At 44.3% G+C, this 64,648-nt stretch overlaps 2 protein-coding genes across 3 annotated transcripts; both read left to right on the forward strand.

Annotated features, from left to right (window-relative positions):
• Nucleotides 1-1,928: 1,928 nt before the first annotated feature.
• On the forward strand, nucleotides 1,929-26,852 carry AJM1 (apical junction component 1 homolog). Of its 2 annotated transcripts, none has more exons than XM_082264420.1 (2): nucleotides 1,929-1,946; nucleotides 23,252-26,852. In XM_082264420.1, the coding sequence occupies exon 2, from the start codon at nucleotides 23,306-23,308 to the stop codon at nucleotides 26,579-26,581; it is 3,276 nt and encodes a 1,091-aa protein (XP_082120546.1). In that variant the 5' UTR covers nucleotides 1,929-1,946; nucleotides 23,252-23,305; the 3' UTR covers nucleotides 26,582-26,852. The 2 variants fall into 2 exon arrangements, with proteins under 2 accessions (XP_082120546.1, XP_082120545.1); XM_082264419.1 differs by lacking the exon at nucleotides 1,929-1,946 and adding an exon at nucleotides 2,460-2,571.
• A 23,230-nt stretch (nucleotides 26,853-50,082) lies between these two features.
• PHPT1 (phosphohistidine phosphatase 1) lies at nucleotides 50,083-63,449 on the forward strand. The gene is made up of 3 exons (XM_082264424.1): nucleotides 50,083-50,268; nucleotides 58,478-58,605; nucleotides 63,215-63,449. The coding sequence occupies exons 1-3, from the start codon at nucleotides 50,127-50,129 to the stop codon at nucleotides 63,305-63,307; spliced, it is 363 nt and encodes a 120-aa protein (XP_082120550.1). The 5' UTR covers nucleotides 50,083-50,126; the 3' UTR covers nucleotides 63,308-63,449.
• The last annotated feature ends 1,199 nt before the right edge of the window (nucleotides 63,450-64,648 follow it).

The following is a 64,648-nucleotide window of genomic DNA, read 5'->3' on the forward strand; positions in this document are numbered from 1 at the left end:
TTGCCACCCGTCCGGGATTCACCCGGACAGTTCCAGTTTTGAATCATGCGTCCAGGTATCCTGGACACATTATTCAGACCGGACTATGGCTTCTCAGCAGGGTTGCTGGCTGCAGTTGTCTAAGCCAAGAGTGTCTGTTACACTTTCTTGCACATTGCCCAAAGCAAGCACCAACAGTTACCCAGCCCCCCACACTGACAGGAGAGGGCAGAGGGCTCGATCTGCTCCTCTTCCTCCCACCCCTACCCCTCTGTGTCTACCCGTCCACACTCCAATCCCTGGCGCTGTGCCTCAGAAAAGGAAAGTGGGGGTGGAAAATTCGATGCCCAGCAGCCGCAGATACATCTGGATGAGAGGTGCTGACTGCCAAGGGGTGAGTGAACTCACCATCCATCCTTGTCTTTGACTGACGTCCCCTCTCCCCCCTTCTCTCTCCTGCCTCTGAGTGAGTACACTAATGTAAATCAGGGTTCTTTGAGCATCCCTTACATCAGAGTTCCCCTTTACATCAGAGGTCGCAGTGTTCTCCCTTACATCACAGTTCTCTCCGTACATCAGGGTTCTCAGTGTCCCCCTCTAAATCAGGGTTCCTAGAGCTTCCCTTATGTCAGAGTCCCCAGAGTCCTCCCTTACATCAGAGTCTGCAGAGTTCCCTAAGGGAACTCTGCGGATTCACATGTAAAGGGGGAACTCTGTGGATCTAGATGTAAAAGAGGAACTCTGCAGATTCAGATGTAAAAGGGAATTTATATGGATTCAGATATAAAATGGGAACTCTGTGGACTGTGATGTAAAGGGGGATTCTGATTGACTTTATATGATTAGAAACGTTATTTAATCGCCAAATATATGTATAGTTTATGCTATAAAAAAAATGTATGACAATTGTGTAAAGCGAAAGAGTTTGGGTTTGATTTGAAGAAAAGGCAACCCTGATCACTGTAGTAGCACCAACTACTACAATGATTCTCCGCTTCCACTGTCCCACTTATATGGAATGTGTTTACTTACATTGATCATAATTGGAACAACGTATCTATGCAATAATATCCACACCTAAAGTTCAGCTTTAATGATCATGTTTATTTTCCTAAGATCAGATTTTCTGTCCGGACCAATCAGAAATTGACCGGTTTTATTTAAATCAACTGATGACACACTAGGGGGAGATTTACTAAAATTGGAGCATTCAAAATCTGGTGCAGCTTTGCATGATAGCCAATCAGCTTTTAACTTCAGCTTGTTCAATTAAGCTTTGACAATAAGCCTCTGCTCACACTGAATGCAGCATTGAAATTGTGCGACTTCACTTGAAATCGCACCATCTCAAAGCCTCAGGTCAGTGCGATTTCAGGTGCAACTTGGCTGACACCTGTGTGACTTCAGATGTCTATGCAAGTCGCACCTAAAATCGCTAAAAATAGCGCAGGACCGCTATTTTTTCACATCGGTGCGGCACACAAAGTCAGGGTAACACCGATTTGAACTGTCCCATTGCAGACAATAGGGTGCGATTTGTCATGCTATTTGGACCTGTTAAACCGCATGACAAGTCGCATAGTCGCTAAAACATGGAAGCTGATTGGTTTCTATGCAGAGCTGCATCGGATTTTGCACGCTCCAGTTTTAGTAATTCTCCCCCATGATGTGTCTTTTTAATAATTCATAGATCTGATTCTGGGAAGGATCTTTACGTGTATGGCTACCATTATATCCCTGGCTGCTTTCTACAGGGGGCAACTGAGGGCAGCACATCTAAGAAGCCTGCGCCCTACCCCCACCTCTGTTCAGCTTCATAAATCCCTCATTGCCAGCTCCTAATCACATCGCCCTTGCCTTGACGTCCTAGCTGGCCCTTTAAAAAAAGCTGCGCGCTCGGCAGCCACTAGGAGCGCTGCGGAGGCTGAAAGTCGAATCTTCTAAGAAGGCATCAGTGAGTATAACAGGTACCTGGGGGGGCTCCTGGGCCAGGGAGATACAACATAGGAGGGGACCCCATCAGTGCAATGTCTGGGGGGGCTGTGGATGGGGAGGTGTAGATGAGGGTGGGGGGACAAGGGGGCTGATGGGAGGGGGGGATTGTCTGCTGCACCACTGTCACCTACACTGGAGAGAGGTAATAGCATCCTGCAGAGGGGCTAGTGCAGCATCTGGAGGGTGATCCAGCATCCTGGGTCCAGGCTAATGTAACATCCTGCATCCAGGGTGGAGAGGGATCCAGCATCCAGAAATCCAGCTACAGATCTGCAATCAGGGTGCACAGTCACATCACATTGTGTATGCAGCCTTGTAGGATTCTGCAGGCTCTTGGTGAATTGTGCATCCTTGGTCCAGGCTCTAGGACAGCTCAGCATCCAGCATCCTACATCCTGGGTACCACACCATCCCTCTCCCCATCCATGCTGCAGGGGGGGAGGTGGAGGAAGGGGGGGGGGGGAACTCACATGAGGATTAACCCTGACTAATGATCTCGTAGGATAAGGAGCTTGTTAGCTGCTGCAGATCAGGAGCCGGAGATCAGACTGATCACATGAGGGAGACACCGGGATCCATGTCATATCCTTTGCTGAGGTGTGTGCAGCCATGTTTAATGACTTCATCTGTCCCCGGCTTTCATCCTTCGGCAAACTGCTGCCGCAAGGCAATGGCAGAGTTGGCCAGCTGTTAGCTGGAGGACAAGCCAAGGCTTTGAAGATCTGTCCCTGGAAATGTCCCTGGCTTTTACCATGGGCTGGACGCAAGAGGCTTCTTCTTGTACGTGGTAGACTCAAGCCGTAAGGTCATTTTCCAGGAGCGTTTTACAAATTAACCTAAAGCATATGGTACGGTCGATGGATGTAGTAGGGGTCCACGATCGTTCCAAGACATTGGGGGTCCACGATCGTTCCAAGACATTGGGGGTCCACGATCGTTCCAAGACATTGGGGGTCCACGATTGTTCCAAGACATTGGGGGTCCACGATTGTTCCAAGACATTTGGGGTCTACGATCATTCCAAGACATTGCTATGGATCAAAGCAACAAATTGCCTTTCACCCATCATTTTTTTCTGGCTAAGTCACATAACTACATGTGTTAAAGGATAAAATTGTGGATTAAAAAAAAAAAAAATATATATATATATATATATATATTTTTTTTTTTTCTTTTTTAAAGCCACAATGTTATCCTTTAACATATTTTTACAGAATTGTAAAATAAATTATATATATATATATATATATATATACATACATACATATATATATACATATATATATATATATATAAAATTTATTTTACAATTCTGTAAAAATATGTTAAAGGATAAAATTGTGGATTAAAAAAAAAAAAATATGTATATATCGTTTTTTAATCCACAATTTTAACCTTTAACACAGTGGTTCACAACCAGGAGTCTGTGGGACCCTAGGGTTCCCCCAAAGGTTGCTAGGGGTTCCTTGAGCAATGTCTGCCTCTCAGATAAGTTCCCCTGAAACCATTCATCTTTTTAGCAATCTGGAAGAAGGAAATTCTTCCCATTGTCCACAAGTGTAAGGAGCATTCATCCCAATGACCATCACACTAATGTATCATGAGTTGTAGATACTGTATAGTCATTTTTAGTAGGGGTTCCCTGAGACCTTAAAATTATTTCAAGGGTTCCTCTGTGTTGAAAAGGTTGAGAAAGGCTGTTTTAACATATTCATGTTAAATATATATATATATATATATATATATATATATATATATATATATATATATATATATATACAGTATATATATATATATATATATATATATATATATATATATATATATATATATATATATATATATATAGATATATATACATATATATGTACAGTATATCTATATATATATATATATATATATATAAAATTTGATGGACCAGTTGCATATTCATTTTAACCTCCTGCAATAATTCTGGATATCACCGCCAAACATAGCATTATTATACGATTATTTCCAGGGACGCCTGTGATCCAAGGCATATTTATTCACTGGATTATACAATATTATGCTTTTTAAATGTCCCCCTTGAAAATTTGTCATAGAGGACATTATCAAGAAATATTTGATGTATCCTTTCAAAAAATATGAAAGATCAAAAACAAATTCAGGGACAGGAAAGTGCAGGGGTTAATGAAAATGAGGATGGCATAAATTCTTCGTAATTAGGATTTTTTTTTTAAATGATATACCCAGGATGCTGATTGTATATAGTTATAGTTACTTTGCAAAGCAGGATTTCAGAAGTATTGGATAATATGAGATTATGGTCTTTAGAAACACATAATGCTGAGTCGATGGTTTGTAAAAATTTTAATTCAACTTGCAACAGACTGGCCAGAACCATGGCTCTTGGAATTTTCCAAACTTTTTCCATTGTGCAATCTTTGCATGTAATCTCAGTCTTTCATTAAATGAAGGACGACGTGCAGTAATCCTTCACATTATCCGTATGCGGTATTCTCAGTGCCTTCTGTAATATCGATTGGACCCTGGGCAAACATTTTCTTGGGCCCTCCCGAATTCACTTATCAACTATTTGCAGGCAGTGCGGGCTCAAGGGGCAGCTGCTTTGGGCCCCACAACAATGACTGGGCCCGGGGCAGCTGCCCCTTTTGCCCTGCGTTAAAGACAGCTCTGGGTACTCTCTCGTGTCTGTTTTTTAGACGTATGATTTTTATGGTAGAAGATGTTTTTAGTGTTTGTAGGGTCATAGTGCATAAAAGTCTCTGTAGGGCTGAGGGGTTAGCCACAGATTTGGTAAGCACAGTCTTAGGTCTATTAGAAGGTTTAAAGCTGAAATGCATAAGTATGTCAATTGTTTCCGATCCTCATTTGTAATTTTATTTAGCCAGTCTTGGTGACAACTTGCACATAAGCTTTACAGCTTGGTCACTGACCTGCCCCCAAGTGATGATTGGATGATGAATGGAAGCAGCACATTGATAAAGTCATCCTGTGCTCTATTCTCCTGTTAGTATGTCCTCTGTGTTAGACTGACAGTTCTGTACAAAGAAATGGAGCCCTTCTTGGTTCATAGTGGTGACCCTTCCCTCCCATTCTTTGTCATTCCATGTGGGAATTGATAGGAAGGTAATACAATGACATAATTTGAGTACTTACATAAATTGTTTGAGTTTTGCTGTAGGTTATTGTTATCATATGGCGCTAATATCTTTATGATAAATTGAGTCATATATTGAATAGACAGTTTGGAAATTGCTAAAATATAGAATGATCTTTCTAAGGGACAAAGCTCTCATCATCATTCAATTCTAAAATGTCAGTATTTAGTTGTGATTTGCTACATGACAGGTACACTTTACAGAGACCCGGCCACTACTTGTATCAGGATGATTGGCTGGGCAGTACATGAGGCTACATTGATTTAGTAGTGTAGTGGAACCCTTGCCAACTGTTTACATTATTTCCAGGGATATCTTGCTTCATCACTGGTTCTTTTATGGTAGAGACAGAATCGGGGGGGGGGGGGGGGGGGGGGAGGGTAGGAGTGTGACCATCTTGGTGCTGTGCAAGGAGAAAAATGATGCAGTATGCATAGTGGTGTAGGTGCAGCCGAGGGAGGGGCTGAAAACTTAAGTTTAGTAAAAAAAAGTTTTGTTTTTTTTAACAATCAGCACAAGGGACCATACTTACAGTCAATGAGAAGTGACCCTTGTGCTGCTGGCTGAGGTTTTAGTTGGGATCTGCACTCTTCTAATCCCTCCCCTCTCTCCGCAGCAGTAATATTTCAGGGTTGCTGGGGTTAATACGAGTCAATTAAACTGTCATGTGCACTCATCATGAGTGCCGGATATGCGCTTCCTTTCAGCCCCCTTCCTGTACTATAAAGTCCATGAATGAAAAGTGCTCTATGAATTGAGGACAGGCAGATGAACAAAAGGTTCCCCTCCTCCATACATACACCATATTACCAAAAGTATTGGGACGCCTGCCTTTACACACATGAACTTTAATGGCATTCCAGTCTTAGCCCGTAGGGTTCAATATTGAGTTGGTCCACTCTTTGCAGCTATAACAGCTTCAACTCTTCTGGAAAGGCTGTCCACAAGGTTTAGGAGTGTCTATGGGAATGTTTGACCATTCTTCCAGAAGCGCATTTGTGAGGTCAAGCACTGATGTTGGACGAGAAGGCCTGGCTCACAGTCTCCGCTCTAATTCATCCCAAAGGTGTTCTATCGGGTTGAGATCAGGACTCAACAAGTTCCTCCACCCCAAACTCGCTCATCCATGTCTTTATGGACCTTGCTTTGTGCACTGGTCCAAATCATATGGTGGAGGGGTGAATTATGATGTGGGGTTGTTTTTCAGGGGTTGGGCTTGGCCCCTTAGTTCCAGTGAAGGGAACTCCTAAAGTGGTTGTAAAATCAGAAGGTTTTTTATCCTAATGCATTCTATGCATTAAGATAAAAAGCCTTCTGTGTGCAGCAGCCCCCCTCAGCCCCTCTAATACTGACCTGAGCCACCTCTCTATTCAGCGATGTTGCAGGAGTGTCTCAGCTGCCCGAGACTCTCTCTCCTCATTGGCTGAGACGGCAGCGCGGTGCCATTGGCTTACACTGCTGTCAATCCAGTTCAGTGCGCCAATGAGAGAGAGAGAGAGGTGGGGTTTGGTCGGGGCCCTGTGTCTAAATGGACACAGGGAGCTCTGACTCGACACAGGTGCCCCCATAGCAAGCTACTTGCTGTGGGGGCACTCAACGGGGGGGAGGGGCCAGGAGCACAGAAGAGGGACCCTAGAAGAGGAGGGTCCGGGCTGCTCTGTGCAAAATCAACTGCACAGAGGAAGGAAGTATAACATGTATGTTATTTTTAACAAAAAAAAAAAAAATTGAGTCTTCACAATCACTTTAAGGCGTCAGCATACCAAGACATTTTGGACAATTTCATGCTCTCAACTTTGAGGGAACAGTTTGGGGATGGCCCCTTCCTGTTCCAACATGACTGCGCACCAGTGCACAAAGCAAGGTCCATAAAGATATTGATGAGTGAGTTTGGGGTGGAGGAGCTTGACTGGCCTGCATAGAGTCCTGACCTCAACCCCATAGAACACCTTTGGAATGAATTAGAGCAAAGACTGCGTGCCATGGCCTTCTCTTCCAACATCAGTGCCTGACCTCACAAATGCTGCTGGAAGAATGGTCAAACATTCCCATAGACACACTCCTAAAAGTGATTGTAAAGTCTTTTTTTTTTTTAATTAAAAATAACAAACATGTATACTTACCTGCTTTATGCAGTTGGTTTTGCACAGAGCAGCCCAGATCCCCCTCTTCTCGGGTCCCTCTTCGGCTCTTCTGGCCCCTCCCTCCTGTTGAGTGCCCCCACAACAAGCAGCTTGCTATGGGGGCACCCAAGCCCGGTCACAGCTCCGTGTGTCCATTCAGACACTATGCTGCAGCCCAGCCCCGCCCCCTTTCTATTTTCATTGTCTGACTGACTTTGATTGACAGCAGCGGGAGCCAGTGGCGCAGCGCTGCAGACTCAGCCAATGAGGAGGGCAGTCTCGGAGGGCCGAGACTTTCCTACAACATCGCTGGAGCTAGAGGGACCTCAGGTAAGTATTAGAGGGGCTGATATGGGCTGATATTTTTGTACATTTAAAAAAAAAAAATCCCCCAAACCCCTCCTCTGCACTTAAAAGCATTCAAAACGCCAAGTTTGGCTGTTTTGAATGCTGTCATTTTTTTAAATCTGGCGCCAGTACCCAGAAGTGATGTCATGACATCACTTCCGGGTTTTTGCCTGGAGACCCGATCAGAGCCGAATGCGGCTTTGATCGGGTCTTCGGCGGCCATGCAGGCTGGTTGCCCGGGTCTCCTGGTGGAACGGGAGACCCGAGCGAGCCGCAGAAGGCGACGGAAGGGCAGGGGACGTCCTCTGCCGCTCCTTGTAATTATAGCCGAGCGGCTTCTCAGCCGCATCGGTTGTCATTACAAGACAGCCGACCATCGGCTATGGACGCTGGTACCGGGCTGATGCCTCTAGCTGCAGGCATCACTCCGGTACAAGCACTTTCCGAAATATCGGTCATATCGGCCATCTTGGTGGCCGATTCCCATATATCGGGGAAAGTGCATATCGGCCCTCGATATATCGGCTTTGCCGATAATCGGTCGATCCCTAGTGCACGCCCCTTCTAACTTTTCAGGCCAGCGTGATGGGTAGGATTCGCATATGTGCTGAGACGCCTATATCTATACGGCCTACGGACAGAGTATTTTCAGCTATATACTTGAGCACGTTGCACTTTATACTTGTTATCACGCTATTGTAACAAGCTCTACTAGGTAAATATTTGGGCACTCTATGTTCTTCACATGCACCTTTTTCACCATTTGTTCCCCTTTCTTGGGCTACCACTGTCTGGTTATGTTATATATTTTATAGTTTACTTACCTGTTTTAATTCTTCCACATGTGGTCTCAGTGGTGCATTTCCGTGCATCTTCATTTCCCCTTCAGTCACTTACTTTCCTGCTTGCTCTCACTTTCTCCATGGATATTGGTTGTATAACTATTCTTACTCATCCTTACATTATGTAGGAGTGGCATTTGCTATCCAATTATCTTTGGACACCTGGTGGTGTCGTCTTTCAACCTTATGCAGTACCCCATGGAGATTGCACCCTTGTTGACACACTTTTTCATAGCTGCCCGGGTCATGCGCAGATCCTATTACCACAGTTCCCGGAAAAGACCACCTTAGTGGCCTGGATTTATCAATACCGCACGCTGTTTGTACTGTAGTTTTATGTAAGTAGACAGGATTGGATATTCCTGTCCATCCTTATGTGATTTGCATTTTTTGATGCTTGAGTTAATATATTAGTTTACATCAGTATTAATATTTGCTTGTAGATACAACGCTGCATCTGCTCCTGAGGAAGTGTTTTTTTCGCCATGAAACGCGTAGAGCTTTTCAAGATGCAGCCATTTTTTATTCTATCTTATATTACCTACAATTTCGTATTCCATACATCTCTTGCCATCATCAACTACTATATTATATGCAATATCACCATTAATGTTCTACAGTATCTGACAAAAGTGAGTACACCCATCACATGTTTGTAAATATTTGATTCTATCTTTTCGTGTGACAACACTGAAGAAATGACACTTTGCTACAATGTAAAGTAGTCAGTGTACAGCTTGTATAACAGTGTAAATTTGCTGTCCCCTCAAACTAACTCAACACACAGCCATTAATGTCTAAACCGCTGGCAACAAAAGTGAGTACTCCCCTAAGTGACAATGTCCAAATTGGGCCCAAAGTGTCAATATTTTGTTTGGCCACCATTATTTTCCATCACTGCCTTAACCCTCTTGGGCATGGAGTTCACCAGAGCTTCACAGGTTGCCACTTGAGTCCTCTTCCACTCCTCCATGACGACACAGAGCTGGTGGATGTTAGAGACCTTGCGCTCCTCCACCTTCCATTTGAGGATGCCCCACAGATGCCCCACAGATGCCCAATAGGGTTTAGGTCTGGAGACATGCTTGGCCAGTCCACCCCCTTTACCCTCAGCTTCTTTAGCAGGGCATTGGTTGTCTTGGAGGGGCATCCTCAAAACGGAAGGTGGAGGAGAGCAAGGTCTCTAACACCCACTAGCTCCGTGATGTCGTCATGGGGGAGTGGAAGAGGACTCCAGTGGCAACCTGTGAAGCTCTGGTGAACTCCATGCCCAAGAGGAGGCAGTGATGGAAAATAATGGTGGCCACACAAAATATAGATACTTTGGGCCCAATTTGGACATTTCCACTTAGGGGTGTACTCACTTTTGTTGCCAGCGGTTTAGACATTAATGGCTGTGTGTTGAGTTATTTTGAGGGGACAGCAAATTTACACTGTTATACAAGCTGTACACTCACTACTTTACATTGTAGCAAAGTGTCATTTCTTCAGTGTTGTCACATGAAAAGATATAATAAAATACAGTATTTACAAAAATGTGAGGGGTGTACTCACTTTTGTGAGATACTGTATATATGCAATTGCCATTACAAATGTATTTATGTAATGTGCTATTTTCGTGACAATAAATATGTCAAGATGTAATTTATATTTATTTTACTTGTCATTTGCCTCATATAAAGTCCAAATATCCCCTCCTTCATTGTCCAGAATAGGGATCCCCTCTCCCTAAAGCACCCCCCCCCCCCAAAAAAAAACCTTCTTTACGCAGAATCCCAAAGAACCCCCCCGAGCAAAAACTATTTCATCCAAAACAACCCCCCTTCCCAAAACCAAACCCCCTAGAAACAAACCCATGCTTTACCAGTAAGTTTTCCAGTAAGCAACCCCCCCAAGTGAAATTCCCTTTACTTGAAGCAACTTCTCTTCTTCCCAAATTAAGCCACCCCCCCCCGAGTACACATATCACCCCCCCCCCCTGAGTACACATATCACCCCCCCCCCCTTTCCCACTGGAATAAATCTCCTTCCCTTCCCCCTTTCAGCAAAATCCTGTCCAGGTTACCAGACCTCAGTTTGGTGTGGCAGAGAGTGCTGGAAAGTCTTTCCATGCTTTCCCATGACTGTGTTATATAATATGTCAGAGTCGTGGAGAAGCTCAGGAGAGACTCCCTCATCTTCAAGTCTTAACATCTGAGGTCTGACAGGGCTGCGGGGAGTTGGGGTAAAAGCTGGGCGGTCATGGCCTTGGAACCCAGCAAAACATTTGGGGCAAGTGCTTTAATTGCCCAATGCTAGCGACACCCATGGACAGATTTTTGTGGGCTAAAGATAATGTATCATGGAAAGTGTGTCATGGTACCACACTGATTGGTGGGCATGGTGAATGGTGGCTTAACCACTTGCCGACCGCCGCAAGTACATATACTGCGGCGGTCAGCCCCTCACAGGCAAAGTGACGTACCAGTACGTCACTAGCCTGTGAGGCTCTGGGGAGCGAGCGCGCGCTGCCGGAGACAGCGGGAGAAAGGCAGGCGGCTAGTGTAAACAAGCCGCCTGTCATTCTCCCCTGTGTAGGAACAGTGATCATATGGTTCTACTATGTAGGACCGTTGATCATTGTTCCTACACCTCAAGCCACAGCCAATCACAGTTAGAATCACGCCCCTAGGGACACACACAGCCCCTCCCTCTCAAATAAAGTTAACCCCTTCACTACCAGTGTCATTTTACAGTAACAGTGCATATGTATAGCACTGATTACTGCAGTAATGTCACTGGTAACCCCAAAAGTGTCAAAAATGTCAGTCAAGGGTCCGATCTGTCCGCCCCAATGTCGCAGTCCCGCAAAAAAAATCGCAGATCGCCGCCATTACGCGTTAAAAAAAAAAACAACAAAAATGACAAAAATCTTTCCCTTTGTTAGTAAACGCGATAACTTTTGCGCAAACCAATCAAAATACGCTTTTTGCGATTGTTTTTACCAAACATATGTAGCATAAAACAAATTGGCCGAAAATGTTAAAAAATTTTGATTTTTAAATTTTTTTTTTGGGGAATTTCATATAAAAAAATGTGAAAAATATTGTTATTTTTGCAAAATTGACGCTCTTTTTTTGTTTATAGCGCATGATCAAAAAATCGCACAGGTGATCAAATACCACCAAAAGAAAACTCAAAAAAAAAAAAGGACGTCAAATTCGTTTAGGTACAGCGTCGCACGACCGCGCAATTGTCCGTTAAAGTCTTGCAGTGCCGAATTGCAAAATACCCCCTGGTCAGGAAGGGGGTAAAATCTTCCGGGGCTTAAGTGGTTAAGAATACATTTCATTGGCATACACCTTTTTACATCTTCCAGTATCATCTTCCTTTACAGCTCTAAGCGTTCATTCACATGACATCCCAGAGCAGAAAAGGTTGGTGTTGAAAGATGTTCCTCTGTCAGAAGCTGTGATTGCAGGTCTGAATGGGGAATGGGTAACTATAAAATGCACAATATGTGTCACTGGTTGGGGGTTCCGCTCTAATTGATGGCTGAATGGTAAAGTATACCCACTAGGCTAGGGGTCTCCAAACTACAGCCCACGGGCCAAATCTGAACCTCTCATGTAAAGATGGATTGTGATAGGGACTCTCATGTAAGGGGGAACGCTGATGTAAAGGGAATTCTAATGGGGACTCTCATGTACAAGGGGGACTCTGATATAAGTGGGGCTCTGATGTGAGGGGGGACCCAGAAGGAAATTCTGATGGGCTCAAGTTTATTTGAAATTTCTTTGCTTTTTTTTACCGATGTTTTTTCTCTTTATCGCGGGCCGCATCAGCATTATGGTTTCCCTCAAAGGGCCGGTTTTATCTGTAAGATTAGCTATCCAGAGCACCCCACGCCCCCTTACACCGTTACATGAGATGTCAAGAGCCCCCCACTATCAGAAGTCAAGAGTCACCCACCCTTCCTTACATCACAATGCACCCCCCTTACCTTGTGCTGCTGCCAGAAGATGCAGGTGGATCTGGGAAGAAGAAAGTGTAGGATCTGGAGGAGAACCAGAGACGGGCTGGAGTCCGTTTCCAGAGTCTGCTGAATGCTGAGACCAGGGGGGGCAGAGGCAAGATGATGTTGCGGCTTCACAGAGAGATGCAGGATCTGTAGGAGGAGTTCTGTCTTTCTCTCTGCTGCAGACTGCTGAGAAGGGGGTGGGGGGGGGGGGGGGGGGGCAAAGACAAGCCTTTCTGCAGCTGCACAGAGAAGCGCAGGAACTGGCAAAGGAGTTCTGTCCTCTCTGCTGCCGACTACTGAGACAAGGTGGGGGCAGAGACAATGGGGGGTGCCGCAGCCGCAGGAGAGGTGCAAAGGCCACATGAAATGGCCTGGGGGGCCGCATTGGTCCGCAGGCCTTGTGTTCTAAATCATATCATGCCTATTGTAAAAAAAATAAAAATACTACTAAGTACATAAAACTTTTTAATTCAATTACATTATTTAGTTAATTTATATTGATTCAACCCCTTGGAGCAGGCAGGTGCTGGCCCCTTTAAGGGGTTTTACATGCCGGGAGGCGGGGCGAGGCCTAAGGTCATGTGACTGGCATGATTGACTGTCATGGCGGTCACATGAACGAAAATGTCCTGATCGCATTGAGCGATTAGGAGTTTTCCGCCAGGCACAGGTAACTGTGCCAGGAACATGCAGGGTGCACGCTTCTCAGCTGAGAGGCCGCATGTTTGTGTGCGACCGACGCCAAGGAGTTAAACTGATTTTTTTTTTGCACCCAGCGATTATTTGTAAAATATACAATGTGGCCCTCAAAATTAAACGTTTAGACACCCTGCACTAAGCTATTATCCAAACATACACTTAATTGTCAAAATTATTGGGACGCCTGCCTTTACACACACATGAACTTTAATGGCATCCCAGTCTTAGTCCGTAGGGTTCAGTATTGAGTTGGTTCACCCTTTGCAGCTATAACAGCTTCAACTCTTCTAGGGAGGCTGTCCACAAGGTTTAGGAGTGTGTCTATGGGAATGTTTGACCATTCTTCTAGAAGCACATTTGTGAGGTCAGGCACTGATGTTGGACGAGAAGGCTGGGCTCGCAGTCTCTGCTCTAATTCATCCCAAAGGTGTTCTATCGGGTTGAGGTCAGGACTCTGTGCAGGCCAGTCAAGTTCCTCCACCCCAAACTCGCTCATCTATGTCTTTATGGACCTTGCTTTGTGCACTGGTCCAAATCATTTGGTGGAGGGGGAGGATTATGGTGTGGGTTTTTTTTTTCACAGGGGTTGGGCTTGGCCCCTTAGTTCCAGTGAAGGGAACTTATAGGGCGTCAGCATACCAAGACATTTTGAACAATTTCATGGTCCCAACTTTGTAGTTTGGTGATGGCCCCTTCCTTTCCCAACATGACTGCGCACCACTGATACAAGTCATAAGACAGCTCTAACTGCTGATAAAAAAAATAATTAGCAGTTTTTATTTACTAAAACTATTGCATTTCCATGTTCTGTGTACTGTGGGAGACCAGATATAGTGAATTCAGGATCCTGGATTAAGTTACAGCGATGCATGAAACTACCAGATTCACATAGAAAAACTGTAGACCTCTCAGAGGTCCTAAACCAAAAACGGCAAATAGAAAAAAACAATTACTTGATCAATTTCTAACCACGGAAATATGCATGTAGAAAACAGTGTGGCTCACACATATATCTGCAAATGTTATACCCTAATAATTTGAGGGTGATATCAAAGATCTCTGGGGTTCTTATTCCACATTCGTAGATAGCCAGTGCTAGACGCAGATCAAGGAACAATTAAAAGGAGGGTGACATTGTGTTTAGTACCTCTCTAAATGTCTGCTGTCAGGAATTGCCAGCCAAAACCTAGGCAACCCGAATCCTCCCTTTGGATAGGGACCAAGTTGTGGGCTGTCTGATGGTTAAAAGTCAAATTTAGAAGGAGAAACAAAACATATGGAGATGTCCAACCTTTGGCTCCCCATTATCCTCCCACAATACTCTTTTTTTTTTTTGCAGCCAAGCCCCCTGTGATGAACCTGGCTATAAGATCCCTGTCCTCACTAATTTGTGACAAAGCACCAGCCAATCTCACACCATGATGTCACTTACGTAACAATGCCACACATGTAACAGGGCTATTTAAGCAATTAATCCTTTAAATTTCCACCACCCCCGTTTCGTCCGAGCAGGAGGAAGCTTGTAATTCTAGCAATACTAATTATGATTTTAGAATAATTGTCTGTAACACACACTGTCACCACAGACAGGTATGTTCATAGGATTTATCCTATACTGTAGCACTTTTCAAGACACAAATTCTTTGTTAGCTTGCATTAAGAGCTTAGGGACAAGGTTAACGCTTTTCAAAATAAGGTTTTATTAATGAAAAGGTCAAAGTTGGTGCAAAAAAAATATTTACAGAAAAAAGGTGTTTCAAAGAAATAGAGACATAATTCAGCAATAGAAAAATAAGGTAGAATCGAGGAGGAAGAATACTTGCAATCAATGTCCTGAGTGTTATCAGAGTTCAGTAGATGAGCCAGGTGTTATCGGTTCTCAAGCTTGACAGATGTTCCTGATTTGATGGTAAAGGAGAACTCTCTCAACTGGTTAGGCATCTCCGTTTTTCTCTGGAATCAAAGGGGTGTTGACAGATGCCCTTGACCAATAAAACAGAGTGTCCATGGGCTGTCCTGGGTTTATGACAATATAAGGTCCCTCCCTTACGGACAGTTTTATACCACTATTCTTATCTTCCAATATGTACCGGTTGCATTCTTGAATCTGATAGATTATTGTTCAGGATTGAATTTTGCCTTCAGGGATACTAAACACAGGGTAGCTCAGATAAACTTGTCACCCAGGGAATATCTGACAGCTATCTTCCCTTCTATATGTGCTAGTGTGGTCATGTATTACCTTATTTTGTTCAGTACCACATTTCACATTCAAATTTATACTTAATATTAATGTGTCATATTCCCGCCTGAGTTTATGAATCGTGTGTGGATTTGTTAAGTTTTGAATTGGGCAGAGCTCTCTGATGCCTTTTACGATCCCCATTAGTTCTGGGTACCCTTAATGGATTTGATCAAAGTTTTATGATAGGCCTGGACACCAGAAACAGCCATCCTGCCAGGACTCGATTAGCTGTTTACAGCTCTGCACAGGCCTAAGCACTAGTTTCCGATGTCTCTGAGCTGAGATAACGGCTCTTTTGAAGTGTAAAACCTATGCATCCCATGAATTAAAGGGGGGGGGGTAATTACTGTGGCAATGTGTTACTGTTCTGCAAGACTGTCATGGCTGACCTATAATAACGGAACAACATGGCTGCTTGCTACAGATTTTCGTGTCTCCAGTACGGGATATCATTACACCCCCTTTATAGTTTAGTGCAAAGAGCTTCTGTGACGTGACGTTCTGTCCCCCACTGTTTTACAATGCTCTAGGTTTTTTTTTATGTAAGATGCTGTCATTGAAATGTATTTATTCAGTGTTTTTGCACCTTGTCATGTTCAGAAATCTGTGTAGTAACATGCAGATTTGCAGCCTGGCAGTCTGGCAGTGTCTGTGCACGCCTTTACAAATGAAGGAACCCATCTTATTTTCTGTTGAAGATAAGAAATAAGCACTCACCGCAATTAAATTAGTAGTGCCAGGACAAAGTTCTCTGGTCTCCAAGATAAGGCCAAAGTGCCAAGAGGTATGGAGCTTCCACAAATGGACATACACGGGACAGGCTGGTGCAGGGGGCACGTTTTACACAAACCCTGGGGTTGCCCCCATTTGGCCCATGGCAAACCAAATGGGATGTAGGGCAGGTCTTGCAGCACAGTTTACTCATAGTATGTTAAAACACAGCTAGGTTTCTATTAATATTGCCGTAACCAAAATTTGTTCTTTCACCTGGGAACTATAGGAGCTCAGACTTTACTCCGCAATTTGGCTCTTTTTAGGACATTTGAATGCCCTAAGTTGGTATTAGCATTTTTCTTTTCAATGATATTTATTGGTGTTGACCACATTAGATGTAAACATAAGGTTGGGGTTGGAGAGAAGGATGGGTGTGGGGTCAAGAGGGAGCAGGTTAAGGGTCAGGTAAGGGGTTTCCATCCTGAAGGGTCAACTGCCTACTTATCCACCTGTGCACCTGAAAGATATTGTATCCAGTGGTCCCAGGCACCCCTGAAGGTCTCAATCCTATATTTTAGAAATGCAGTATATTTTTTATTGTTCATTATTCAGAAAAGGTTAGCTTTTACTAATTTAAAAAAGATGGAAGGTGTCTTCCATTATCTGGCAGTTCTGGCTGCTATAAAAATGAAGTATATCAGCCTTGCAGAGTGTCCGGACATTGTCCTGCTAAATCTGTTTATCAGTGCTTCAGATGGGGCTTGGTAAGGTTTGACTGTGTAAGAGAATATATAAAATTGTTTATTCTAGTCCAGAATCTCCAGGCTTTTAGATAAGTTCATCATATGTGGTAAGCCATCCTGTACCTTCTTGTCTGTCCTGTCAGTTTGACAGCTCTGTCCTGCACAGTGTAGACCAGGCAGTTCAGGGAGGAAAGGACACCTTCCTTTCTTCAGTATGCCGCCCGAGGTGGGTGTCTTTTCTTCCTATGTCTCGTCCCAGCCTTGCTATGTGACATTTTTCACACACAAAGCACTGAACATATGCTATAATCTGCCATTGCACATTTAAAGGATGCCTATGGCCACCCCACTATTGACAGCTATGTCATGTGGTGGAGGAAGAGTGGCCACATACAACTCCTAGCATTTTCATTTTTTTTGCATATGAGGGTCAACTAGATTCGACATGAGCGGTAAAGTGATCGACTCTTAAGCCTAGTACAGGCGATTAGAAAATCGGACGAAAAATACCTCTCGAAGGGATTGTATGATAATCTGAAATAGTACACATCTTTCGAGAGCTGATCACAATAGTTTATCCGAAAATTATCCAAAGGGACAAACAGGAAAATCTTTCTCGTACGATTCCAGATCGTACGATTTATTTAATCAGTACAGTTTTTTCGTCCACAAAAAAATCGGAAAAGAAAAAGACCATGCTTGTAAAGTTGTATTCTGTCGTATGAGAATTTTCGTAAGTTGAGTACCCTCTAAATTTTTGATATGAGACTAGCATGCAAAAAAAAAACAAAAAAACAACTGCCAACGATTCGTCTAATATTCTCATCATGTGAATCAGCCTTTATAGCTAATGCATTGTGGCCACAAATATGACAATGGGGTAGTGCAACTCTTGTCCCTGCCAATCGGATCTTTTGGGCAAAACCACCCTGAGTCTACCAAATACACCACATAGAGGCAGTCTAGCCATAGCAACCCTCTGAAGAGTAATGGATAGCTGAGATTGTGCTAAACCAGACAAAGATGGACATTTCCAAGGCTTGTTCCCTACACCGCTAATTTTAGAGCAGAAGCATTGAATGAGTTCAACTTCACTATCAGTAAAACTGCTCCCCCTTCCCGTCCATTGCAATATGAGGTTGGCTCTTCCGAAGCAGCCTCATTAACAGCTGGAACCTAAAATGTATTTTCCGGGCATACTGCTCAGGAGACATTTTTATTTTGTGGGGGCTTGGAACCGGCCTCTGCTCAGACACAGTTTACACCATGCATGCTGGGGGGGGGGGGGGGGGATTGCGCTCTGTCCTTGTTCTCATCCCACACTCAGTAAGTCAGCAGTGGGGACTTTTTACTTCTCTTCACCAAGAATCCCTTAGGTATGCCTGTGGCAGAAGCGATGCAGCCTTTTTGTCCCCCCTGCCCCCTGGCCAAGTCCTCCCCTGGCTACAAGCTAGTGAACATTTGAGTGGTTTGGTACAGAAAGAAAATCCAGATACTCATAATGCAGGAGTGGAGGTGGTTGCATAAAAAAACCAAGAGCCAGTAGGTCATGCCTTGAAGCCTGCAAGCTATTTAAAGGAGGCAAGAAAATAGAGCATCTGTAGCTAATAATGTACAGTAAATCATCGGTGGTGTTTAGGTACATTGAGTCATGACTACCAAGCTGTTTGTTCAGCCCAACATAACCTGATGTTTGTGTGTTTATTTGCAATTTTCATCTAGACCAGAGCTTGCCTTGAATTTGTTCAAGAGTGGCTCATGTGGAGACATTTAATGAGGCATAAAGCAATGTGCAAAGTGCAGTAACCCATAAGAGCCAATCAGCAATCATCTTTCACTCTGACTTAAACAAAACTATGGAAGATGGGTTTCTTTGAGTAACTGTACATTGCCGCCCTTTATTTTTAAGGATTACTCCACCTTTTTAAATATTTGATATATATACACAAGCTGTTGTGTAATTTAATGGCATTTACATAGTTACATAGTTACATAATAGGTGAGGTTGAATAAAGACAACAGTCCATCCAGTTCAACCTGTGTGTGTGGCTGTAATCATCTCACATACCCCTGAGTGTTCTGATCCTTGAGATGTACGTCTAATAGTCTTTTGAAAGCCACCATACTTCCCAAAGAAACCACCTCTTGTGGTAGAGAATTCCACAATCTTGTAGCCCTAACAGTAAAGAACCCCCCACGTTGCCTGAGGTTAAAACGCTTCTCCTCTAATCGCATTGTATGCCCCCGAGTCCTCATGCAATCCCTTTGACTGAACAGCTTTTTTTCTAAGCTGAGATCCCCATTGAGATATTTAAAAATTGCTATCATGTCCCCCCTCAGGCGTCTCTTCTCTCTTTAAGTAAAGAAAACACAGTTTAAAATGTATTCTCCACTCAACAGCATGTTTTCCTGCATTTGCCATCCGTTTGTGCATGTGATTGGCTTAGTGCTTTTGCAAGAAGCTTCTTCTTCTTTTTTTTTTTTATCCCCCCAAAAAAAGCTGCAGGTCAAGTGACAGATTCCCTGCAATATGCATCTTTGGGGAGATACTTTTTGACCCAGTTCAACTAATTCCAGTTGGATCACATTGAATTGTATGACAAGTAAAATACCATCGGTTTCTATGGAGCCAATTCAAATACATGCAGTGAAACTGCAATCAGACTTTGAAAAGGGTCCTGTATGAGTTTGGTGTGATGCAGTGCGATTATTTGGCCCAAAGAACATTCGTCCAAATCGCATTTGTGCTGGTTGCTAGGAGCAGGCACCCGCCGGCATCCTAACAACCAGTAACTCATCCCTGCTGTCATCAGCAGGGATGAGTCATCAGTTGTTAACGAGTCGGCACTCGTCGACATCCTAACAACAATGGGTCATCCCTGCTGTCAGCGGGGATTCCCCCTGCCAAAGCCCCTTGTCCTATGATGGCAGATGCAGCCCCTGAGAGCCTACCCCTATGACATCATGGGGCATGGTCTCCAAGTGCCATCTTGTGGGTGACAGGGAAGCGGCGCTGTCATTTGGCGAGTGTCAAAAAATGGGAGCAGTTCGGCGGGCGGCAAGTTTAAATTAATACCAGACCCAGAGGGAATGGTATGGATTGGGGGAGACCCCCACGCTGCTTTTTGTTACAATGCAGGCTCTTTTTTTTTACATTCTGCTATCAGTGGAAAATCCCCCTGCTGACAGCAGGGATGACTCATCATTGTTAGGAAGCTGGCGGGTGCCAGCATCTTAACAACCGATGACTGACAGCACGGATGAGTCTCAGTAGTAACAACTTGCATTAAAAACGTATCCAAATTGCACCAGTTTGCATTGCAGCTGCACTCAAAATCGCATTGAAAATCGGCCGAAAAATGCAATGCACTGCACTAGTGTGAAATTAGGCTTAGTCCATGCATACATGAAGAGCTGCTGGGGTGGCTCCATTAATTAGGGCAACTGTGAGACTTATGATGTTAAAGGCAGAACCTCCTACTGAGCAGTCAGTTGTAGAAAAGGAATGGTTAACCTCTACATCTGATTTTGAGGGACTGTCCCTGATTTGGAACAAAATCCCTCTGTCCCTCTTTCCTCCTCATTTGTCCCTCATTTGTCCCTCATTTTGGTCTGATCTAAATAGTTGTATATAAATGTTTTTTTTTTATCTATCAAAAGGTGTTTTAGCCTCTGTTCACACTTCTCACACACGTCACAAATTATATGCGGATCAGATGCGTTCCGAAAAGCATAGATTCGCATATCATCTGCAAAAAAGCATAATTTCCAATGAAGGCTGTTCACATACTGTATATGCAGTGCGAATTTGATCCAAAAAAGGTCCTGTGCGAGTTGAGAGCGAAGCGGTGCAAATTTCAGCTCCATAGACTTCTATGGGCCTGGTTAGAAATCACAGTCCAGTGTTCACATCGCTGCAATTTTTTTTTCTTTTTTGCCTAGATTTTATAGAAAACAAGATTGCAATGTGACCACTCCCCTCAAAAATTTGCACTAAATTTTCATTGAAGTTGCACATGGCAAGCAATGCAAATTCGGACCGTGTACCACTTTACATTCGCACTGAATTTGCAGCGCATAAGTGTGAACCAGGGTTTACAGTGCTAAACCTTTCATCCAGTTTCTGAATTGCTGCATTTGTAAATTCCAAAAGCCAATTTAAAGGAGTTGTAAAGTCAGAAGATTTTTTTATCCTACTGCATTCAATGCATTAAGATAAAAATCCTTCTGTTTGTAGCAGCCTCCCCAGCACCCCTACTACTTGCCCGAGCCCCATCTCTGTCCAGCGTTTTTCACGAGTCCCTCAGCCATTCAGGACTCTCTGAGACACAGCAGTGGCACCATTGGCTCCCGCGGCTGTCAATCAAAGCCAGTTAGCCAATCAGGAGAGAGAGAGAGAGGGTGGGGCCAAACGTCAGCTCCGTGTCTGTATGGACACACGGAGCTGCAGCTCAGCTCGGGTGCCCCCATAGCAAACTGCTTGAATGTGGGGGGCACTCAATAGAAGGGAGGGGCCAGGAGCAGCGAAGAGGGACCCGAGAAGAGGAGGATTGGGGCCACTCTGTGCAAAACTAACTGCACAGATGGGGTAAGTATAACATGTTTGTTGTTTAAAAAAAAAACAAGACTTTACAATCACTTTAAAGGAATAGTAGTGGTAAAAAAAAAGGCACTTGTGGGTCCAACTAATCATTTTTTTTGTACAATTCTCCTTTAACCACTTGCTACCCGCCCACCGTCAAATGACGGCAGAGCGGTGTAGCTATTGTTCTGGAACGCCATCACATGACGGCGCACCAGAACAGGCGTGCGGAGCGGCAATCGTGACCACGCCGTGTTGCTAGGACACGGCATGACCCCGATCTCTGTAAAGAGTCAATGACATGACTCTTTACCCATGTGATCGGCTGTGTCCAATCACAGCCGGTCACATGTAAATGAGGAAGTGCCGTTATTCGGCTCTCCTCGCCTCACACTGTCAGTGTGTGTGGAGAGGAGAGCCGATCAGCGGCTCCTCCTCATAGTGGAGACAAGTACAAGTAATCAGGGCACTGATTACACAAAATGTAAATAAAGTGCCTATGCCTACTTTTGCTAATAGATGTCCCTTATTCCCATCTAAAAGTTGGGAGGTATGTATATAGTGATAGGGTTTTTTATTGTTTTCCCAACAAAATTATAGAGTTACTTAAAAATTTATTAAAAGGCAGTTTGGTTTTTGTGGTTTCCCATCCTACCATCATTTTAACTATCATCAAAGATTAAGGGATAAGTCCACCCTAACACTAAAATCCCTGCTTCTACAGACATCCACAATCTAACAATAACCTATCTAGCCCTGTAAAGAAGAAATCGTATACTTACCTTTTTTGAAGCCGACTTGACACGATCCCGCGCTAAACTGGCAGCCGCGGCATCGCTGTGGAGGCGGGCGCAGAGGACATTTCCGACAACAGAAGCCCCATTGGAAGTCTAATGGTGACGTCACATCCCATTCATTTCACAGCCGTTGTCGGCCAAGTCCTCTGCAGAGCTTACGCCACTGGACACCGTATGTATACTGATTTCTTCTTTACAGTGTTAGATTGGATAGTGTTGGACCGTGGATGTCTGCAGATGCAGGGATTTTAGTGTTAGGGTGGATTTACACTTTAAATGTATCTAAGCTGGACTAAAACATTTATTAAGGAAGCAACCAACAGTACTAAAATGCAGACGCCATGTGGTGGCTGCAAGTACCCATGTTTGTCATTAGATCGATCCCTGTCACCTTGTGAAATCTTATGGAATCTTAGGTTTAGACCATGGGTGTCCAACCTTTTGGCTTCTCTGAGCCACATTGAGTGTAGAGAAATTTTCTCGGGCCGCATATAAAATATATACTATAATTAAGGTATATAAGTAATAAAACGCTGCTGCACCCTTCCCGCGCTGCCGCGCCCCCCCTTCCCCAGCACTAATTTAACACAACTAGTGGATGATCCCCTCCGAGGCAGCCACTGCCTACAGTTAGTTGGAAACCTCTGTGGCCATGCCCCCGACTCGACTTCCTTCCTCCCCAGCAAACAAAAAAAAAATTGTCAGGGGGCAGTGGGCCGCATTGCCTGTGGTTCTGGGCCACATGCGGCCCCCGGGCCGCAGGTTGGACATGCCTGGCTTAGACTGTACATGAAGATTTAATTGTTTCCTTTAATCTCTGCCTTACTGTCAGGAAAGGGTGGAGTTTAATCTCAATTTAAGCAAAAGTCAAATTGCAATGCACAGCCTGGGTTTAGGATATAGGGGATGCCACAGGGACGTACTGATTGATTTGAAGCCTAGCACACAAGTACTTGCAGGCACTACTAGATGCTTCACTTTCCACAAAAAAAAAAACTGATTCCTCTTTGTTTTCTGCAGATCAGCATTGAGATGAGGTGAACACAAACTACGCCAGGACTGTGCTACATTAAAATGACACGAACAGACCCACCTGACATACTCGTGTCTACAGTTTACCAAGGCGTTAAGGTGACCCTAAGCACTGATTCTCAAATCTGTGGTTCACCTGCACAATGTGACAGCTTCATGTCCAACCACAAGGACCTCAGCCAGCCACCATTCAACAAAAGGCACTGCCGCAGCTTCGACTTTCTTGAATCCCTAGATGACCAGTTGACCAACGCTCAAGCCATGGATGCCTACCAACGAGGAGCTCGCAGGCGTGCTGACACACCAGAACCATCAAATCAGCCTGTAGTGAGGAAGTCCACTTCCAGGGCTGACCCACAATACACTTCTCAGGGGGTGGACACCTCAAAGGAAGCGGGAAAAGAACCAAGGAGACGTCCAAGATCAAAGAGTGCACCAAGAGTCAAAACTGCCTTCACCTCAGTTCCCATACAGATGTCTTCATCACAGTCCCCACCACCCACTGCCAGGAGAGGAAGGGAGGCTGTGAGGGCTTCAAGAGAGCCCCAGAAATCTGTAGCCTCTCCAAAACGAGAAGTCACATATGCTCCTACCAAGGTATTAATGAATGAGGTCCATCCCATAAAATTACAACCCCAGCGCAACAGTGCAAGCCGCATCTCCCCTTTGTGCATCAGCAATAACTGCATGGAAGAACCCCAAGTTGGGAAGCCAATCTCAAGCCCCCATGTGCGTTGCCGGGTTGACATAAAGCCTGATGATGCAGTTATTCAGCATGCAGCTCATGCTTCCAAACCCAACCAGGCTTGGGGGGAGGCGCAGCATTATACAAGGCAGCCAGGCACCCCTAGGAGCTTAGCAGTGCCAAATGCAAGACTGATGTCAGTGTCTCGCACACCCACACCCAGTGATTCTTACAGTGTTGATCCAAGAATGACCCACTTTGCTTGCACTCCAGGACAGGAAATGTATGGAACTGATGTGCGAGGAATACCATACCAAAGTGTTGCTTCACCAAGGGATTTTTCACAGTACAATACCAGGGACTGTGGACAATATGTCAGCCCCACCATCCCCACTGCTTACTTTTACACTGAGGAAGATGGCAACTTTAGCCAAATCCCTGTCAAACCAAGGGGATATTACCCTCGTCCTTATCCCGAACCTGGGGTTCCCACACACCAATATTATGAAGAAAATCCTGTTGTGCAACCTAGAGCCTATTATATAGAAGATCCTAGAACTTATCCTATCCAGGAAGCTTCAGTAAGGACGTTTTATAGTGATGATCCCCGTTTTTACCCTCCTCGTACTGCCCAAGCCAAAAGTCTTTATAATGAAGATATGCGGTCTTATCCACTCCAGAGTACATCGTCAAAACTTTATTACTCAGAGGATATTGCAAAATTTTCTGAAAGGGAAGCGCTATCTAGGACATATCCATATCCCAGAACTACTCAGCAACCTCTTCAATTCAGTGAATGGTATTTTCCTGATCAGAGTCCGATATCTTACCAAACCATTCAAATGCCACAATTTCCCACACAAACCGCAGGTAGAGAAGCAATGTTATCATCTTGGCATGCTTCTTACAGCATGAACCAGCAAAGACTTGGGACTGATTCCAGAAACTATTCCAGGTCTTGGGACAACATTTTAAACACTGGTGGGCGCAAAGAAGACCCACTTTCACGAGGTCGCAGCTACGAAAACCTGTTGTGCCGTGAACGATGTGCCTTATCGCCAGATGATAGACGCCAGCCTGTGGTTGTTAATCTTTCCTGCTCTCCCAAGCGCTATGCTGCCCTCTCACTCTCAGAGAACTCTATTTTAGAGAAAGTTCATACAGATGGTGGCACTGGGAGGTACACAATGGGCCGATCTTGGTTTGTAACCCCAGAGATTACCATTACTGACAATGACTTGAGAGCCAACGGAGTGGGAAGAAATGAACGGCGCTCTGCTAGCTGGGATGTGATAGATTCAGGAGTCTCTCCACCCTCCTATCCAACACATGTCCCCTACCCTACCAAAGAGAAGATGACGAGCAGGTCTTCCCGTCACCGCAGCCTGGAGCAACTTGATGAACTCATTGCTGACCTAGTGATAGATTATAAACCACCATCAAGCCGTCGTCCTAGTGAAGCAGACGCTTTAGCTGATCAGCTGAGGAAGCTTATTAAGGAAGACATGATAGGGATACCAAGGAAACCAGAATCCTATGGGCAGATGTCTCATCTTCTCCAAAACCACCCCCTTAAAGAACAGCCAACTCCCACCTTCCCTGAGTCCCACAGAGGTCAGCGAAGGGGTGCTTTCCCTGAGGTGCCAGTGTCAAGTCCTCATAAGCCCTTAGAGGACTGTTCACCAGATCTCAGTGCCGACGAAGATGACCTATTAACCTGTTCTAATGCCAAGTGCAGGCGCACTGAAACTATGTTTAATGCTTGCCTCTACTTTAAGTCTTGCCATAGCTGCTACACCTATTACTGTTCCCGTAACTGCCGTCGAGAGGACTGGGATATACATAAAGAAAGCTGCATCTATGGGCGTATGGGCAGTGTTTGTCGACATGTGCTCAAATTTTGCAGAGAGACCACTGAGGTCCACAAAGCCTTCTCTCGAATTGCCAAGGTGGGCTATCTGTCCAGAGGAAGGGGGGTACTTTTTCTTGGCTTCCCTAATCCAGGTTCTGCAGATAATTTTCTTCAGTTAGGACTGGAGGGCTTGCTCATGTCTCCCACCTATCTGTCTTTGAGGGAACTTGAGAGCTACTCAGATAACCTCGGAGAACATGCCAAGGAATTACAAATAGCTGGCAATCAGTATGACCCTGAGGAATGTTTCCTGTTGAATGTAACTGTGGCTGTGGGACAAAGTGGCCAGGACCGGCTGTCGTCCAGAGCCCACCATGTACCCACCATCCGCAAGTATGCCAAAATAGCCTTAGCCTCTTCTAGTCCAGAGAGGAAGATCACGAAAAAGGAAAAGGACATGGAGACCCTTATACTTACCCCACCTCCTGGAACCGCTGATTTGGATAAAGATGGGGAGGAGGGTAGGAAAGCCAGGGAAGTTTGCTTTATACATATCCAGAGGGAACTAAGGATCAGGGGGGTCTTCCTACGCCACGAGTATCCTAAGATCTACCAGCAGCTGTGTGAGTTTGTGGAGAACAATAAAAGATTTACACCCACGACCATCTACCCCATTGATAGAAGGACTGGCAAGCAATTCATGTGCATGATCATGGCAGCTTCAGAACCCAGGACTCTTGATTGGGTTGCCAGTCCAAACCTTTTGGATGACCTCATGTGAGATTTGTTTTCAGAAATAACATGCTTCTCTGACTTTTGGCTCCTAGTTTTGTAGTTTATGTTATCTTTTGTATCAGGAGCCACCTTACGATACAGCTTTTTAGGAGAAGAGATAAAACCGTGGATGTCAGCAGTGATGGGTTCATTAAAGCATAGATAAGGGACTATGAACTTCAAAAACATTCAGAAGGCATGCAGTAAGATACAAATCGTGGCACTGAGAGAACTGTAACATCTCTCATGTACCAAAGGCCACAACCACATAAACTGGTGGCTTTATATATATATATATATATATATATATATATATATATGTATATATATATATATATATATAATTATGGAACAATTTATTTTATAGTAAGATGATATAGTAGTTTGCTATTTAATACTATATACAGTGTCGAACTGGCCAAAAACCTAGCAGAGGATCTTTTAGTGGACCCTGGCTATATATATGGGCTCCTACAATGCATTTGACATAAGGAAAATATTTTTTCAAAGTATATTTTATTGCTTTTCAAACAAGAGGGTGATGAAAAAATACATTCATAATTCAGATTAGTGTGTATTTATGGTTTCAAATATCTATATTGCAAAAATATATTATTTTTTATTTTAAGGTTGGTCCTTGGGCAATGTATACCCCAGTCCGACACTGACTACATATACAGGATGGTCATAATTAAAAGACCCTTTATACCTTTACATTAAATTCTTCTTTGGAACATATTGCCATCTTTAAAACATCATTCTGTCTTCCCTGGGAAAGCTCAAATACTAGGAGCTAGGGAATCCTACTGAACTGCTAAGCACTCCCCTTTATAAGCAACCCTTTACCAGGTTGTAGTCAACATCTTGGTTCTGATATTAAGATTGTAGGGGATAATTTCATGGGTGCCTTGTTTAGAGCAAGGCTGTTGGAAATCGACTTTATTTTCCATAAAGACACTTGTGGGCTCGTCCTAGAACAGAAGCATTAAGGAGGGCAGCACCAATCCTCAGAAAATACTATTTCCCATTATTAAATTCTGTTCATTGGATTTCCAAGTTCAGCAAAAGAGCTGTAGAGGGAATGGGTGCAAGGGTTGTTGAGAGGGGTCAAAAGGCTTAGTGCAGGGGTGTCAAACTCAATTTCATTGCGCACCACATCAGCAGTATGGTTGCCCTCAAAGGGCTTGTTGTGGTGTCTAGGGTGCACTACGTATAGAGTGCAGAGTTTAGGAGAGTGTTATGTACAGAGTGCAGGGTTCAGGAGTGCGTTACCTAGAGAGTGCTATTTCAGGGGTGCCCTATGCACAGAGTGCAGGTTTCATGGGTGTGATATGTACAGAGTGCAGGGTTTAGGTGTGGTCCGTACAGAGTCAAGGGTAGAGGGGTGCACTAAATGCACAGTCTACAACCCCAAATCCCCCCACCACAAAGCTTTTTTGCATCTCTCATGCCTGGCATGGCTCTAGTTCCTCCCTCCCTCTGTAGGCGGCTCTGCTGCACATTGCAGGGAGTTCTCTCTCAGATTCTGGAGATCTGTCCCTGCTGTGAATACGTGCAGGCATCTGTTAATCTGGGAGCCGCTGATCGCAAAGCTATCCCTTTTAAACACAGAAGGCCTCTGTGTTTACAAGTGACAGCTTGGAACAGGAGCGGCGGGTGAGAACCGGAGGCGGTGGAATAGAGTTCCGCCATTTTCCTGTTGCAAAACTGGGTGCGAGGGCCGCATTCGACCTGGGGCATTGTGTTTGACATATGTAGCTTAGTGCATTCTAGAAAAGCATATTTTTTCTCTTGTTTATTGATCTGTCCAGCTAAAAAGTCAGACTGCATGCTGACCTCCTATACTGCATTCTAGCCACATTTTACCAAAATAATTACTTGACAGAAGGGGCAGAGCTTGCCAAGAGTACCATGTTTTTGTAATAGGGCCCTATACTGGGCTAGATTCCCTGGCTGCCTAGAATTGAGCTGTTCCAGGGAATGCAAGGCAGGTCTTTTAGGGTGCCATATTCCAGGGAGCAATTCATCAAGGGATAGAGTGGTCTTTTTAAAAATGATGATATTCAAGGGGGTGTATATTTGGCTATAACTGAAGTGTCATGGCGTTGTCTATTAGAGGTGAAGTCACGCCCATATTGACTGCTTCCTCAAAATGTTTTGTCCGCTAACCATTTTACGTGCTCATTTGGAATGCACCTGTACTATAGTAATACATGCAATAGGGTAGAGGAGGTATGTGCCCGTAGAGGTTTTTCAGAGACGAAAATGGTTCAACTCTCATTCAGCACCTCAAAACATTGGTGTGACACCTATCTACCACATTATTTCTCCTTGCAGAAACCATATACGAAAAAGTGGATTTGTAGTATGGGAGGAAGGACATTATTGGAAAGTGAGAATTGGCACGTAAGCCAACTTTCTAAAAAACCCAAAAACTATAAAAATTATAATAATATCATAATATAAAAATGGCAATATTTCCTTTCCCTTCCAATCTTATTGACCACATATATATATATATATATATATATATATATATATATATATATATATATATATAAGTCTGAAGGCCCACATTAAGCTCATACTTCTGTTAGACCTTCATCTACATCCCCTCGAGTACTTTGAGTATAATTATGAGCACCATGTATATGTATAGGCTGTTTTCACCCTAATGTCTGGTGCTGTTTAGAAATCAATGAGGCTTTTTATCAATCATCAAGCGGGTTTGCGGGTTTTTGATAAAAGTTCTATATAGAGTCACTCTAGCAGAATGCCCTGGTGCAGTGGACGTTGAACTGTGCGAATATAATGCCTTAGATATAGAATCTGCTGGCAGTGACCTCTCTAGTAGCTTAATCCATGTCTAGGTTCTATGATAGCCAGGACAGCTGTGAACATTCTGGCTATTTGTCTTGTAGACGCAGCTTGTATGGAATTACTGATTTTTTATTCTTTATTAATCGTTTGACTAAGCAGGAGTTCCTGTGTGTATAAGCAGACTTTTCCAAATGTTTTAAGCTGTTAGTTAAAGGATAACAATACTTTCACATAACTTAGCCATTAAAACCTCTACTCGTTCCCCCCTAAGCTATGTATACCTAGGGTTGCCACCTGTCCAGGATTCACCGGCACAGTCTGGGTTTTGAATCATGTGTCCGGGTTTTAGTCCACCTGAAACCCAGACACATTATTCAGACAGGAATGTGGCTTGGAACAGGGCCTGACAGGAGGGTGAGGGGGCACTATGTGCATCGCATTACTATTCTCTTTGGAGTGCCCAAAGGTGTCCCAGGTCTGTTACAATCCTATAGTGTATACAAAAAAAAAAAAATATATATATATATATATATATTTATATATATATACTGTGCGCCTTTAAAGTGTTGTGGTTTCACTTAAAGAAAAAGTAGCAACCCTATGTATACCCCTTTAACATATCTCCCATCAGCGGATGACTGATATGAGGAGCCATGGTTTACACCAGATAACCATCTCATCCACCTTCAAGCTGCCCTGCACATGAGCAGGCTTTTCTCTATAAGCCCTAGTGGAGATGGTGTCTTCCTGCAGTCTTGCATTAGACAGGTTCTCTAGTGAGGCCTGTGCAAAAAAAGGATAAGGATGATGGATGGTTGGGGGGGGGGGGGGGGGTTAGGGTTGTGTGAAAACATTGTTATCCTAAAGGAAACCTGCCATAAGCGATATACATAGGCTGCCATTGTGGATCTTTTCTTTAAAACTCTAGTTGCTTTGCTGTCTGGGTGATCCTTTCTGTGTCACTGTCACCTGGAGTTCTTAATATTTCTCCTGCTGCTTATTTCAGATCAGTGACTTGATGAAATGACTAAGGCCAGAGATGCCAAGCAACATACACTTTCTAAAGTAAGTTTGCAGTTGCAGGCTATGTACTTCTCTCATGACAATATCCTGTAACTCCGGAGAAAGTAAAAATCCTCCCTGGTAGTGGGGCTGCCCCTACACTGCAAGGGCTGAATGTTGTTTACGTTTAGGGGACCAGGCATAGCAGCTTTACTTACCTGATCCTCCACTCCTGCAGGCTCCTCCGAGCTGCAAGACTGGTTCCTGCAGCCTCTTCTTCCTTATGATCTGGTGGTCAAATGCCTCTGATGTCATTAAGACTGATGCAGGGCCCATAAGGATGCAGCCCCGTCTCCCGGGGGAGCAGAGGATTGGGTAAGTAAAATGGCTTTTCCTGTCCCCCAGACATAACTAGGCATTAACCCTTGCAGTACAAGAATAGCCCCCCTGCAAAAGAGGACTTTTACTTTCCCGCAGTTGGGCTTTAAAGTAAACCTATACTGAATGAAATATGTGTCATTGCTGACTTCTTCTGGAAAATACTAGTTGCCTGGCTAACGCCACCATCAGTATATTCTGGGAAAATGTCCTGGAACAAGCATGCAGAACCAAAAAAAAAAAATCAGAACTCCTGATCTGCATACTTTTTCTGTTTCAGTGACTCAGAAAATACTGATACTTTTGGACTAGAATGCTAGCCCTGAAGCTAGTACTAATGATCGGTCATAATAGTGGAGCTTGCGGTTTCCAGAAGGCCCCGTTGGGTTATATGACTAATGATAATATCGGGATCACTGCAAAGTTAAAAAATGTGGGACAGTGACCATAATATTGAAGAAGGCTGCTGGTGTTATAGAACTAGAATGACAAAGGGCTTAGCCTGGAAAAGTATGCCTGGGTTGTCTAAAGCAAATGATTAGAAGGATGACAGTGAGACTCATGTGGTGTGTCTGAAAGAAAATATGAGTGTTTTGCCTATAGCAACCAGTCTTCAGATTATTTTCTGATCTGCAGAAAAATATGCGAACAAACCTAATTTTATTTTTTTTATTTTTTTATTATTTTATTTTTTTAAATACACAGTTGTCATATCAGCAGCAGGGTACTGGGCCAGAAGTACCCCTTGCTACCCACCTGTGTGATTTTCATCTACTCCTTGCTGCTCCAGTTAATGAACATATACTATCTTTTTTATTATTAAACCATAGATTTTTTTTTAATTTATAGGTTTTATTGCACCCTGCAGCAAAAACATACAGTTTAGATAACCATAGAAAACAAATGTCAATCCAGTTTCAGAGCAAAACTCATCACTTGCCATGGAGGCCATGGAGACCAGAAGGTATGACATGAATGGAAACTACAGCTTAGCTAGAATAGAGGAAGGCTTTGTAATAAAACCAAAGAAATTTCCAAGCTCAACTTACCAACCAGCCAGTGGCCAACCGAGTTGACCTGTTAGATTGTAAGCTCCTTGAGGGCAGGGACTGATGTGAATGTGCAATGTATATGTAAAGCGCTGCGTAAATTGACAGCGCTATATACAGTGGGTACGGAAAGTATTCAGACCCCCTTAAATTTTTCACTCTTTGTTATATTGCAGCCATTTGCTAAAATCATTTAGGTTCATTCTTCTTCCTCATGAATGTACACATAGCACCCCATACTGACAGAAAAACACAGAATTGTTGACATTGTTGCAGATTTATTAAAAAAGAAAAACTGAAATATCACATGGTCCTAAGTATTCAGACCCTTTGCTGTGACACTCATATATTTAACTCAGGTGCTTTCCATTTCTTCTGATCATCCTTGAGATGGTTCTACACCTTCATTTGAGTCCAGCTGTGTTTGATTATACTGATTGGACTTGATTAGGAAAGCCACACACCTGTCTATATAAGACCTTCCAGATCACAATGCATGTCAGAGCAAATGAGAATCATAAGGTCAAAGGAACTGCCTGAAGAGCTCAGAGACAGAATTGTGGCAAGGCACAGATCTGCCCAAGGTTACAAAAAGATTTCTGCTGCACTTAAGGTTCCTAAGAGCACAGTGGCCTCCATAATCCTCAAATGGAAGACGTTTGGGACGACCAGAACCCTTCCTAGAGCTGGCCGTCCAGCCAAACTGAGCTATCGGGGGAGAAGAGCCTTGGTGAGAGAGGTAAAGAAGAACCCAAAGATCACTGTGGCTGAGCTCCAGAGATGCAGTCAGGAGATGGGAGAAAGTTGTAGAAAGTCAACCATCACTGCAGCCCTCCACCAGTCGGAGCTTTATGGCAGAGTGGCCCGACGGAAGCCTCTCCTCAGTGTAAGACACATGAAAGCCCGCATGGAGTTTGCTAAAAAACACCTGAAGGACTCCAAGATGGTGAGAAATAAGATTCTCTGGTCTGATGAGACCAAAATAGAACTTTTTGGCCTTAATTCTAAGCGGTATGTGTGGAGAAAACCAGGCACTGCTCATCACCTGTCCAATACAGTCCCAACAGTGAAGCATGGTGGTGGCAGCATCATGCTGTGGGGGTGTTTTTCAGCTGCAGGGACCGGACGACTGGTTGCAATTGAGGGAAAGATGAATGCGGCCAAGTACAGGGATATCCTGGACAAAAACCTTCTCCAGAGTGCTCTGGACCTCAGACTGGGCCGAAGGTTTACCTTCCAACAAGACAATGACCCTAAGCACACAGCTAAAATAACGAAGGAGTGGCTTCACAACAACTCCGTGACTGTTCTTGAATGGCCCAGCCAGAGCCCTGAGTTAAACCCAATTGAGCATCTCTGGAGAGACCTAAAAATGGCTGTCCACCAACATTTACCATCCAACCTGACAGAACTGGAGAGGATCTGAAAGGAGGAATGGCAGAGGATCCCCAAATCCAGGTGTGAAAGACTTGTTGCATCTTTCCCAAAAAGACTCCTGGCTGTATTAGATCAAAAGGGGGCTTCTACTAAATACTGAGCAAAGGGTCTGAATACTTAGGACCATGTGATATTTCAGTTTTTCTTTTTTAATAAATCTGCAACAATGTCAACAATTCTGTGTTTTTCTGTCAGTATGGGGTGCTATGTGTACAGTCATGAGGAAGAAGAATGAACTTAAATGATTTTAGCAAATGGCTGCAATATAACAAAGAGTGAAAAATTTAAGGGGGTCTGAATACTTTCCGTACCCACTGTAAGTACCTGAAATAAAGAAGTACCTGAAATAAAACAGGGGATTAGTCTGCACACATCTGCAAATACATGCGTAAACTACAGGCCCCGTCAAGGCACCCCATTTTCTGTAGTCCCTAACTCTAACTTCTAAGAGGTTCCACAATGGGAACACATGCATTTTAATAGATAGGAAGAGGGCAGGTGAGCCAAAGGGAGCCCACCCCTCCTTAAAGGTGCAAGGACAAACTAAACACCCAGCACATAGCACTATGGTAGCAAAGGTGTCAGTGCATTGCCTGCCCAATATATTACCAATACAAACAAATTGCCAATGTCCCCACCTAAAACTGGCCTTTGGAGCAAGAAGCATTAGATTGGCGACGTATGTCAAACAAAACCAAAGTAAATTCCAAGCTCAAGTTACCGACCAACCGGCCTTGACGGGGGCCTGACGATGCAGGTATTTGCAAATGTGTGCAGACTAAACCCCGGTTTTAATGCATATTGTTGGACAGGTCAATTTGGTTGGTCGCAGGGTGGTTGGTAAGTTGAGCTTGGACATTTCTTTGGTTTTATTTGACATACGTCATCCTTCCAGTGCGCCTTGCTGCAAAGGCCAGTTATAGGTGGGGGCAGTGGCCATTTGTTTGTAAGGCTTTGTAATACCCTACAAATGTAATGTAGGTATGCCCTGGATGTAGGTATGCCCTCAACTTCTCACCTCCAAGTTTTCCACATGTAGGTGAAGCTCCTAGGAAGCGATGATCATGCTGAGAGGACTGATTTAACTCAAAATAGTTTTAGGGGTCTAGAGTGACCCCAAAATGAGGAAGAACAAAGCAGATGAAGAAAGAAAAGGAGAAAAAGGGAAATCCGGGGAAAAGGAAAAAAAGAGGAGGGTGGTGGAAGGATTAAGTGGAGAAAGAGGGGAAGACTGGAGTACATTGAGTAGACCAGCAACAGCTCTTTAAGAATATAAGTATGCCAAACATGGCTACTACTGAGAAGGGGCCTGAAGAAATATGGTGGCCATATACTGTATGGATATTATTTTCTTTCTCCTTGTAGTAAAGCGGTATCCCAGATAGCAAGGATAACTTGCCACAAATTTGTGGCAGTGTTTAATTGTAAGTCTCTTAACTTGCTGCACATTTTCACTAGCAAGTTGTACACTTGCAGAGCACTTGAAGCACAAGTTCTAGTTGACACTTTTCCAATTTGTAGCAAATTTGCGTGGCAAGTCTCTAGCATGAGCAAAGTTGCAGTGGTGAGTCTACAGCAAGAGCTTTGAAAGTCTACAGCATGAAAATTCAGCCACAGCGACCCCTGTGGTGGGATGACTATTGCACAACATACACAACAGCTGAACCAGAACTTGAAGCAGACTTGCAGAATGTTTGCAAAGAAAGTTGACCTGGAGTCATGCAATGCGCACTTGCTGCAATTGTGCAGTCCGGCAAGTCTAGCAACAGCTTAGAACAGGGGTGTCAAACTAAAATTATTCTCGGGCCACATCAGCATTATGATTGCCCTCAAAGGGCCGGTTATATCTGCAAGATTAGATTCCCAGAGCACCCCATGCCCCCTTACACCCTTACATGAGATGTCAAGAGTCCTCCACCCTTCCTTACATCCTAATGCACCCCCTTACCTTGTGCTGCTGCCAGGAAAAAGATGCAGGTGGATCTGGGATGAAGAAAGTACAGGGTCTGGAGGAGGGCTGGAGTCAGCTTCCAGATTCTGATGAATGCTTAGACCAGGGGAGGCAGAAAAAAGGTGGTGTTGCGGCTGCACAGGGAGGTGCAGGATCTGTAGGAGGAGTTCTGTCCTCCTCTCTGCTGCAAACTGCTGTGAAGGGGGGTGGGCAAAGACAAGCCTTTCTGCAGCTGCACAGAGAAACACACTGGATCTGGCAAAGGAGTTCTGTCCCATCTGCTGCCGACTACTGAGACAATGTGGGGGCAGAGACCAGGGGGATGCTGCAGGAGATGTGCAAGGGCCACATGAAATGGCCTGGGGGGCCGCATTCGGCCCGCGGGCCTTGTGTTTGACACCTGTGGCTTAGAAAGTAATTTTAAAACTTGCAGCACAATTGCTTGCTATCTGCAATTTTAGTGCAGCTTCCCAAATTCCTAGATGTGATGGTTGCATTAGTTTTCTTTTTTTAAGGTTTCTTTCTTTTATTTTCACGTGGTGACCCAGCCAGTAAGTTTGTTGTTTTTCAACAGAACAAGCTGTCCTGCAAACGTAGCAGTTAGAAGGTTGAGATAAACCATTTTACACTGATGGGGTGTTTACAGTGATCAGCTTTCATTCATTCATTTTTTAAAACCTTTATCTCAAAAGGAAAAAAACACTGTTGTAACTGCTTAATAAGTTTTAGCTTGGGTTTGGCCTCAATTTGTTTGTGTATCTAAATCTGCTAGTTCATCTAACACTCCCCTCCCCAAAGACAGAAAATGCTGCTGACCAAAGTCACCCCTGTATTCCATCATCCAGAGTGGGGGAGCTTTAATACAGAAGAGGTGCTACTGGTCAGATCACCAGGTAAAAACAGAAGGAAAAAGCCTAAAAAAAGAATAGGCCACCATATGTAATGATTGGTAAGCTGCAATAAATTACATTTTTTGGTTTTGGGTTTAATACCGCTTTAACTCAACTGAGCAACTGCTCATAAAATAATGACTACAAGGTGGTAAGCAAAACATCCACTAGCACTTTCGTAAGTAGGTCAGCTAATTCTGCCTCCAGAACTTTCCTAAAACAGATTACTTTAGCTAAGGAACTTGCAGTAACCCTGCTCTGTCTGTAGGTGGCGATAAAGTCTCAAATTCCAATTTTCAGCAATGTCAGAGAAATACATCTGAGCAAAAGCAACACAATGTCACATGACAGCAATCCTAATACTGTACTGGGTATCATTAAACAGCCACCGTGAACTCTAATAGCACATTGTGTTGGTAAAATTGCAATATTATTATCTCCAGAATGTGCAGATGATAATTTTGTACTTGCCAACATGACTAGGTAAAATTCCCAGAATAAATCTGTTATTTAAGAAATATGGAGGTAGCCATTCCTGACCTACTTCTGAAAATGCTAGTTGCCTGGCTGTTTTGTTTCAACAACGTCAATGCTTTTTTGAGTCACTGATTCAGAACCAGCATATAGATCAAAAATATGACTAAAGCTAGAGATCCTTATCTACATATTTGTTCCATATCAGGGACTCCTTTTTTTAGTTTGATTGGCTATAACTTAAAGTAGTATTAAACCCAAAAAGTATTATATTGCAGCTTACCAATTCTTAGATGGGGTGGCTGCATTATTTTCTTTTATAGATTTTTTTTTCCTTTATTTAGCAGTAATGCTGGCCATACACTATAAGAAAAATCGGATGAAATTCGGTCATTTGGAGAGTTTGTTAGTTTTTCGGCCAGTTAATGGGCACAAATCGGTAATCAATTGTGACGTTTTTGAGCCCAAAAAAAAAAGGACAGGTTTGGAAATTTTTTTGCCGAATGAACGATAAATTTAAAGATTAATGTGTTTCTCGTACAAACTGTTTGTACTAGGTATATGTGAAAAACGAACAAAAAATTTAATCATTTATGTCCATTGAACGATTTATTGGTCATTACATGATGGCACAAATGTTTGCTCTCACGGCCCAGTGTTCGTTTTTCTAAAATAAGTTCGAACGATCCTTTCTATAGTGTATGGCCAGCATAAGTCTGCTTTTTTTCATCTGCCCTTAACAGACAATGAACAGCTTTTATTAATATAAGACCTTTATCCCAAAAGAAAAAAAACTGTCACTGCCCGCTTCAAAAGAGATAGCTGGAGTTCAGCTTTAATTTCTTAGTCAACTCAATCTAAATCTGCTAGTTCATAAAACACTACCCTCTCCACAGGGTGAGAGTGCTGCTGTCCAAAGGTGTCCTGTCCCTACTTTAGCCACACACAAAATGCATGCCAAGTCTGGGAGCCAGGATCTTAAACAGATTCTGCCTAACCCAGGATGGCAGACAGAGTCACATGGGGCACCAGCATCCAATCAGATAGCTGCCCTCCGTGACCCAGGAAACCACAGAGGAACTATGTTCTTCTTGACTTCCTCTCCCTCTGCAATACCGCTGTGGTTTAGCGCCACCTGCAGTGGAGAAAGCAGACTGCACCTGCCTACAAGCTGACTGGCTATTCGTGCTGCTTCTTTCTCCCCCTCTTAAAACTCTGCTGTACAAGGTTTGGAAGAGGCGGATACAATGTCAAATTAAGATATTTACATGGCTTGCACTTAAGGATGTATTGATGAATACAGAGCTTAATTTATGTGTGTCTGGAGTCCAACTTCATCTTGCTTTGCTGTTAGAGGAGTAAGGCATTTTGCATTGAATCTGCCATTCAATAGAAACAGTTCCTAGGTCATTATTAGTAAGAATAATGGCTTGTGCTTCAAAAGGGTTGCTTGTAGGCTCAACATTAACTCTGCAGGCCTCACAAAAAAAAAAGTATTTGAAAGGGAATATGTCTGTGTTAGCCGCCATTCACTTCATTCATTTTTTTTTTTTTTTGCTAATGCAGGTAAAAAAAGAAAGAATCTGATTGGTTGCTATAGGAAACACAACTTTTCATTATTTTTTTTTTTCTACATGGGACTGAATCCTTGAAAATCGACTAACCTTTCATGTAAAATAGGTATACAATGACCTTTGTGCACTGTGCTGCTGTCGCTGAAATAATTTGGGGTTTTATAATTTTGGAGAAATGTCATGTATAGAATTAACTATTGTTTGATTTCACCTATTGTCTAAAAAAAAAAAAATCTAAATATTCATGCACTAGGAATGATTAACCTTTTTGCTTGGTAAAAAAAAAAAGTCTTGTGCTAAGTAGTTATTACTGAGTTCTACATAAGCTTATGATGATTTGATAGCAATGTGTTATCCATTGTTACATGATATGTTTTCCGGTTAGCAGACAGCACCATAGGATCCCACCTTGTGTTTTAAACTGTGGTTTTGTAGGAAGCACTTAATCCTTTCCCAGGGGAACAGGCTGTGTGTGTAGAGATCATGGGTATAGTCAGATGTGTATGGTAGACGATGCTTTAGTATAAATGAGTATGTTGTTAGCATCCTAAAGAAGTACCCTAGCCAGTACATTATTCTATGACCATGTGTCGGGTCCCTTGTTAGCTCCCTAAAAAAGTCAGAGAACTCCAAGTCCAAACACAATGCATATGGGGTCCATGCTTACTTTTTCCGATATCTACAGCTGCTCCTCTCCCATCACTCATTGGCTGTGTGACCAGTCCACTGGGTCGTCTGTATTGGAATCAAAACTGGAGGGAGATCACAATCTCAGCAAAAACCTACAGCCAATCTTCGTTCCTATAAGGAAGGGGTATGAATTAGCACAATTGAAAGTCATGTACCATTACTCTTGCAGCCCTAAATCTGCATGCTATTTGATAGGGAATAATGAGAGATTTAGTATCTAACATATATATAATTAATTTGGGAATAACAGACACCCTAAACCACTTCAGCCCCGGAAGCTTTTACCCCCTTAATGACCAGGCAATTTTTTGTGATTCGGCACTGCATTGCTTGAACGGACAATTACGTGGTCGTGCGACGCCGTACCCAAATACAATTGATGACTTTTTTCTCCCCACAAATAGAGCTTTCTTTTGGTGGTATTTGATCACCTCTGTGGTTTTTTGTTTTTGCGCTATAAACAAAAAAAGAGCGTCGATTTTGAAAAAACACCAATATTTTCTACTTTCTGCTATAAAACATTCCCAATAAAAAAAATTTTAAAATTTAATTTTTTTTATCAATTTAGGCCAATTTGTATTCTGCTACATATGTTTGGTAAAAAAAATCCCAAAAAAAGCGTATAATATTTGGTTTGCGCAAAAGTTATCGCGTCTACAAACTAGGGGAAAGATTTATGTCATTTTTATTTATTTATTTTTACTAGTAATGGCAGCGATCTGTGATTTTTAACCACTCTAGTACCGCTCACAGTAATACTACTGCGGCAGAGTGGCTCGTTCCCGTCCAGTCACGTAGTATTAACGTGACTGGACTCCTCCCCTTCTGGGCGGCGCTTGCGCGCCGCCGGAGGCTCGCTCCCGCTGTTTTCATTCACAGCGGGAGTCGGGCCAGGGGAGGAGCAGCGGCGATCGCCGCTGCTCTTACCCGATCGTCGGGGATCGAGTCTGGAGATCCGCCCGCTGTGTGTAAACACAGCGGGCGGATCTCCATAGTGACAGGGAGTGACAGATCGGACTGTTCAGCATAGCTGGACATCCGATCTGTCCATGAATCACATAGTCACCTCCCCCCCTACACGTCAGTAAGCACCAGGCATACATTAACCCCTCCCTCTCCAATAAAATTAACCCCTTCCCTGCCAGTGTCATTTTTACAGTAACAGTGCATATATACAGCACTGATTACTGCAGTAATGTCACTGGTACCCCCAAAAGTGTCAAAAATGTCAGTCAGGGGTCCGGTCTGTCCGCCGCAATGTCGCAGTCCCGCAAAAAAAATCGCAGATCGCCGCCATTACGCGTTAAAAAAAAACCACCAAAAATGACAGAAATCTTTCCCTTTGTTAGTAAACGCAATAACTTTTGCGCAAACCAATCAAAATACGCTTATTGCGATTTTTTTTACCAAACATATGTAGCATAAAACAAATTGGCCAAAAACTTTTAAAAAAATTGGTTTTTACATCTTTTTTGGGGGGAATTTCATATAAAAAAATGTGAAAAATATTGTTATTTTTTCAAAATAAACGCTCTTTTTTTGTTTATAGCGCAAAAAGTAAAAATCGCACAGGTGATCAAATACCACCAAAAGAAAGCTCTGTTTGTGGGAAAAAAAGGACGTAAATTTCGTTTGGGTACGGCGTCGCACGACCGCGCAATTGTCAGTTGAAGTCGCACAGCGCCGAATCGCAAAAAGTGGCCTGGACGGAAGACAGCAAAATCCTCCGGTTGTAAAGTGGTTAACAGGACTGTGACATTGCGGCAGACAGATCGGACCCATAACTTACATTTTTAACACTTTTGGGGGGACCAGTGACATTACTACAGTAATAAGTGCTAAAAATATGCACCGTTATTGAAATAATGACACTGGCAGGGAAGGGGTTAACGCCAGGGGCGATCAAAGGGTTAAGTGTGAGCCTAGGGGAGTGTTTACTAACTGTATGGGGGATGGACTTGTGAGATGACCACAGAGACCTGTGATCCTATATAGAATGATTACAGGGGCTCTGTGATCATTTCACAGAGAAGAACGGTCAGCTGTTTTTACAACAGATGACCGTCCTTCTCTCTCAGCGGGGAGCAATTGCGGGTGCCCGGCGGCAATCACGGCCTCTGGCCCCGTGCATCAGCATCACCGTTGCCTAGTGGGGGTGGGAGGGCACCGCCGGCGGCGCGCGCTCGCCCCCCAGCACCACGCACGCGACCAACATAGAGCTACATCGTTTCGCGCAGCCGAGTCAGCCTGCCGCAGTAAAACTGAGGCAGGCAGTCGGCAAGTGGTTAAAGAAGTCCTGGAAGACAGCTATCGCTGTATTTCCGGGAGCCTGACGCTGGGCCTTTTGGTCTCAGCATTTTCAAGAGTACAGTCACTGCAGCTGATATGCTCAATCACAGAAGCCTTTGTATTATGTAAACACATTCACAAAATACAAAGGCTTTTGTGAATGGGCGTCAGAGCGGAGGGCTGGGTATAATTTCTCGGTGTGCTTCTCTCCTTTCACAGACTGGAGTGTATGGTCGGCAGAACCATAAACTTGTCAGATGCCACATTCCAGCCCTGTCTGATGTGCTCATTCCATGTATGGAAAGTTGGCAGGTGGAGTTCCTAAATCCATAATGTCTGGATACAGGAGAATTTTATCCTCTATCCAAAATTTAAAAAAAAAAAAAAAGTTTTGCCTATAGTTCTACTTAAAGATGAATAGAAAGGACCTAGAAATGTTTTCTATCTTCATCCCTAATACAACTGTGAAAGGTCCAGCTTAGCTTTCCCAACTAAGTTGCCAAAACCATCAGCCTTAGTGCATTCTCTATATAGTCTTATGGTGGATCCGCAAGAGGGCAGATAGCAAAATATTCGTATGGCCTGTGCCATATTATACAGGATCACCCAAAGGAGAAGGTCCCACGCTGTAGTCCAGGAGAGAGGTACAGACTTGATGAGGATTCATCCACTCCTACCAAAATAAAATTAAAAAATCTATGTTGGTTGGTGCTCCTATTTGATATTATGGCTATACTGTTAAGTCCAGCCACTGCACAAGTATTTTTCCCATGCTGACCCATTAGCTGCTCTGCCTTTTGTTCATTTCCATAACAATAGTAAATCACATATCAATATGCATGTACCATTAGTAAATGATATTAAAGGCCCAGGATGTTTTGGGGGGCTTAGACGCGGGTGTAGGGGCTGCTCACGTCTCAGGTCAGTGGTAATAAAGCATGCAAAGCTATGTACTTTTTATTTTTCAGCGAGCATTAAACAAAAAGCACTTGTATTTCTTCATATTTTGTTGTAGAAAATCCTTTGAAATGAAAACTATTCTGAACAAATGAGAATATAAAAGTTTTAGTGGATTATAATAAAATATAAACTTGAATGTATCATTCTGTGTTATGGCTCTTATTGTGCGCATGTTATTATTTGTTACAAAATGTGTCAGTCTAGGCTGGCCATTCTCGACCAGTGTTCCTCCGGAGATTGCTAGGGGTTCCTTGAGTTGTGGTTCATTGACCTCCCACATCCAATTGTGTCTCCATAGTTCCAGGCCCAACACCAATTGACAGGTTTACCACCCCCCAGCCACACATGTGAATGAAGTCTAAAAGGCCAATGCAACACTTTTTAGACAGTTACAGCAACTTTGAGGATAAAGATTTTATATAAATAAAATGTGGAATATGGAACTGAGTGTCGGTGCTCAGGCTGTAGCGCCCAGATGCATGCAATTTCTTCCAAGTAACAAGAAAAGCCAGCACACAAATGCTTCCTTTTCATGTGTTTTATTCCAGCATGACAGCGGTGTACAACATGGTAGAATCCTAACGCGTTTCGTCCGTAGCCTTACTCATAGCATATGAGTTAAGCTATGAGTAAGGCTACGGCGGAAACACGTTAGCATTTTACCATGTTGTACACTGCTGTCATGCTGGAATAAATCGCATCAAAAGGAAGCATTCCTGTGCTGGCTTTTCTTGTTACTTGGAAGCATTTATATAAATAAAAGCTGACCAGTGCAAGCATCCCTGTCAGTGTTAAATCATTTGTCTCAACTCTCTAACTGCCATTTTTACTGGAAAGTTTTGTCTGTTAACCACTTAAGCCCCGGAAGATTTTACCCCCTTCCTGACCAGGCCCTATTTTGCGATTCGGCACTGTGTGACTTTAACGGACAATTGCACGGTCGTGCGACGCTGAAACCAAATGAAATTAAAAGTCCTTTTTTCCCCACAAACAGAGCTTTCTTTTGGTGGTATTTGATCACCTGTGTGATTTTTACTTTTTGCGCTATAAACAAAAAAAAGCATAAATTGTGAAAAAATAACAATATTTTTCACATTTTTTTTATATGAAATTCCCCCAAAAAAATGTAAAAATCAAATTTTTTTTAACATTTTTGGCCAATTTTCTGCTACATATGTTTGGTAAAAAAAAATCACAATAAGCGTATTTTGATTGGTTTGTGCAAAAGTTATTGCGTTTACTAACTAAGGGAAAGATTTCTGTCATTTTTGGTGTTTTTTTTTAACGAGTAATGGCGGTGATCTGCGATTTTTTTTGCGGGACTTCGACATTGCGGCGGAAAGATCGGACCCTTGACTGACATTTTTGACACTTTTGGGGTTACCAGTGACATTACTACAGTAATCAGTGCTATAAATATGCAGTTACTGTAAAAATGACACTGGCAGGGAAGGGGTTAACTTTATTGGGGATCAAGGGGTTAAGTGTGTCCCTAGGGGCGTGCTTCTAACTGTAAAGGGGTGTGGCTAGTGGTGTAACAACAGAGACATACGATCCTACATAGCAGGATCGTATGATCTCTGTTCTTACACAGGGAAGAATGACAGGCGGCTTTGTTTAAATTAGCCGCCTGCCTTTCTCCCTCTCCACGGGGATATCGCGAGTGATCGGCGGACATCGGGACCGCCGGTCACACGCGCGGACTGCTTAGGGAACGAGCAGGGGCGGGAGCACCCTAGAGGCTCACAGGCTAGTGACGTAGTCCTACATCACTTTGCCTGTGAGGGGCTGACCGCCGCCGTAAATAGTCGTGCTGCGGTCGGCAAGCGGTTAAAGGGGTTGCAAACTCCGGGGAAAACAACAAAAAAAGGAAACCTGTAAGACAAAGGCATAATGAGCTAGTATGCATTGCCAGTGTTTCTTTCGGGTTCGCAGGCTTCGGCTCTGTGAGTGGCCGGAGCCTCAATGACATCACTCCTGCGCATGGTTAGTCGGTAAGCCGGACTTTCAGAGTACATGAGCCAATAATGTCATCTTGATCACAGTGATGTGCTTACCTTGTGTGCACTAAATGCCTTTGCTACTTTTACAAGGTAATATCAGAGTTTGCAGATATGGCACTACTGTGTTGTACATAGTATGTACAAAGAGCAAAGCTTTGGGAGGGACCCAGCAGGCCCCACCCACTGTAGTGGGTTGTCAGCAGAAAACTACAGGCGGAGAGGGGGGCGGAGACAAGACCAGACACCCTGCACAGAGAGAGAGAGCAGCAGAGACCGGTCTTTATTACAGGGAACTGCACAGAGGCAGAGTTTCACACTGGATTACTGCACAAATCTAGAAAAAACACACATGCCTCTTTTATTTGGACAATATTTGCTCGCCCCAGAATTTAGCTTTAACTGCTTGCTGACCATCCGCAGTACATTTACTGCTGGTGGGCAGCTCCCCCGAGGCACCGCAACGTACCCGTATGTTGCAACGAACTTCCTGGTTAAGAGGCGTGCATGTATGTGACACAGCACGAGTGTGTCAGCAGGTTACAGCCAACAATTTGGGCTGTATACCTGCTGATCGGCTGTGGCCATTCACAGCACATAGATCTGTGTGACTGTAAACACAACACTCAGATTCTGGCTGGACTTCTCCCTCCTTTCAGTTACTATTCGAAAACTGAAAGCAAGGAGAGACCCAGTCAGATCTGTAAGTAAAAGCAGCACACATACACTCCTCTCACCCAGCCATTGTCATTAGTACAGTATTAGTACTGATCACTGTATTAGTGTCACTAGCGATGTCAGTATCAAACAAACCTTAGTGTTGCGCTAAATAATATCATATAAAACAATCAAAAATTAATGAATAATAACAACTGCCAAAACCTCAGTTGTGACAAGTGTGTGCTATACTATAGATAACATGAGAATTAGCCTACACTCCTGGGAGCTGGTTCTGCCTAGCCACCGGTTGCCATCACTGTCCTTGCCCCTCCCCTACGCGTTTCGACACAGGGTCACGTGTCTTCATCAGGGAATATTCTATTGTGGATATGCCCAATAGAATATCCCCCTGATGAAGACACGTGACCCTGTGTTGATACGTGTAGGGGAGGGGCAAGGACAGTGATGGCACCCGGCGGCTAGGCAGAACCAGCTCCCAGGAGTGTAGGCTGACGGCTTGCAGGCACGAATGAAACTGCTGTTGGAGGATGTTTTGTATGTTTAGACTGGTGCGCTGGAAGCACCGGCAAAATGTGAGTACCCATACTATTGTTTTTAATAAAAATATTATTTTAAGGGTATAAGCACTATTGAATTATTTCTTCGTATGTGGCATTGCAATGGTGCTGTGGAGGATTGGAGTGAGGAGACAAGCAGTACCTATTGGGGCTAACTGGATGCTCATTCCCAGGCTGGGGAGAGGCAAAAAGGCGTTATTAGACTGAGCTTAGGTGCGAGACCACATCATTTCAGGTGAGAACCCAACTATAAGGGGGGGGAGCACTCATCGTGGTGGCACATGGATGTGTTCATCTACCTGCACGAAAGTGGAAGAAAGACTGAGCACCCTGTACAACACTGATGTTGGTGGCGTGAAGGATCATCACAATATATTTACATAAAATTTGCATAGTTGTGGACTTTATGTTTTTAAAGAAGCATCTGATTATATCACAAGTATTAATAATTCACATGTTATCTATAGTATAGCACACACTTGTCACAACTGAGGTTTTAGCAGTTGTTATTATTCATTAACTTTTGATTGTTTTATATGATATTATTTAGCACAGCACTAACATTTGTTTTATTATGGCACTATACACTTCAGTATAAGATGGTGATCAGTGCTTGCAGCTGGCTTTATTGAAATAGTATTGGTCGTAGTTGCTCGCAGGATCCTTTGATATTTGATGTCTGTGTCAATTAGTTGTTAGTGGTGTCCCTCCCAGCCAGTGGTGTATTTTGGTTTTGTGCTGCCCTAGGCAAGATTAAAATTGGGCGCCCTGTTCCCCCCCCCCCCCCTATGTAAATTTTCCCCACTACTTTTTTAACGGATGTGACTCCCTCCAAAATTGAAGGACTATATGTCCCATGAACCCCTGAGATCTCACGAGAGGGGGGGGGGGGTGATAGGGGGGGGAGAGAGAGAAGGGTAAGGGAGAGAGAGAGAGGAGGGCTGGGTGATGGAGGGAGGGAGAGAAGGGGGGGGATGAGAGAGAGAGGGGGAGAGAGAGGAGGGGATGAAAGAGAGGGGGGTTGAGAGAGAGAGGGGGGGGAATCAAAGAGTGAGAGAGAGAGGGGATGAGAGAGAGGGGGGGACGATAGAGAGAGTGGGATGAGAGAGAGAGGGGGTGAGAGAAAGTGGGTTGAGAGAGGGGGATGAGAGAGAGAGAGGGGATGAGAGGGGGGTGAGAGAAAGAGAGAGAAGGGGATGAGAGAGAGGAGGGGGTGATAGAGAGGGGGTAAATGAGAGAGAGGGGGTGAGAGAGGCAGCTCTAGAAACCAGTGGCCAATAGAGTCCAAGGTAGAGGGGGGGCAACTTTTTTGCTGCCCCCCTGCAAAGTGCCGCCCTAGGCCTGGGCCTTGTTGGCATAGACCAAAATACAGCACTGCTCCCAGCTAGTGTCAGTGCCAGACTGCCCATCACACTATAAGGGCTCTTTCACACATGGAGTGCCGTCTCATTGGCTGAGACAGCAGCTTGGCACCATTGGCTCCCGCTGCTGTCAATCAAATTCAGTGAGCCAATGAGGAGAGAGAGAGGGGGGCTACAAAAACTGTAGCTGCTCACTTTTAATAAACACACACTCACGATCCAGCCCAGGATCCAGTGATGCAGCCTCTGGGACCCTCGGCTCTCTCCCTCCCCAACGCGGGCATCACAAGTGTGGGCACCTGGCTGTGAAAGCTTGCAGATTCACAGCCGGGTGCGCATTGCGCATGCACGAGTCTCACTGCGCTTCCTTAGTGGCTGGGCAATCTTCTGGGACCTGTGACGTGTCTTAGAACAGCCTTTTTCAACCAGGGTGCCCAGGCACCCTGGCGTGCTTTGAGGTTTCTTCAGGGGTGCCTTGGTAAAATGCATAAAAATTGCCAAAAAATTGTATACAAGCTGGTTTGTGGATGAAGGCTGCCTTTTTAGTTACACTAAGTCATAGGTGTTCATTGTGCACCATTACAACCTTCTATCTGCCGGCGTCCTAACAATCAATGACATCATCAGTCAGAGGCGGCTCTAGGCTTTGTGAGGCCTAAGGCAAAACTTGGACATGAGGCCCCACTCACGCCCGTAATGGGAAAAATAATTCAAGCGATAAAAATGAACTTTATAAATTGCATATATTAAGAGCCTTAACCTTTGTACTATGAATTCACAGTTTCTAGAATTTTCTCTAACCAATTCTTCTTTAATCAAAGATCATTAAACATCGGGTATGTATGTATGTATGTATATATATATATATATATATATATATATATATATATATATATATATATATATATGTCTGCTCTTACATCACAGTCCCCAGCATTTCCCCATAGGTCATGATTCCCTGGGTCCCTCCTTACATCAGAGTTCAGTGTCATGATTCCCCCAGCCACCCAGGGGCCCTCTTCTTTTCCCCTAGCCACCTCCTCCCAGAGTAACAACCGATGATAGCAGAGTGAGCTGACCGGGCAGTCACTTCCTACTGATGCAGGTACACGCCCACCAATTCCTCCACATTTTAGGATTAAATGATCAGACGGCCAATCCCCAGGCAGAGAAGGCGGGGTAAGTGTCAGCGGAGAACAGACACCTGGCAGCCTCAGTGAAGGGACTGCAGCACACTGCTGCAACTTTTATATCCTTGGATTTAAAACAATCTTTTACTTGGGAGATTTCCCTGAATGAGGCCCCTGTAGGTGCGAGGCCTTAGGCGACCGCCTAATTTGCCTAATTAGAGAGCCGCCTATGTCATCAGTTGATAAAAAGGATGTCAGTCGCCTGCATAGCATCCTTGTTTGACCCTCCCCTGCCCCTCTCCATCAGTGTTGGAGTCACATTCGCTGGAGAAAAACTGAGGGAGAAGAGAAACATTGGAATACTAATCAGAACCAGTTTGCAAAAGTGGAAAATAGAAGAGGTAGAGAAAGGCTGCCAAACACGAACGTTGCTAAGCGTGGCTAAAACGTGCAATAACGCCGAAACAAAACAATTCTAAAAGCATATTTTTACAGCTGCTTTTTCCTGGCGTCAGAACTGGCTTTGCAGCTCGTTTTTTTCAAACACCCCTGTGTGCATTAGGCCTAAAGCTTAACCACTTAAGCCCCGGAAGATTTTACCCCCTTCCTGACCAGGGGGTATTTTGCGATTCGGCACTGCGTGATTTTAACGGACAATTGCGCAGTCATGCAACACTGTACCTAAATGAATTTGACGTCCTTTTTTTTCCCACAAACAGAGCTTTCTTTTGGTGGTATTTGATCACCTGTGCGATTTTTTGATCATGCGCTATAAACAAAAAAAGAGCGACAATTTTGCAAAAATAACAATATTTTTCACATTTTTTTATATGAAATTCCCCCCAAAAAAATGTAAAAATCAAAATTTTTTAACATTTTAGGCCAATTTGTTTTATGCTACATATGTTTGGTTAAAAAAAAAATCGCAAAAAGAGTATTTTGATTGGTTTGCGCAAAAGTTATTGCGTTTACTAACTAAGGGAAAGATTTTTGTAATTTTTGTTGTTTTTTTTAACGCGTAATGGCGGCGATCTGTGATTTTTTTTGCGGGACTGCGACATTGCGGCGGACAGATCGGACCCTTGACTGACACTTTTGGGGTTACCAGTGACATTACTACAGTAATCAGTGCTATACATATGCACCGTTACTGTAAAATGACACTGGTAGTGAAGGGGTTAACTTTTTTTTTGAGAGGGAGGGGTGGTGTGTGTCCCTAGGGGCGTGATTCTAACTGTGATTGGCTGTGGCTTGAGGTGTAGGAACAATGATCAACGGTCCTACTGTAGAACCGTATGATCACTGTTCTTACACAGGGGAGAATGACAGGCGGCTTGTTTACATCAGCCACCTGCCTTTCTCCCACTGTCACGGACGATTACGAGTGCCCGGCGGACATGGGGGGGGGGGGTCTGTGACCGAGCGGCGCGCGTTCGCTCCCCGGAGCCTCACAGGCTAGTGACGTACCCATACGTCACTTTGCCTGTGAGGGGCTGACCGCCGCAGCATATGTACTTGCGGCGGTCGGCAAGTGGTTAAAATATGACGTGGCCTAACGCTGTATGCGGCGTTAAGCAGCCTTTAGCAGCGTCAGGCGTTTTTACAGCTTAACGCTGCTGCTCCAGAATGCACTATGCCACTTACAGCTGCTAAAAGCCTGTGTGTGCATGAGGCCATAGAATAACATGGAGAGGCATTTTTAAGCTGCAGAAAAAAAAAATGCCTGACGCTCCTAAATGCTTGTAAAAACGCCCTGTGTGCATGATGCCTATGTCTCCCTTCACACTGGTACGACTTGTCAGGCGACTTGGTCAGCCTGACAAGTCGTGCACCATCGCAGTGCATTGTGTAGTACAGGAACGGTTCTAATAGTCGCTTCGACTTAGAAAAAGGTTCCTGTACTACTTCGGGGCGACCTGGAGCGACTTGCATAGACATTCATTTTATAAAGTCCGCGCAAGTCGCGTCAAAGTCGTGGTGCACGCGACTTCACAGGTCGCCCCCTAAGTCGGATCGCCATAGTGTGAACCGACACTTAATCTTAAGACTGAGCAGACAGCAATACAAATATCTTGGTCAGCAGAACAGCTCCATCATGTTTATTTCGGTCCTTGCTGTATTTAGCTCTCTGACTTCAGCTTTAAAATCAGCTCAGTAGCACATCTCTATGGCAACGCTGAGCGGAAGTGAGGTTTTCCCCTGTTCAACCCTGATTGGCGGGACAGTCTTATGTCTGGTTCCCGCGTTCTCATTCGGCAGCCGGTCTGAGAAGGCGGGGTGATTGCTGATTGGACGCGCAGGAGGCAGTCATGGCAGAACTGGAGAAGGTCCCGCTGGTGGATATAGACCCGGATGGCACCTTCAAATACGTGCTGATACGAGTCAGCTACAGAGAGGAGCTGGAAGACCACAGGGATATCGTGAGGGGATACGGCTGGGCGGAGTACCACGGTGAGAGCGGGCGCCATCTTTCCCGAGGGCTGCCATACCTTGGGAAGCCACGCCCTCAGAGTAACACGTGCTCAGGAGTTAGACCTGAGTGGAGAGTGACGTCACTGCGCTGGGGAAAGGGGGGCCTGTCACTTGGGAGCCTTACATGACAAATGTCATTATTCCCAACAAATAAAATATATTGTATTGGACTGTTCCAGTGTTTTGACCCAGCTCCTCCATGCCTAGGGTTGTCACCTCATTTGTTTAAACCAGGACACATATTAACCTCTTCCAGTCTTTGCTATAGCTGAAAGATGGCTACAGCCAGGACCTTAAAGCTGTAGCTTTTTGACACTTTTACCTACAGGTAAGCCTATAATAAAGCTTACATGTAGGTACAATTAATATCTCCTAAACCGGCACGGTTTAGGAGATATTTGCACTGCATGCAGCCGCTCACGCGAGCGGCACATTCCCTCTGAAGGTTCTGGGGGACCCTCAGCTTTCCTTGCCGGGAGCTTGCCGGAAAATCACTCCCGCGCGCATGCGGCTCCGGCCAATCACAGCGCCGGAGCCGCCGAACCCAGAAGAGACGCCGTGGGATCATGTCAGCTCCCACAGCGATGTCCGGGGGCGGGGGTCCGTGTCGGGGCTTCGTTCTAAGGTAAGTAATTCATAATGAGCTAGTATGCGATGCATACTAGCTCATTATGCCTTTTGTCTTGCAGGGTTTTTTTTTCATTTTTTAGGTTTACAACCGCTTTAATTGCCGGGAGGGTGTTTGTGTGTGTCCTCCCACGCATGAGCTGCCTGCGAGCTGCCGGCTCGCTCTGTGATCAGCGAGTCCATGTGAGGGGCCAAGAGTGCCAGTGGAGGACCCAAGAAGAGGAGGATCTGGGCTGCTCTGTGCAAAACCATTACACAGAGCAGGTAAGTATAGCTTGTTTATTTTATTGTAAAAAATCTGAAGCTTTAACCACTTTAAGACCAGGCCTATTTTTGACACTTGGTGTTTACAAGCTAAAATCCAGTTTTCTCTAGCGCTCATTGACAGACGTAGTCCTCGGTGATACACCACCTTCGGGTTATGTTGCCTCCACAGGAGCAGGACTAGACAGGAAATAAAAAGCTCTGGCCACACCCTAGGGGCAGTCCCAGAGGGTATATCCTCTCTCTCTGCCTCAGCAAATCCAGTTATTTTCTGTCTAGTTAGGAGTAAGGACCTAGATACCTTGCTGGGATCTTAGGTCCTGGCATGATTTTTTTCTTAAAGGATTTTTTAGACAGCTTTTTTTCTCCAGTGTTTCTGTGAGATCTTCAAGCAAGAAAGCTGAACTGGGCGACGGGCTGGATGTTGAGATCCGGTGGTCACCCCAGTTCAGCCTACGAGCGCGTGCAGGCCATAGCTCCGCGCTGGGTCGGCCGCGACAAAGTCCCATTAAAGGACTGACCCCGCGAGTTAAAACGTCTCGCTGAAACGCCAAAGACCATGAGTCACGGCGTCCATATCGGTCGACAGCCCTCCCGCCCCGGTGGAGAGGGGTACTGTCAGGAGTTGGTGCCCGCCTGGTTCCGGTATGGTGAGTAGTATGTTCCCCCTTTTCCCCTGACGGGTCTTGTGGTGAACGCGGGCCCCTCTCTGTATGGTAAGATAGAGTCCCTCTCTATCCTATAAATGACACAGATCCTCCTACTTTGAGTGTGAGTTTATGTGCAAAAAGCCAGGAGGCTTGGTTTGGGAGCTAACAATCTAATTGTATACATGTTAAAAAGATTATAATCTGTGGCATTCTGGGAATCTTACGGTGATAAGAATAAGCTACCTACCAGTCAGAAGCCACGGACATGTAGACTGCCTTCCTAATCAGATCTCCAGCTATTAGCAGGCCTCCCGAATGGCCATGCGGTCCGCCAGGGCCGGTACCGCCAACCACGCCAAATCCCCATGCATAGAGAGTGTTGTGTGCCCTGCAGCACACCGCTATTCAGTACAGGCCGCCGCCATTTTTTTTTTTTTTTTTGCTGGATCGCACGAGCCGCCATTTTGGCGTAGCCTCGTGTCTCCAGCATGGGGGCGGCCATGTTTGAGGTGATCCAAACACCTCGTGGAGCTAGGGGAGGCGCCGGAAGGCGTGCAGAGGGGCGGAGCCGCCTCCTTTCTTCCTGGGCAGCCAGCCAAAAGACTTCCTGTTTGTGAAGACAGCGCTGTAACCTGTTGCAGTTAAACTCTGAGCATCAAGTGGTGAGCCTGGGGGTCTCTCTCTCTCTCTCTCTCTCTCTCTCTCGATCGATAGGGATCCCTAGCAGGTAACACTAAGGGGCTTTTGTGGCGCTGGGGGTCTGAAAAAAAAAAAAAAAAAAGTTTTTTATTTTTGAATTATATTATCCAGGAAGTGACTGGAATTATCATGGACCCTGCCACACATATTCCCCCACCTGTTTCCCTCGAGGGGGCCACGGGACCCGCCGGTGCACAGTGTAGAGTCATTTACAGCAATTTTGGAGTCTATGGTGGCTCGGGTGGAGGCGGCCTGTCAGGGACGGGGGTCAAGGAAGCGACCCCCGCCTACCCCTATACTATCTGACACCTCTGACTCAGATTCAGAGATGGTCACTGCAGTTGCAGGTTCCTCTGCAAGGGCTGTTATCCCAGGTAAAGCCCCCTCAGACAGTGAGGAGGACGCTTCTTCTCCTGCTATAATTCAGGAAGAAGCATTGGTGGACGCACTAGTTGTGGCAGTGCAGGAAACCTTAAAACTTGAGGCTTTACCGGCAGAGGCAACTGAAACAGAGATTCCTTTTGGTACTAATAAGCCCATCAAAACGGTGAAGGTTTTTCCTGTACCTAAATGTTTCGGTAATCAGATTAAAGGAGAATGGGAGCATTCTAAACGTACCTTTACTATTTCCAAGCGTATTGCTAGACGCTATCCGTTTGAGGAATCCATCATTAAGAAATGGACGGTACCACCAGTGGTGGATCCACCTATTTCCAGGCTGAATAAAGCCACGGTTATCCCAGTGGAGGACACTTCGTCCTTTAAGGATCCGGTGGATCGAAAGATGGAAGCAGAGTCCCGCACCATCTTCTCTCTGATAGGGTCAGCATTTAGACCAGTAATTGTTATTGGTCTAGTTTCCCAGACACTTACGGAATGGGCGAAAATGGTACGCCAAGACCTTAGGGGAAAAGATATTCCCCAGGAGACATCTGATTTGATGGAACGGATTATACAAGGGCTACAGTTTATCTGTGACGCAGCCTTGGACACTACTCCCTTATTAGGGCATGCATCTATGTCAGCGGTGATCCTCAGACGTGTGCTGTGGTTAAAATGCTGGTCAGCTGACCTAGGTTCCAAAAAGACCTTGACTAATCTCCCTTTTCAGGGGAATCGTCTATTTGGGGCCAACCTAGATGAAATCATTAAGGATGCCACTGGGGGCAAGAGCACTTTTTTGCCACAGGCTGCTAAAGCTAAGGGACCTCGCAACAAGCGAGGACCTTTCTTTACCGCCCATAAAGGTCGCCCGGCTGGTACTAGCGGGAAAGGCAAGACTCCTCCAGGAGGGCTCAAGAAGGGCTGGTCGGACAAGCAAAGGACCAACCCAGCCAAACCCGAAGCAAAGGAGTACACAGCCTGAAGGTGCGCCCCCACCCGGTTTCAGGGTGGGGGGACGTTTTCACCGGTATTCAGGACATTAGATCGAGCATCAACCACTACTACCGGTGCGATTCTTCCCTTCCAACATTTAAGTACTACAGGAAGCGGTAGTTACCGTTCCCTGAATAGATCTTTTCCTTTACCTTTTCCTAAGATTAGTCCCTATACCTCACAGGAATCGGATCTGGTTGACCAGATAGGCCAAGTAGCCTCTAGTCGGGTGACTTCGGTCCCTGAGGTTCAACCAGAAAAGATCACCCTTCCTGAGAACAATCAGGTATCTGATAAATGTGTGGGAACAGAAAACGACCAGACTTTCTTGGATGGTCGGGGCCAGATACCTCTAGGGACGCCTGGTTCAGATTCTATCAGCGCCAGTGGTCCTAGAAATTCTAGGCTGGCCTCCTCAAGCCGGCCTGGCCGACTTGGACATGCTAGTCGTAGACGTTCCGTGGGAACTTCGTCTCAGGGAGTGTCTGTGGTCTCAAGGACCAATTTACCATCATGCTTTACAGTCGCTGGGTTTAATGGCCTGGCCATTGAGACCCAAGTACTGAAGGACAGAGGTTTGTCTACTTCAGTCATTCCTACCCTTATTAAAGCAAGGAAAGCGACTTCCAGCAAAGTCTATTATCACACATGGAAGACTTATATTGCGTGGTGCGAATCTTTAGGATTTCCTCCACGTACCTATTCGGTGACTCGAATATTGGCCTTTTTGCAACAAGGGGTTGAGCAGAAGCTAGCCTTGAGCACCATCAAGGGTCAAGTTTCAGCATTAGCAATCTTCTTTCAGAAACCTTTAGCTACCAAGTCCTTGGTGCGGAATTTCATCCAGGGGGTGCGGCACCTGGCTCCTCCAGTCCGCGCGCCCTTACCGCCCTGGGATCTTAATTTGGTTTTGTCGGTTCTACAGAAACCTCCCTTTGAAAACATCAGGGAGATTCCCTTGCTTACTTTATCCCAGAAGGTGGCCTTCTTGGTGGCTATTACTTCTGCTCGCAGGGTGTCAGAACTGGCTGCATTATCATGCCAGTCCTCCTACCTAGTGATTCATAGGGATAAGGTAGTACTTCATCCTAAGCCATCTTTTCTTCCTAAGGTGGTTTCAGATTTTCATCTGAATGAAGATATTGTACTACCTTCCTTGTGTCCTAAGCCCAAGCATCATCGGGAACATGCGTTGCATTCCTTAGATGTGGTTCGGGCAATCAGGGTATACCTGAAAGCTACGGAATCATTCCGTAAGACGGATTCACTTTTTGTGATCACGGATGGCCCCAGAAAGGGTTTGCCTGCATCTGCCGCGACCATTGCCAAATGGATTAGACAAACGGTGGTACAGGCTTATTCTATTAAGGGTCAGAGTCCTCCGTTCCCTGTTAGGGCGCACTCCACTCGAGCGCTCAGTACTTCCTGGGCCTTTCGCCATCAGGCGTCAGTGGTCCAGGTATGTAAGGCGGCCACCTGGTCGTCGGTACATACCTTTACAAAGTTCTATAAAATTGATGTGACGGCATCAGCGGATGCCTCATTTGGCCGCAAGGTTTTGCAGGCCGCAATTTGAGGAGACCGGTGGTCTACCTCGAGGGTTTTTTTCTGTTTAAAAAAAAAAAAAAAGAGAAAAAATTTTTTCTCTTTTTTGTTGAGTCTCATCATTAAGGATGAGCATTGTAAACTTCTAGTTGGCACCGGTTGGGCCTTCTAGATTGGGATTTGATTTCATTTTCCCACCCCTCAGTTGTGATACTGCTCTGGGACGTCCCGAAGGTGCTGTATCACCGAGGACTACGTCTGTCAATGAGCGCTAGAGAAAAATGGATTTTTGTAAAATCTTACCGTAAAATCCTTTTCTCTTAGCTCATTGACAGACGTAGTCCCCGCCCCTCTGTTTTTTGAGTTGGGTTGGGTTAAAATCTCTAAAGACTGCTTTTTCACATAACTGATTTGCTGAGGCAAAGAGAGAGAGGATATACCCTCTGGGACTGCCCCTAGGGTGTGGCCAGAGCTCCAGAGCTTTTTAATTTCCTGTCTAGTCCTGCTCCTGTGGAGGCAACATAACCCGAAGGTGGTGTATCACCGAGGACTACGTCTGTCAATGAGCTAAGAGAAAAGGATTTTACGGTAAGATTTTACAAAAATCCATTTTTTTTTTGCTAGAAAACTACTTAGAACCCCCAAACATTATATATATATATATATATATATATATATTTTAGCAGAGACCCTAGAGAATAAAATGGAGATCGTTGCAATATTTTTTATCACACTGTATTTGCGCATCGGTCTTCCAAACTCCAATTTTTTTGGGGAAAAAAATCACTTTTTTTAATTAAAAAAAAAAAAATAAAAAAACAGCAAAGTTAGCCCAGTTTATTTTCCATAATGTAAAAGATAATGTTACGCCGAGTAAATAGATACCCAACATGTCATGCTTCAAGATTGCGAAAGCTCGCGGAATGGCGACAAGCTTTGGTGCTTAAAAATCCCATAGGCGACACTTTAAACATCTCTACAGATTACCAGCTTAGAGTAACAGAGGATGTCTAGGGGTCACATGTGTGGTTTGAACACCGTTTACATATGTGGGTGGGGCTTCCATATGCGTTCGCTTCGGCGGGCGAGGACAGTGCGCTTACATTTTTTTTTTTTTTGTTCCTACTTATTTTATTATTTTTTATTTTTGCAGTTTAAAAAAAAAAATTGATCATTTTTAGTCCTATTACAAGGAATGTAAACATTCCTTGTAATAGAAATAGCCATGATAGGACCTCCTTATTGTGAGATCTGGGGTCAAAAAGTCCTCAGATCTCACAAGTACACTAACAAAAAAAAAAAAAATTAAAAAAATCGTCTCTAAGCCAGTTGCTAGGCAACGACGTTTGACATCTCTCCGGTCCTCCAAGACCATAGATTTGAGTGAGGGCCATCTTGCCTTCACTCAACTTCCTGTCTAAGAGATTCCGGGACCGGATCGTCTTCCACGCTGCCGGCGAGTCCGGAAAGCGGGGAAAAGGACCGGGACGCGGCGGGAGGGGGGCACCTCTTCTGCCGCACCGTAAGGGTGATCCCGCGGCAAATACACCGCTGGGACCACCCTTACCTGAAAGCCAATCGCCCGCGGTTTTCAAAAATACCGGGGTTAACCCTGGTATTTAGCGTCAAAGGACCAATGTAAATCGGCGGGTGGTCGGTAAGTGGTTAATATCACCTTAATGTGTATCCATTCAGGCAGATCTTTGCAGGATATATTTTTCCTTTTTTTTTTTTTTTTTTTTTTTTTTTTTTTTTTTTTTTTAGTCCATGAATATTTGTAAAATATACCATGTGTCCTTTACACTGAAAAGTTTAGAGATCCCTGCTCTAATCTATCCTCCCTGTACTTGAAGCTGTGTGTGTTTTTTTTGGTGTTTCCCTTTTGGGGTGGGTGATTTCCCCCCTTCCTGTTCTGTCAAATACAAAGACAGGAAGTTGGGACCTGACAAATAAAAGGAAATGAGGAGGCATCTTCTAAATGGGGACAGAGGTTCTAACTCTTCCTCACACCATCCAAACCTAATTGGCTGGGGTTGAGCTTTGAAGTGTTACTAAACCCACAACAGTAAAATCAGTGTGTATATGCAGTAAAGTATACTCACTGTGGAACCTAAGGGGTTATTCCTCTGCATTGCATTGTGTAAAAAGGCTCTTTGATCCCATAAGCACAGATCCTCCTCTTCTTGTATTGTCCCCATAACAAGACCAGATCGGACAGAGTTATTGGATTCAGGCTGCACATGCTCAGTTTGGTGTGTATTGCTACAGAGGTGTTTTTTTTTTTTCTTGGAAGGGTGCATGTGATTAGCACAGGGCCAATCAGCTCCGTTCATACAGAGGGTCAGGAGTCCTGCATCCTGATGGGACAGCCAGTGCAGTATGAAAACTTCTCCTACAAGCTTTATATACTGCTGATGAGAAAAGGCATTTAGCGGTTTATATTTACTAAAGTTATTGCATTTCCATGTTCTGTGTACTGTGGGAGACCAGATATAGTGAATGCAGGCTCCTGGGTTTAGTACACTTTAAGGCCTCTTGCACACTGCAGCTTGAAAAAGCTCAGTACAGCCTTTTTCTTTTTTACGGAGCTAAGATACAGCCCAGTAATTGTAATGTGCTTATGCACACAGGCGTGTAAACTAGCCCCATGCATTCTTCAGTATAAAAAAAAATAGAAAAATCTGCATTTTTGGTCAGTAATTTACGACTTGTGCACGCAAATATGTGTGACTGCGCACAAATGCCCATTTACATCTTGTGCAGAACAAGAACACAAAAATATGTTAATGCGCAGATGCATATGCGTGAAAATACACGCAAATACATAAAAAAAAAAAAAGAGTCCTAAAAAGTAGATGCTCAAACAGGAGTATCGTGTGCAAGAGGCTTCAATGAGATTTACCTAGAATCCTGACGATCATGATTGTCTTGTTCATAAAACATTGTCATTGGTGAATATGTGCCATGTTTCCCTAATTTAGCACATTAGAGTATTCTGAAAAGGCCGGCACTGTGTTTTGTTGCAGCTGACATCTATGACCGAGTGGCATCAGAGATTGAGAAGAACCGCGTGCTGGACTGTGAGTGCCTGGGAGGTGGCCGAATTTCCCATTCCAGCGGCAGCAAGAAGATCCATATCTATGGCTACTCCTTGGTAACTGAAAATATGGACATAACTATATTTGTGTGTCTAGATTATTAAGCAGCCCATAGATTACTAAATTTTCTTTCCTTCTACCGTGGACGCTTTCCTGGCCAGCAGAATATAATGAACAGTGGCGGCTGGTGCTCAAAATTTTTGGGGGGGCGCAAACAGCAAAATGTAATGGGCATTGCTTTGCGGCAAAAAACACTGTAAAAAATTGCGTGACTTTGAGGTCACAAAAGTGTGAAAGGGGCCTTCAGTAATCAAGGTATAGTAACCAGCGTGCCCCCTTTCAATGCACAGTGACCAGCGTGCCCCCTTTCAATGCACAGTGACCAGCGTGACGTGCCCCCTTCAATGCAGAGAGACTTACCTGCAGCGGCGGCTTCTCCTCTGCATCTCCTCCAGTCCTCCCGCCTCCTCCTCAGCTAATGGCATGTGTTCGCCTTTCGGCCAATCAGGAAGCGGGTCTCAGACCCACTTCCTGATTGGCCAGGAGGAGGATCCGTGTGACAATAGCGAATTTTCATTCGCTATTGTCACACAATGGGTGGGCTCGGGGCGCACTGCTCTGCGCCCTGGGTCCACCCTTTTCTGAAGCCTATTAGAGCCTCTAGCTCTAATCAGGTGATTAAAAAAGAAACCCCATTGAACTCCATGCGTCCAGTGCCCCGCATGTAGATTAGGGGGGCGGCACCCCTGCGCCCCCAACGCACCGGCCGCCACTGATATTGAATACTGCTAGCGACTGTAGCTACTGGCAGGAATCACATGTCAAAAAATTTACCCAAGTCAATGGACGGATTGACTTGGGTATAATTAGACTGCCCATGCATGGATCGAAATTTGGCTGGTCCCTGCTGATTAGGTCTAATGTCAATCCATGTATGGCTGGCTTTATACAGACAAATGCTTTAGCTTCAGAGTTCTGTCATTTAAAGTGTAAAGGAGGAAAGTAGCACAACTTATGATCAGTCCAGTATAGATTTATTATTCTTGACATTAGCTTAGTAGGTAAATCCAATGCGTTTCAGGGGAATACAACTCTCCCTTCATCAGGGCTCGAATGCTGGTCATTGTGAGCAAAGGATGAAGGATTAGCATAATGTCAGACCAGCATCCACACTGATATTATACTTATCCCTGATCCTTTGCTCAGATTGTCCAGTATTTCCTCCTGTCACCAACAGAATTCAAGCCTTGATGAAAGAAGTGTTGTGAATTTCTGAAACATGCTAGAATTCCCTGCTGATCGTTTATCAAGATTAATAAATCCAGGCAGGCCATGCATGTGCACAACATTCCCCATTCATTTCTATCAGAAGGCCTTCAGTTTTTAGCAGTTTATGATACACCATGCCTTAAACCAATTGTGATTCAGTAAGTGCCGGTTCACACCAACGCGGCTCGACTTCGGGGGCGACCTGTGAAGTCGCGTGCAGCGCGACTTCGGCACGAATTGCACGGACTTCACAGAATGAATGTCTATGCAAGTCACTCCAGGTCGCCCCGAAGTAGTACAGGAACCTTTTTCTAAGTCGGAGCGACTTGTGTCGCTCCTTTTAGAACGGTTCCTGTACCACACAATGGCTGACAAGTCGCCTGACAAGTCGTATTGGTGTGAATGGGCTCTAAGGGTTGAGATCTTCTAGTGGTTATAAACCCTTCCATATACCCAGTGAAGTAACTGGCCTCAGGTGATGCACAGTGATTAAACAAATCCTCCCACATACAGTGGGAAAAATCATCTTTTGATTCCCTGCAGATTTTGTTAGTTTGGCCACTTACAAAGAAATGAAGGCGCTATAATTTTTATCATAGGTGTATTTTAACCAGTTGACGACTGCCCGCCGCAGATGTACTGCGGCAGGCAGCCGCTCCCAGGCAAATCGCCGTACATGTACGGCGCTCGCTCTCGGGAGTCTAGGGGGCGAGCGTGCACCGCTGGCGATGCACTTCCGCTCGTCAGCGGAGAAGCCGATGCGCGTGTCAGGCGACTCCGATTGCCGCCTGACACTCTTGATCGTTCCCCGCTGAGAGGATGGTCGGCTGTTGTAAACGCAGCTGACCGTCCTTCTCCCTGGGATGATCTCAGAGCTCATGTGATCTAGGATCACAGGTCTCTATGGTCATCTCAGAAGCCAAGCCCCCCCACAGTTAGAATCACTCCCCTAGGCTTACGTTTAACCCTTTGATCACCCACAGTGTTAACCCCCTTCCCTGCCAATGGCATTATTACAGTAACAGTCCATATTTTTAGCACTGATTATTGTAGTAATGTCACTGTTACCCCCAAAAATGTCAGTTAGGGGTCCGATCCGTCCGCCGCAATGTCGCAGTCCCGCAAAAAATCGCAGATCGCCGCCATTACTAGTAAAAAAAAAAATGACATACTGTAAATCTTTTCCGTAGTTAGTAGACACCGATAACTTTTGCGCAAACCAATCAAAATACATTTATTACGAAATTATTATTTATTTTTTTTAACCAAAAATCTGTAGCAGAAAACAAATTGGCCTAAAATGTTAAAATATTTTGATTTTTAAATTTTTTTTGGGAATGTCATATAGCAGAATGTGAAAAATATTGTTTTTCTTTCAAAATTGTTGCTTTTTTTTTTTTGTTTGTTTGTTTATAGCACAAAAAATAAACATCGTGCATGTGATCAAATACCACCAAAAGACCCCATACACACTGGGGCGACGCTACTTGCCGGGGCGACCTCACAGGTCGCGGTGCGCAGCTCGCACCGCGACCTCGGAGCGGCCGGCACGGACTTCATATCATTGAAGTCAATGCAGGTCGCCCCAAAGAAGCTCCGGACCCTTTTTCTAAGTCGGAGCGACTTGTGTCGCTCCTATTAGAACGGGTCCACAGCTTCTCTATGGCAGGCCGCCTGACAGGTCGCCCCAGTGTGAATGGGGTCAAAGAAAGCTCTATTTGTGGGAAAAAAGGACATAAATTTAATTTGGGTACAGTGTCGCACGACCGTACAATTGTCCGTTAAAGTAACGCAGTGCCGAATCGCAAAATAGGGCCTGGTCAGGAAGGGGGTAAATCCTTCCGGTCTTAAAGTGGTTAAATAATAGAGACAGAATATCAACCAAAAATCCAGAAAAAAAACACATGATACAATTGGTATAATATAAGTTGAAGTTCAGTGAGTAAAATAAGTATTTGATCCCCAAGGAAAATATGACTTAGTAGTTGGTGGAGAAACCCTTGTTGGCAAGCACAGAGGTAAAAGACGTTTCTTGTAATTGGTGAACAGGTTTGCACACATCTCAGGAGGGATTTTGGTCCACTCATCCTTACAGATCTTCTCTAAAACCATAAGGTTTCTTGGCTGTCATTTAGAAACTTTGAAGTTTCAGTTCCTTTTATAAATTTTCTATAGGAATTAAGGTCTGGAGAGTGGCTAGGCCACTCCATGACCTTTTAATATGCTTCTTCTTGAGCCACTCCTTTTTTTGCTTTGGCGGAATGTTTTGGGTCATTGTCATGTTGAAGACCCGTCCATGACCCATTTTCAGTGTTGTGGCAGAGGGAAGAAGATCCTCATCCAAGATTTTACAATACATGGCCCTGTCCATTGGCCCCGCAATGCTGCAGTCAGCCTGTACCTTTAGCAGAGAAAGAGAGCCTCAAGTGGTAAAAAAAAGAAAAAAAACTGCCTTGGGACAAATATAAGGGGCCATTGCTGACTGCGTGAAAATGCTAATTTCCTTGCTCTCTCTGACTTTGAGTTTGAGTCACTGATAATAGGCAAGAATGTAGCACATATTTGGAACTCTTCATGTAGAGGTTTGTTCCAGGTAGGAAACCTAGAAATGATTGATACCATTCAATGAACATGGGAGCCGGACAACTAGCATTTTCAGAAGGTCATTAATAGCGGCACTACTTGCCTTGAGTAACCGACTACAAGGGAATTCTGTAAACGGTTAAATAAGGTTCCTAAGATATGACGGTTGATGACCACATGGTTTGTTCCCCACTCCACAAATTGGCTCCAGCAGGCTTCAGGCACTGGCCTCCTCTCTCTGATGCTTCTGGTTGTTGGGGGGGGGGGGGGGGACCCTTGTTTTTTTATGTACTGCAATCCAGGGCTATTGGTCCTGCATTGTACTTGATAATGTGAGTAATGCAAATGCAGACCAGAGTGCCTGAAGAGAAGAGGTTTTGGGGACCGGTTGCACAGTGTGGAGGAAACCTGCCCGAGTGAGGAAGAATAAGGTAAGTATTACACCTTATTATTCTATTCCTGGATTTAACAAGCATGTAACCCTCGTGGTTCAGAACTCCCATTACAAGGGTGTTTTTGTGTATGTCCCGGAGTTGAGCAAACATGTACTCCAAGCAACTAGTGAAATCAATCTATGCTAATTCTGTGCAAATATTGTACATATGCGAAGATTGGTAGTTTTGCTCAAAGTGCTTTTGACCCAGGCTGACGTGAATTAATATGTTGTATTTAGCCTGCAATAATGGCAACAGAAGAAACTTTACAGCAGTATGTCAAAGAAAATTGGTTGTTGTCTCTGGATAGCTTATATTGGGATTATTGGTCAAAAGATTTCATAAAACGCTAACCGCTCATTCTCCTTTTTTTTTGTAGGGTTTTGGTCGGGCCAAACACTCTGTAACTATGGAGCTGATAAAGACGAAATATCCAGATTATGAGGTCACCTGGTCAGATGAAGGATACTGATGAGGCTTCCAATGACCCTACAGAATTCTGGGGCACGGTGTTACTGGTCTGTGGCCAGAACTGCAAAGGAGATTTTAGACTTCTGCTACTCGGTGATTACCAACATGGTGGACTTCATCTTTTTTTCTCCCTATTGTTACAGTGGTTTGTAGATGAGGTCATTCTCATTACAGGTTAAATCATACTGTAATGTACGATTAAAGTAGAATTCCAGCCTAACATTAACTAGTCTTAAAGTTCTCTTCCTTCTTCTGCTACCTATACTTCCTGAACTGTGTAAAAAAGATGTGTATACTTACTTATTTTCAGCCTGCCCATTTTAGGACCAGTGATCCGTGTGTTAGTGAGTCTACAGGAGAATGAAGGGAGCACTCAACAAGGTCTGGGAAATCCAGTTGTGATGTCACTCATTGGCTCCCATGTCTGGGCCGTTTTTGGCGCTCCCTCCTCTCCGAGAAACCTTTGAGAAGCTAGAGGTGCTAAAAAATGTGACTGGACCAAGGCAGGCTCAAAATAGGTAAGTACACAGACATTTTTTGCTTAGGTTAGGTAGAAGGGGGCAAGAAACATTTTTAAGACTAGTTAGTGCTAGGCTGGAATTCTACGATAAGGATGAGTTCACCTTTTTGGAGTATGTTACCCCTATATTTAGGGTGTAACATGCTGCAGACCTGCTAACCTCCCCACCCACCCTCTCCTTGTGGTGGCGGGCAGGGGATTCTTTCCCCGCATATGCTGTCATATTTTGAAAATGGTGGAGCTGTGTGGGGCTCTGCCAACCTAGCCGTGTCATTCATTCACAGGAATCTGTGAATGAGAAAACTACAAGTTCCGTCTGTCACTATGGCAGATGGCTTGTAGTTTTTAATGGGCCGTCAGCATGCTGATTAGCACATTCGTACTCCATTTACACTGCCTACAGCTCTATAACAGCCCGTACAGAGAACAGATTTTCAGGCAGTGTGTGCAGAAGCCTGACATTGTACCCGCGATCCACCTGTGAAAAAAGTAAATTTAATGCACATTTGTTACTTAATAAATGCACATATTTTTGATTTTAAAAAGTTGAACTTATCCTTAAAAAAAAAAAAAAAACTGTACTGAGGAATTATAGAAGGAACAATTGCTGACTTTCATTTTAAAATTCTTAATCCCTGGTTGTCATACTGAACTGAATATGCGATTCAGAAATTCTTATTTTAGACTTTCTGATCTGCATGTTTACTCCAAATATGTTGGCGCAAAAGATAGCTAGAATTTTTATATGGTCAGCAATGGAAAACCTTCTTGTTTTTTCTCAGGGTAGGTTTACAATTAGATCTCTGTGGTCATATTGAATAT

Source organism: Pelophylax lessonae (assembly GCF_965119305.1).
Source record: "Pelophylax lessonae genome assembly, chromosome: 7".
NCBI classification, from domain to species: Eukaryota; Metazoa; Chordata; class Amphibia; order Anura; family Ranidae; genus Pelophylax; species Pelophylax lessonae.

What these genes read in the sequence shown, in the direction of transcription:
- PHPT1 (XM_082264424.1), top strand. Translation starts at nt 50,127, where the DNA reads ATGGCAGAACTGGAGAAGGTCCCGCTGGTGGATATAGACCCGGATGGC. An exon ending in CGGCTGGGCGGAGTACCACG is followed by an intron (nt 50,269 to 58,477) that starts GTGAGAGCGGGC and finishes GTTTTGTTGCAG; the next exon opens with CTGACATCTATGACCGAGTG. An exon ending in ATATCTATGGCTACTCCTTG is followed by an intron (nt 58,606 to 63,214) that starts GTAACTGAAAAT and finishes TTTTTTTTGTAG; the next exon opens with GGTTTTGGTCGGGCCAAACA.
- AJM1 (XM_082264420.1), top strand. Translation starts at nt 23,306, where the DNA reads ATGACACGAACAGACCCACCTGACATACTCGTGTCTACAGTTTACCAA.